General features: G+C 37.2%; 3 protein-coding genes across 4 annotated transcripts; 2 read left to right on the top strand and 1 right to left on the bottom strand.

Moving 5' to 3' along the window:
• The first annotated feature begins 13413 nt into the window (after positions 1–13413).
• Positions 13414–18807, top strand: LOC104234673 (mitogen-activated protein kinase 10). 2 transcript variants are annotated; one of them, XM_009788276.2, is made up of 10 exons: positions 13414–13885; positions 14656–15064; positions 15205–15332; positions 15486–15545; positions 16410–16559; positions 16655–16810; positions 16934–17145; positions 17235–17336; positions 17823–17995; positions 18102–18807. In XM_009788276.2, the coding sequence occupies exons 1-10, from the start codon at positions 13862–13864 to the stop codon at positions 18554–18556; spliced, it is 1869 nt and encodes a 622-aa protein (XP_009786578.1). In that variant the 5' UTR covers positions 13414–13861; the 3' UTR covers positions 18557–18807. The 2 variants fall into 2 exon arrangements, with proteins under 2 accessions (XP_009786578.1, XP_070006593.1); XM_070150492.1 differs by lacking the exons at positions 17823–17995; positions 18102–18807 and having other exon boundaries at positions 17235–17340.
• Positions 18808–41416: 22609 nt separating this feature from the next.
• Positions 41417–42190, bottom strand: LOC138873099 (uncharacterized). Its single transcript, XM_070151536.1, has one exon. It carries the CDS (start codon positions 42188–42190, stop codon positions 41417–41419), a length of 774 nt encoding a protein of 257 aa, XP_070007637.1.
• A 10833-nt stretch (positions 42191–53023) lies between these two features.
• On the top strand, positions 53024–53407 carry LOC104234672 (transcription factor PAR1). The gene has a single exon (XM_009788275.2). It carries the CDS (start codon positions 53024–53026, stop codon positions 53405–53407), a length of 384 nt encoding a protein of 127 aa, XP_009786577.1.
• Positions 53408–72089: the final 18682 nt, after the last annotated feature.

The following is a 72089-nucleotide window of genomic DNA, read 5'->3' as shown; positions in this document are numbered from 1 at the left end:
AGATAAAGATTTTATATACCTTTGCTTAAAAAGCAAAAGGCAACATTAGACTGTTAAGACGGGAGCAGTATTGTTTCATCCCAACCACATCAAAAAAAGAAAACAAAACATCTGCAAAAAAAAAATTAAAAGAACATTCCAGAAACTGGTCACTGAAGGGGTACTTAGGGGGCACTAGGAGTACAGGGCTTGAAGGCTGCAACAAGTGTTTGGAGAACAAGGTCTATTCGGGCATTGGCCGACTTTTGCTCATTGAGCAGTTCTACTTTCAGGTTCTCTACTTGCACCCTGAGATCAACATTCTCTTTTGTCAAACGAGCTACTTCATCATTTGATGCCGGAACCCCTTGGGCTTGCTGACCTTCCAGGATAGCATTCCTAGCTTTCAACCGACGAATCTCCTCAGTTGCACTATTTTGAGCATTAATGAGCTGTGAGACCGTTGTTGTACTTCCTCCCCCCCCCCCACATTCTTTTCTATGCACTCGCATTCTTCCAACATTATCTATGAGAAAATCTACTTCTTAGTTCCTACCTTGCCTTGCCCCAGTGGCACCTCGAAGAACTTGAACACTCGCGTAAGCAGAAACCCGTAGGGAAGTCCGTGATTACCATCCTTAAAGGTTGCTACCTTTTGCATGTGTTCAATCATAATAGCAGGCATGCTTGTAGGAGTAAAGCTATCCAGTTGTTCCATCAAAAAAAGGTCAGACTTAGAAGTCATGGACCTTCTTTCAGCACGAGGAAATAGAACTTTGTTTACCGATTCGAAAAGCAGTTGATAGACAAGGAGTAGTGCTTTTTTGTGGAACTGATCCCCCTTATGGTTCGCATTGTCTTTTACCATGGCGTTTCAGAAATTATACAGACACATATCCTTCACACTGGACACACCAACTGTAGGGACCTTAAGAATTTCCCCAAGCACCTTTACATCGAACACAATATCTACTCTGTTCACCAAAGCACAAATGTGGTCGGTCTCAATGGGAAAGAGGCTAGCAAAGAAGCTTTGAACCTCATCCTCATATACCTTAGGTGCATCTATTTGGAATAGATGCGTCCATCATTGAAACTCTACCATTTCAAGAACTTGACGCATACCAGCCATCTCAGAGATTGCTGGGTCAAACGTACGACCCAGCAGAACCTTTTGATGCCTTAGATGTTCTGAAATGGAACTACCTTCACTCCTCAGCCTCTTCACAGAACCAGGTTCTTGAACAGTTTCAGACTTGCGTTTGCCGGACTTCCTACCACTTGATTTCTCTTTTTCCTTAGACTTGATTAGCACACCCTCATCAGACATCGAGGACTCACTCATAACATCCTTCAACTTAGAACTAGGGGTTGAAACTTTTTTAACTGAAGCATGCTGCTTCTTCTTCTGGGACCGTCTCACCAATGAACCAGGTTCCTCTAGTGTTTCCTCTTCCACTTCTACCACAAGGACTGCTTTAACACATACGGGCATATTATCTTTCATCAACCTCCTCCTTTGTTTCTTACTACTTTTTCTGCTCTTTTGAAGGGCAGAGTCATAGGCCACCTTAGCTTGCAACCTGGTAGTGGGTCGCTTGGTGGAAGACTCAGGAGTGGACACCACCCTTCGCTTGACTATAAACGCATCAAGAGCCAGGTTGTCTAAATCCTCCTAATCACTGGACCTCATCTCAGGTGCCTGTATGTCCAAAGGCACAACAGAAAATGCAGGAGCAGAACTGTCCTGAGAATGAGAACCCTGACCTGGGTCCTCCGGAGAGGGGTCAAGTTCCTCATGTGAGGGCCTAGTAGTTTCTGCTAGTGCAGCGCCCTCAACGGTTATAATGGCCCCTTTGTCCCCATACCCTGTACCTCATTTTTCTGAGAGATGATCTCATGTATTACACCATCAAAAGACACCACAAAGACGGTTACAACATTTTCTTCCTCAATCGGCACTACTACCACCATGGAATCTGTAGCAACAATGGCGGAACCCTTTGTGACCTCAGGGTTTTGACCTTGTTCTCCACTTGTTCTTTGATTAGTGGGAACCTCAGAAGATGGAGAGGACGGATCATCAATTTTAGGGGTTTCTGAAATGGAAAAAGACGGGGAATCTGGGTGAGGTGTGATTTTAGAGGGAAGGGTAAGGGTGGTTAAAAAGGGCTCAGTAAGGGCGGAGGGCTCCATAGGTTTTTCAGTAACAAGTATGACGAGGAAGGGAGGTCGGAGTTTGTATCAGCCATTGGAAAGATGGAGTGAAGGTGCTTTAGGAAGTTCTAATGGAGGGCTTATGGATTGTAGAGAACAGAGGAGGGTTTTATTAAGAATGTATAATTATGAGGAGAGAGATAGGGACCGGTTCTGAAACGACAGTTGTGCGTGGAGAAGTGCAACATTTCAGAGGGAGATAGAATGATTTGAAGTGAAGAGACATGACAGTAGAGTCTGAAAAGGTGGATGACATGGCAGTTATGTTTTGTACCTTTTTAAGACGTGTATTAAAGAATGCACAAAACTACTAACCGTTGGTACAAGAACCAGGTTCTTGACCTGTTATTTGAAAGTATCAATCCTCTTTTATCATCCATGCACTGCATCTACATCTTCTATACTCATCATGTGTGTTTACCTGCCACAGTATTGAAGTGAGTTAGACATGACCAGAAAACACTTCTTAGCAAGTTTTTCCTGAAGATGATTTTCATAGCCAAATAATGAGGAATCAGGTTCTCAATTGGGCTTTAAAAGCCCCAACTTTTCTCTGTTTCTTTCAAAATGTTCCCTACGTAATGCCTTGGTGAAGATATCTGCAATTTAGTCTTCTGTGCTACAGAACTTCATACATATCAACCTTTTCTCCACATTATCCTTCAGAAAGTGATGCCTCACATCAATATGCTTGGTCCTTTTGTGTTGAACTGGATTATTGGCCATGTTGAGTGCACTGGTGTTATCACATAGAAGGGGAAGACTCTCAGTGAGTACCCCAAAGTCCTCTAGTTGTTGCTTAATCCATAAAAGTTGAGCACAATAGGATGTTGCGACTACATATTCTGCTTCAGCTGTTGAAAGAGCCACTGAGTTTTGCTTCCTTGTGCCCCAAGAGATGAGACATGATCCTAGGAAGTGAGCCATTCCAGAAGTGCTTTTCCTGTCCACAAGATAACCTGTATAGTCTTCATCAGCATATCCAATGAGATTAAAACTGTCACCTGAGGGATAATAAAGGACCAGGTCTTGTGTTTCTTTAAGATATCTCAAAATTCTTTTGGCAGCCTTTAAATGAGATTCCTTGGGATTTGATTGAAACCTTGCACATAGACCCACACTGAAGACAATATCAGGTCTACTGGCAGTGAGATAAAGAAGAAACCCAATAATGCCTCTACACATGGTTTGATTCACAGGAGTCCCAATTTCATCCATGTCCAGTCGAGTGGCCGTAGCAATGGGAGTGTTTAACGCCTTTGATGCTTCCATGTCAAACCTCTTTAAGAGCTCCCTGATGTATTTTTTCTAACAAATGAATGTACCCTTTGTGGACTATTTTACTTGAAGACCCAAGAAGAAGTTTAGTTCACCCATCATACTCATTTCAAACTCACTTCCCATGAGTTTTGTAAATTCTTCACACAAAGAATCAAGTGTTACCCCAAAAATGATATCATCAACATAGACCTGAACAATAGGCAGGTTCCTTCCCTGTTTCTTTAGGAATAGGGTGTTGTCAATTTTTCCTCTTTTAAAGCCATTTTCCAAGAGGAACTTTGACAGCCTTTCATACCAAGCTCGAGGAGCCTGCTTTAACCCATACAATGCCTTGTCCAATTTAAACACATATTCAGGGTGTTCATGATATTCAAACCCTAGAGGTTGCTTCACATAGACTTCTTCCTAAAGAAGTCCATTCAGAAATGCACTTTTGACATCCATTTGGAACAAGGAGAATTCCATATGAGATGCAAAAGCGATTAGAATTCTAATAGCTTCCATGCGAGCGACCGGAGCAAATGTTTCATCATAGTCAATCCCTTCCTCCTGATTGTAGTCTTGAACCACTAGCCTGGCCTTGTTCCTTGTGGTATTTCATGTTCATCAAACTTGTTCCTGAATACCTACCTAGTTCCTATAATGGTTCGATCTGAGGGTCTAGGTACCAGGTGCCAGACATTGTTCCTTACAAACTGATGTAACTCATCTTGCATGGCTGTAATCCAATCTGCATCTTTCAAGGCTTCCTTGATATTCTTGAGTTCTATTTGGGAGAGAAAGGCCGAGAAGGCAAGTGAACTTCTGGCTTTTGGCCTGGGTTGTACTCTGGAATCTAGAGGGGTAATTATGTTGTCAAGAGGATGAGAGCTTTGGTGTCTCTAGTTAGACGTCTGAGGTTCATTTAGAGAGAATGTGGGTACATTTGACTAGTTTTCCTGTGTTCTTCTCTCAGGTGCTAGTGGAGTACCCTGAACAACATCAACCACTCTTTCTTCAGCTTCAGTAGTTGTAATTGAAGTACCTGGTTCCATTGAAGATGAGGCAGTATTGTCTTCACTCAGCTCTTTTACTTGGCTCATCATATCTACCTTTCTATTTGTCATGTCAATGACTTCACCAGGGACTAGTAAGGGTACTCCATCTTGATCTTCTTCAGCACTCTTCTCACAGGATGGATAAGACTCATCAAAAATAACATGAACACTTTCCTCAACACATTGAGTACGCTTATTATATATCTTGTATGCTTTTCTTTGAGAAGAGTAGCCCAAAAGTATTCCTTCATCACTTTTGGTATTGATTTTACCAAGTTGATCCTTTCCATTATTGAGAACATAACATTTGCACCCAAATGTTCTTAGGTGAGTCAGCTTGGGTTTCCTTCCATTCAGCAACTCATATGGGGTTTTGTTCAGGAATGATCTGATCATGCACTTTTTCACTAAGTAGCAGACAGTGTTGACCGCTTCAGCCCAGAAGTTCTTTGCAATTTCACTGTCGATTAGCATTGTTCTTGCCATCTCTTCCAGAGTTCTGTTCTTCCTTTCCACTACTCTATTTTGCTAGGGAGTTCTAGGAGCTGAGAAGTTGTGGGTGATGCCATTTTCATTGCAGAACTCATCAAATTTGGCATTGTCAAATTCTGTTCCATGATCTGATCTAATGCATGCGACTTTAGACTCCATCTTCACCTGGATTTTCTTCACAAAGGCCACAAACACCTCAAAGGTTTCATCTTTAGTTCTAAGAAACAGAGTCCATGTGAATCTGGAGTAGTCATCCACTATCACAAAAATATATCTTTTTCCTTCTCTGCTTTGCACTCTCATAGGACCACATAGGTCCATATGCAAAAGCTCTAGTGGCTTTGAGGTGCTCACATCCCTTTTAGATTTAAAAGAGGACTTCACATGTTTTCCTCTAGCATAGGCATCGCAAACTTTTTGCACCTTGAACTTTGAAATGGGCAAACTATGGACCAGGTCCTTCTGAATTAGTTTGTTCAGAAGAGAAAAACTTGTGTACCCCAGTCTTCTGTGCCACAGTTCAGCATCATCATCAACAGCTTTCAGACAACTCAGATCACCACTTTGTAAGGACTCAAAATCAGCAACATAGATGTTCTTGTATCTCTTGGCCACAAGTACCACTTTACCAGTTACCAGATCAGTAACTGTACATATCTTGGACAAGAATTTCACCTTGTTTCCTTTATCACAGATATAAGAGACACTCAAGAGACCGTACTTAAGGCCATTAACATAGTACACATTTTCAATAGAATGAGTGAGTGACTTCCAGACTTTTTCAACTCCAAGAATGTACCCCTTTTTCCCATTGCCAAAGGATACACTCCCTCCTTGCAGAGCTTTTAGTGAAAGAAAGTCCATGGTGTTCCCAATCATGTGCTTTGAACACCCACTATCTATGAACCATTGTTGACCGCTTCATTTCACTGTTCCCTCTTTGTTGTCATCGTCTTCATCATCATTTGATTGGTCCATCAAAGCAAAACTTGAGTCATATTCATTTTCCTCACCTTCAACTGCCATCATGGAACTATCACTAGCATCAGTTTCATCTTTAGACTCACTAGAGAAATCCCCCCATGCTATAGGATCCTGATTCACCACATTGTCAGTAGATCTCTTTCTTTTGAAGTCCTTGAAAGGAACCGGGCTTAGCTGTTTTTTCAGGGTTATTCTTGGAGAGTTCTTGCTTCAAGAGATGACAGTCTTTGATGAAGTATCCCAACTTTCCACACTTATGACAGAGATCATAGTTTTTTTGTTTGCTAGAGCTGCCCCTTTTTAGCCTTTCTCCATTTCTTCTGACCATCTTCTGAAATGTTTTGGTTAAGTAAGCCATGTCACTTTCTTTCTCACTTGAGTCATTGATATCAACTTTGAGTACCAGGTTCTTTTCTTTCTTTGTTTCTCTTCTTTCACTGTCTATCTTCCTCTTCTTCTCGTAGGTCTTCAGATTTCTAACCAACTCTTCTATGGTCAGCTCTTGCAAGTACTTTGATTCAGTAATAACATTCACCTTGCTTTCCCAAGGGCTAGGAAAAATACTAAGGATTTTCCTCACTAGCTTGTTCCTAGGAATGGTTTCACCAAGTGAGTGTAACTCATTTATGATGAAGGTGAATCTTGTGTGCATATCTTGAATAGATTCATCATCCTTCATCCTAAAGAGTTCATTCTCGATAGTGAGCATATCGATCTTAGACTGTTTTACTTGGGTGGTTCCCTCATGAGTTGTTTGCAAAGCTTCCCATATCTCCTTAGCAGTGTCGCAAGCGGAGATTCTATTATATTCTTCAGGTCTTATTCCACACACCGGAATCTTCTTGGCACGAAAATTTTTCTCCACAACTTTTTTGTCTGTGTCAGTGTATTCTTTACTGGTTTTGACATTGAAAATGGAAGTTTTTCCAGTACCTTTGTTGGAACATAAGGACCGTCACATATGACATCCCATAACTCAGAATCCTCAGCCATAATAAAATCATGCATTCTTGTTTTCCACCACCCATAGTATTGTCCATTGAACCTGGGTGGTCGGTATGTAGATTGACCTTCTTCAAAATTTGGTGGAGCAGCCATAAGGATCCTTCCTAGGTGTTAGCCTGATAGGAGGAACCTGTTTTGATACCAATTGTTAGTTTGTATGAGTCCACCAAACAGTAGAGTACCTAGTCCTCTATGAGGTTATGCTGAGAATGCTAATAAAATTATAAGTAAATGAGACAACTGTATTTTTACGTGGAAAAATCCCAACTCAAGGGGACAAAAACCACGACCTACACCTGTAGGCTTTTAACTTCACTAACTTGTAAACACCTCTTACAAGCCACTTTGTAATGACTCTATTACAAAGAATTCAACTCAAGTAACTTGTCGTACTCTCACCACAAGCCACTTTGTCACTCTTCTAGTTACAAAGACTTTAACTAACTTATGATACTCTCACCACAAGCCACTTTGCCACTCTCTAGTTAGAAAGACTTTAACTTATAACTAAGCTTAGTCACAACATAAACTCAGAGAGTTTACGAATTTTACAAGAGGGTTCCTAATCAACGCTTCTGGCTAAGTAATTTAGGAGATACAATAAGAACAATCACAAAGTTACAACTCAACTAGGGACAACAAAATACTAACTTTAGGAACTGGTCCATAGTAGTGTTTAACTTTATTCTTCAAGCTCGTGAGAATTAATTTCTCTATTTTGCAAAAGGCTTGAATGAGAATCAGAAGTGTTCAAGTGATGTTTTGATATAAACTCATTGTTGATACACCTTGATGACATCACTTGAAATGATGTAAGCACTTTAGTTGGTCAAGGAATAAGTGGGCACTGGAACCAGTGCAGTGCAGGCAAAAATAGTGTAGGCAGTCACGTCGCCTCCAGCTGTGTCCCATTGACTTCGTACTATTGTGAGGGAACAACAAGGGTATCAGGTCCTTGTTTGGTTCTCTATCCCCTAAAGTTATAGCAGTTCAAATTAAGTTGTAATCCATTAACTTGCAGTGCAGCCCAAGTGTGTCAAGTTCCCTATCTGGTTCTTGACAAAGTTTGTTAGATCATCAAAACATAAGTCAAAGACATTGAAAACCTATCAACCCGGGATGCAGGTACAATCTGATTTTGCTGGTCGAGTTGTTTCACGACCCTCGATCTGACTAAAACACGTTTAACCTTAACTTTATTTAAAAAGATAGAGAACTAGGGTGTTGTTGTGAGGCTGGGATACGTCATCTGCTTCCTCGTCACAGAACCATAGGGCATCCTCGGGCACATAGCTCCGAGTCCATTTCTCTTTTATGATGGATACTTTGGTACGTTTGAATATAGGTCCATGTGGGACATCGAATCCACCGATGATCATGTGAATGACCTGTTGAGGTTCTTTAGGTTCATTCTTCATGTTTGCATCTCTTTCTCGGAAATGGTTCTTAGTCCGGTCACCGAGAAATTCACGAAGATGCCCTTCGTTGAACAATCAGGCTACCTCCTCCCTAAGCTGCCTGCAATCCTTGGTCCTATACCAGTGAGTACTATGATACTTACATATTAAGTTGGGATTCCTCTGAGAAGGGTCAGTCTGTATAGGCTTGGGACACCTACTACCTCTAACTTTGCCAGTGGCTGAGACGATACCCGAGGCATCGACACTGAAGTTGTATTTTGACAATTTGGGTGCCTCCACCGGTCCCGAGTGACTGTCGAACCCGGTTTTGCTTATGAGTACCCGGGCGTTTGGCCTCGATCTACTCTTCGATCATTCCGAGGTGTATTATGCCTTGAAATGTTCCTTTTATCTTCGACGTATGGTTGATATCTTTCCTTGTTGAATCTTGATCCCCGTCTGTGTCTCTCGGGGGCTTAGCTGCGAATATGTTAGGATGAACTGAGTCCGAGGGGGCTCCCAACTGGTCATCCTCGACCCTAATTTTTGACTGATAACGATTGTGCACATCCGACCATGTCACAGCAGGATATTCAATCAAGTTCTACTTCAGCTGTTGAGATGCAATCGAGCTTCTTTCATTCAAACCTTGCATAAAGGCCTGAATTGCCCAGTCATCGTAGACCGGTGGTAATTCCATCCTTTCCATCTGAAATCGGGACACATACTCCCTTAACATCTTGTAATCCTTTTGTTTTATTTTGAAGACGTCCGATTTTCTTGTGGCCACCTTTATAGCCCCGACATGTGCTTTCATGAAGGCGTCCACCAACATAGCAAATGAATCTATTGAGTTAGGAGCTAAGTTGTGATACCATATCATAGATCTTTTTGATAGTGTTTCCCCAAACATTTTTAATAATACTGACTCGATTTCATCGTAATTCAAGTCATTTCCTTTGATTCCACAAGTCTATGAAGTAATATGTTCGTTAGGGTCAGTTTTTCCCTTGTATTTTGGTATATCGGGCATGTGAAATTTCTTGGGAATGGGCATCGGAGTCGCACTTTGGGGGAAAGGTTTTTGTATGAATATTTTAGCATCTAGACCTTTCAAAACTGGAGGTGCTCCCGGTATTTGGTCTACTCGGGAGTTATAAGTTTCCACCGTCTTATCGTTATCTTCTATCTTCTTTTCTCCTGACTGGATTCTTTTAGTGAGTTCCTCGAGCATTTTCATGATTGTGGGGTCAGTCCCCGAGCCGCTTTCATCGGGCCTTTCTAGCGCTGGCTCGTGTTGGGCGTTTACTAATTCAGCGGTGTTAGGAGTTCTGTTCTGACTCTGATGTTGAGCGATGGTGACTAGCTGAGCTTGAATCATCTCGAATATCACTTGGAGGTTGACTCCTCCTTCTTCCATCCCTCGTGTTTCCTGGCCTCCTGATCGGGCTTCCTTGTGTGTGTTTCTTGCGAGGTCTGTGCTTGCGTCCTTGTTTAGAACGTTGTGCAAACTGATATCAACTGGCTCCACGTTTGGCACTCCCTCAGGGTTTATGGGTGGCACACTGACCCCTATACCACTGTTTTCTCCAAGACCTTCATCCTCGTGAATAGGTGCATTCTGTGTGCTAGACATGATTAAGCTTGAAATCAAAGAATCTTGACAAGAAAAAGTGTGAAGAATAACATGTGTTATTAGAAAACTAGCACTAAAATCATCACTATTATCTTTAGCCCCACGGTGGGCGCCAAACTGTTTACCTTGAAAAATGGGGGTAACAATTAAATGTAATTTGTGGTTTTAAAGATATGTGATTTATTCTAATACTAGTGAATATACAAGTAATATTAAGTTTAAATAAGAAGAATTAATGAACGAAACCAGTGTTGCTATAACAATGAGGACCTCAAGCTCGACTTTATTGGGGGCCTCGAGGTCATCTAAGAGCAATGAAGTATGAATAATAAAGTAAAGGCAATAAAGCTAAAGAACAAATGTTGAGCACGTTAAGCAAGAAAAGCGGAGTGGAATGTTCTATTGCTGTGAATAATGTGAGATACAAGATGATTGAGGTTCCTTTTATATAAGAAGGAAAACCCTAATATGGTACATATCCAATTATGGCAAAGAATTCTATTAGTACAACTGTATAACAACCTAGTACGGACTTGTACTATTTCGTACGTATCTTATCCTATAATTTATGCCCTGACCCACGTGTCCTTGAGAAATTCCCGCTCTTTCTTGAGTGTCTTCGAGATTGTACGGCCCTCGATGTCGGTCGTGCCAGGCCTTCGATCTGCTTCCTCGAGGTGTGCGTCCCTCAGTCGGGTCCGACCCCTACTTCGAGTCGTCCGGACTCGGACTCATGGCCTAATTTAAGACTTCGAAATCGGGCTCTTTGATTTTGACCGTATTCAAATAAACCTTTCTTTATTGAACAAAAAGACACCTCTAACCCCCTATGAGTAATCCCTATTAGCTAGTCCCTCCCAATTTGTCTGAAATAATTTGGGTGGTCAAAAAACTTAAGAAAGTAATTAGTAGTAATATTTGTTTTTTCTCTTGAGGGCTTGCAGCAAATTATGTCAATAACAAAATGGAAATGTAAAATTAACTAGTTTTAAAATATTGAAAGGTACAACTATTTTTCGGAACAAATTAGATTAGGGTTCGTATAAGATACTAGAAAGGTTGAAAGAATAAAAGCTTGGTAAGATTGAAACTGCAATCAATTATCGAGACTTTCAATAGTAATTATGTCAGTCGTACATTTTGAAAATGCTACAGTAGTAACTTTTTTTCCTTTTACAGAAGGAAAAAACAAAAACAGTAGAAGCAAAGCCGGCCGTAGAATAGGAAAGGCAGAGCGTACGTAGCTCATTTGAACCGACACAACATCTGAGAAATACAATAAACGTGGACAGTTGATAGGTTGGTGTTACTAAATTATCTCATCTTCGTACCTACTTGTGATGTTATGTATGGAGTTATATTCTGGAAGCTGTGAACTGATGTGGCAGATGACAGAAGCTTTAATTTGTTCTTTTCACCCAAACAATTCACCAACTTAACATACTTAAGAACACCCTTTCATATGTTCCCTAATTTCACGCATTGCCAGTGTATTTTCTTTGTATACATAATTAAATGGTACAAGGATATAATTTCAACTACACAATAAATTCGATTACAACATTGCAGTTCGAATGTAACATCTTATGGGTCGTTTGGTTACCATGATTAATATGTAAAATTTAGACTTAAATTTATTCAATATTTGATTATGAGTAATAACAAAGGCCAGCCCGATGGGAATGGTCGGACCACAAGAGTCTATTGCATACAGCCTTACCTTACGTTTCTGCAAGAAATTCTGTTTTCACGGCTCGAACCCGCTACGACAAGGCTCCCCTTTAATTAACTAATACCAATATATGTTTTATACTAAAATTTCGGTAATTTATGTCACATTGGAGGAGATAATAATTATATGATTATAATCTGAATAACTCTGCTAGTCAACTGAACAACCCTTTAATCAATAGGTTGTCTGTTGGAAACTCTTGATCTGTAAATATTTCACCCTTAGTTAGATGTTTAATTATTTTGATAAGGGTCAATTTTAATTGCCTAATTAGTTAAAATAATATAATATACAGAAGTCATTTTGGAAAATAACTACTTTATCACTTTATTGATCGAACAAAATAGTGTATTGCTGCAAATTCTTATATTTCACTGTTGTATCAAAGGTTTCAAATAGTTTAATGTAACGCCAAATATTACTGGAAGTTGTGCAACAAAACATGAGATGCATGATAACGAGATTAATTACTCATATGATCCTTGATCTCTTCTTTGCGGTGGTGTTTTAATCATGGATCCTTTTTATGTACAACCATCATCACGGAAAAACCTTTTCTTTAGGAGTGGAGCTAGTGTTTGACATACGGATTTGACAATTTGACAAAATCCAATAGCTAAGATCCACACTATATTAAAAAAAAACTCATTTAATATATATAAATATATTATTTAAAACTCAATAAAGAGCCTTTTCTAGAATCTAGAACGTACAGACACAAAATTTTGGCTCTGTATCTACCTTTCTTCCCATATTTTATATAGCAAGTAGTAATAAGAAGGGATTACAATGTTTCCTTATAAAATCTAATACTACATAAGATTAGAATAAAAGGATATGTATTACTAGAAAAATCTTGACCATTCAAGTGAAAGATTTCCTTTAACATAGTATTGTGTGAGTTGAGTCAGCGCGGAGAAACATCTCTAGGTTGTTACTCTCAATAGGCAATCCCCGTTGAGCTTATCATTTGAAAATAACTATAAGTAACTTTTAATAAAAAATATTTTAGGTGTTTTTTTTGGTCTGGAAATGTTTTAGAAAGTATATTTTAGGTAACTTGAATAAAAGGTAAGTAATATACTATAATGATCAGACTTCACTCATCATGTATAAGTTCATTTTACTGCAGTGTGCGTATAAATGTGTGCGTTTGTATAATTTTTAAGCAGAATTCAAAATGAAAACATTAGCTAAGAACATATTTATTCACATTTTGGTGTTTACACCAAATTAATGACCGAATGTAGGTCTTTAAATATACTTCTAAAATTTAGCTATTGATTAGCTAATACTTGTTCTATCTAATTATATGATACACTTTTCCTTTTAGTTTGTTCTAAAAAGAATAATATTTTTTATTTCAAAATAATTTAATTTTTAACTCCATATTTTACTCTTAATAAAATAATCTATAAGTATACAAAATATCTATAATATAGTTTAAACCTCAAATTTCAACAATCTTACTTTCTTTTTGAAATTTGACTAAATCTAAGCATGACATTGAGTGAGTGGGCATTAATTGAGAGGTACATGCAACATAAAAGCAAAATGTATACAGATAAGATACACTCACATCACATGCACGCACCTAAAATACGTACTTTAATTATATAACCACAGTTTATACACACAGAGAAGAGCTCCATACATCTCTCCCTCTCCCTCCCTACCACCCACAGTGCCCCCCACCTTACCCCACCTCAAAATTGTCGGTGTCAGATTTCGCTCTTCCCCACCAGCTAGGGTTTCTTCAGATCCACACATCTTACCCCGGATCCTCTATTTCACACTCGCGCCATTGTTAATTACCGCGATTTTGATTGAGATTTAGGGTTTTGTTCGGGAGATGTTTGTGGAAATGTCTGAGCCATTCTTGTGTATTCTCTTATGATTGTTGTTGAGGAAGAGTTTATGAAGGATCTGTTCAATTTGAAGAAGATTATTACGTGGGAGTGGGACTGTTCTTTTGCCATTCGTAGCCGAGGACGTTGGGGCAAATGCGGCTGATTTTCTGAATTCCTTTACTTTTGTTTTTGGATAGCTTAATTCAAATTATCTCTATTTTTGTGGGCTTTTTCGGAATTACTCAAAAATGCAGCCTGATCACCGAAAGAAAGTGAGAATTTTTTGTTCCTTTCTGGAAATTTAATCTGATGAAATACAAGCTTTATCCAATTGCTCATTCGTCGTATAAATTGTGATTTTTTTTAAAATTTAATGAATTCCCGCTTGTGTTTTCCTATTTTCTTTCTTTTGGGGGTTGAGGGTTGTTAGGTTCTTTGTGAATTTATTCGTGATTCCTTTTTTTTCTTCCGTTTTTTCTGATTGTTAATTAACATACTTTGTGTAGACGTTTTTTTTTCTTCTAAAAGTTGTTCTTTAGATGAATATGATCATCATTCTTTAAGTATGTTTTGTTTTTTTAGTTAAGATTATACCCTTTTTTGTGCCACTTCAAAATATTGGAAGATAGATGGATTATTTTGCGGATTTGTTATTCTATTCCTATGTGTGGAATTCAATTAAAATGCATTATAGACTGGAATTAAAGAGCAGGGAGCAAATGTTTTACTTGGTTTATAATTGGTAATATTTGATTTGTATTTTATGGTAATTGTATTCTGGTAATCCTCGCACCTTCCTTTATAAAATTGGAATTTGGCAACATTCAGGTTTGTCCTATTTTATTACATCATATTTTGAATGGGTGATTTTTGTTTGTTATCTGTAATTGTGTTGATAGACGACTGTCACGGAAAAAATATTAGAAATTTGTGTTAGGTATTCTCTTGGATGCTGATTTTTGCTGTAGGTGAACAATGTTGAATGCTTGTATATTTATCTGAATTAATAATTAATAATCAGAGTTTGTGTTCGGTGCTGCAGAGTTCAGCAGAGATGGACTTCTTCTCTGAATATGGTGATGCAAATAGGTACAAAATTCAGGAAGTCATTGGGAAAGGAAGCTATGGTGTCGTTTGTTCAGCCATTGACACACATACTGGTGAAAAAGTGGCAATTAAAAAGATTCATGACATCTTTGAACACATATCTGATGCGGCACGGATCCTCCGCGAGATAAAGCTTCTGAGACTTCTGCGCCATCCCGATATAGTTGAAATCAAACATATTATGCTGCCACCATCAAGGAGGGATTTTAAAGATATTTATGTTGTTTTTGAGCTCATGGAGTCAGATCTACACCAAGTTATCAAGGCTAATGATGACTTGACACGGGAACATTATCAGTTTTTTCTTTATCAGTTGCTTCGTGCCCTAAAATATATACACACAGGTAAATCAGTCAGGTTTCTTGCTGCATCTTGTGATCCCATCGTTGTTTAAGTGTTTATAATATTGCACATTATCCTCATTAAGCAGGCTAGTCATTTCTTTTGGGTTGTCATACTCTCGATGATTCTTGTTTTGCTGCAGCTAATGTCTACCATAGAGATTTAAAGCCGAAAAATATCTTGGCAAATGCAAATTGTAAGCTTAAGATTTGTGATTTTGGATTGGCCAGAGTTGCATTCAATGATACACCTACCACAATATTTTGGACGGTAGGTGATATGAAAGTTGCATATGTTACATGTTTCTTCCACCATTCCCCCCCCCCCCTCCTATCTATTGAATGTGTTCTGTATTACCAACTTGTCCCATTCATCTTTACTGGGGCATTGCTCTTGCTGTAACTTCACTGGTGAAAACTGCAGGATTATGTAGCTACTAGATGGTATAGAGCTCCAGAATTATGCGGTTCATTTTACTCCAAGGTATAGTTCGAATCTCCCTAAAATATCTTTTATCGGTCCAATATAATGATCATGCCTTTCTCATTTTGGATTGAAAAGAGGTAATGGAAGTATGTGAATTCTTTTTTAAAGAGGAAAAAACGATTTAAAGGGATGGAAACAGGGAAAAGAAGCTTCTGCTAGTTCATTTACTTTTTTCTCTAATCCAACTCTTTCTTCTTTCTAATTCTCTAGTAACATGCACTTCAAATTATGTTAGTCACAGGAGCTGACAATAAGTTTGATGTCACAGAAAACACGTGATCAATACATTGGTTCATAGATCAGAATTTTGTATGTTAGGTGCTGTCACAAGCTAAAGCATTTCTCTTGTTTTTTTCTTTTTGGAGAAAGGTAACAGTATATTCATCTACAGAAAGGTAGTGCTGGCAGTCATATTTACAGTTAAAAAGTGAACAAAAGTATCCTCGGTTCCAGCATTTTCTCATCTTTTTACTCATTGATGTGTATCCTACTGTGGTTAATTTTTTAGCAATAGGCGTCTACCTCCTAGATTTCTAATACATTCAACGTAGGATGGTGTTGGGCTTAACGTTGGCACAAGATAAGTGACATCTATATGTGCACGTCTTGTGTGAAGTATCTTATTGTACATCCTTCTTATTCTTGGATAAAAACAATTCTTTACATGCTGAACCTGCTAAGTCTGTTGCATTTTGCCTTTTCTATGCAAATGCTGATTCTTTCGTGCATCATGGGTATTTGTGGTGTGCGAGATCGATCACCCCTCTTAGTAGAGTGTCAATTTTCCTGGAATTTGTCCATAATCGTTGTGCTGCCTGTAATTTTCACTATACAAATTTTAATATGGCTTTCTTCTTGCAGTATACCCCTGCAATTGATATATGGAGCATAGGCTGTATCTTTGCTGAAGTTCTCACTGGGAAGCCACTTTTTCCTGGGAAAAATGTTGTTCACCAACTGGACTTAATGACTGATCTGCTTGGAACACCCTCAATGGATACGATTTCTCGTGTATGAACTATCTGTGAATTCATATTACATCACTTTCGACAAAATTATCCTCAAAACTACTTTTGTGTATTAGTATTTTCTTGTGGTTGTTGCAGGTGCGTAATGACAAGGCTAGGAGATACCTAACTAGCATGAGAAAGAAGCAGCCCGTTTCTTTTGCACAGAAATTTCCAAATGCTGATCCACTGGCCCTTAAACTTCTTGAAAGGTTACTCGCTTTTGACCCCAAAGACCGACCCACTGCTGAAGAGGTTTGTGGTATCGTTATGAGCATACCGTTTGAACTTCTCTTTTGGATGTTTTAGTATATTTTGTTTCCTTGCATGCTAATTACTCAATCTTATCCACCCCCACCCCCACCCAAAACATATCAGGCACTAGCTGATCCTTATTTTAAGGGCCTGGCTAAATCTGAAAGGGAACCATCATGCAAGCCAATTTCAAAGATGGAGTTTGAATTTGAGAGGCGAAGGGTGACGAAGGAGGACCTGAGGGAATTAATATTCCGGGAGATACTAGAATACCATCCCCAGCTGAGGAAGGATTACATGAATGGTGTAGAAAGGACTAATTTTCTGTATCCGAGGTTGTATTTTTTCCTTGACTTCTGGTCAGTGATTTACCCTTCTAAACAAATGTTTTTTTGTACTGACTAGATATTGCTTTTCCTTGCAGTGCTGTTGATCAATTCAGGAAACAGTTTGCTCACCTGGAAGAAAACGGTGGTAATGGTGGTCCGGTGGTTCCGATGGATAGGAAGCATGTCTCTCTTCCAAGGTGATTATGAGTGCTGATACTCGAACTTTCCCCACTAGAATATTGTCTAGGAATAAGATCAAATCTTCCCTTTTACATGCCATTTGGCATAAAGCGTTTTGAATGGATTGTTGGTGCTTTCAAGAAAATCATTTGACCTTTCAGCTTGGTTGCCCCCTATGCGCACTTATGTTGTGATTCTGTGTTTATGCCCATCTTTCTGTATATTTTGTTTAATCAGGCCGTAGCTAGTTCAGATATGGTGATAGCTAGCTTGCTCTAAATTCATGCTCCATGTGTGTCTTAATGTTTGCTTTCAGATGTAATATATGCACAGCATTTGTTGGCCTTCTGCTCGCTCTTTTAAAAGATGAACGAATAGATTGTGCATTTGTTGGCCTTCTGCTCGCTCTTTTAAGAGATGAACGAATAGAAAGCTTATAGTATAAACTTGTTTATTTGGTATCATTTTAAGTTAGAAATGATAATATTGTGATGTTTGTGCAGGTCTACAGTTGTACATTCAAATACGATCCCTTCGAAGGAACAACCGATTGCTGCTGCCAATATGAGGGACCGGCAAAATGGCGAGGAGTCGTGCAGTAGAAACTGCAGAGATTCTGAAGGCTTTGCAAACAGTCTAACAAGAACCATGCAGGCTCAGCCAAGAATTGCCCTAGGTAATTTCTGTCAATCATGAATCCTTTGCTAGTTTTGCTTTCTGTAATGATGTGCTTTTCTAATGATGCTTTTCTGGTTCCCAATGCCTCCATTCAAATCCAACAGCCAAACCAGGAAAGGTTGTGGGTCCAGTTTTGGCATATGATTCTGGAAATAAAGAAAAATATGATCCTAGATCTCAAGTCAGGAATACAGTACCCCCCTCTCAGATTATGCCTTCAGCTTACTGTTACGACAAAAGTGGGATGGTGAAGCAAGAAAGGGCTGTTGTGGAAACAGAGAGGGATCTGAGTTCTCATGCAAAACCAATGCCACCATGTGGCATGGCTGCCAAGTTAGGCCCAGATATTGCTATAAATATTGATAGCAACCCATTCTATATGATGCGAGCTGGAGTCACGAAACCAGATCGTGTTGATGACAGAATTACCATCGACACAAACTTATTGCAGGCGAAATCTCAATATGGTGGAATTGGAGTTGCTGCAGCAGCAGCTACTACTGCTGCATCTCATAGAAAAGTAGGGACTGTTCAGTATGGTATGTCCAGGATGTACTAGAAAATGGCTTAAGTGGTGAATGGTGTATGATTTTTTGAGACGAAACACTTTGCTGAGTGAGGAAGTTATTTTCAGAAATGGGGAGGAAAAGCTCTGCGACCAAAGGGTATGGTGGTTGTACAGGCAGGGAAATCTGCGGGGATCTCGTCCTCTTTCTAATTGTCAGCTTTTCTTAGTTATCACAAGACTGATTGATATTTTCGTCATGAGATAAATGTTAGTGAAATCAAACTTTGATTACCTGATGGTAATTTGTGTGTGGTCATGATTTTTTGCCCATACACACCCCCCCCCCCCCCCAAAAAAAAAAAATTGTCTCTCTCTCTCTCTCTACACACACACACTATTGTGAGTGGTAGGAGATATTATTGGCAGTGGAAGGTACTTTTTCTTTCTTCTGCTTGAAGTATTAATTTAAAGATGGTCTTCTAGCTTTACCTACATGGCAAAAGAGAGGTGAGTAGTGTCCCTCGTGAACTATTCGATCAAGTTTTCTTTTTCCCTTTATTTGTCGCTTAACTTCGCTTCCTTACTAGCCATTTGGTTACTCAGTATTTAATTTTGAAATTTGCAAGCTCGTTGAAAAATATAAAATCAAGAGGGAGTATAGTTTCCTCATTCAGAGCTTAAAGGAGTTCTGTTACTCGTGATGAGAGCCTCATCCTCAAATTTGAGAAACAGAGGGTAAATCACTTGCAAACTTATTGGTTTTCGGATAACTTGTTTGAAGATGTATTTTTACAAAAAGTTGCGCAGAACGATAACTTGGTTGGATGATTGTATATAGGGGTGTACGGAGAAAACTGAAAAACCGCACTAAACCGATAATTTGAGTCAAATCGATAAAAAAATTTGACTATGGTTTGATTTGGTTTGGTGTTAGAAAAAAAATTGATCATAATTGGTTTGGTTTTAACTAAAAAAAGACAAACCAAAATTAAACCAGCTCGACATTACATGTACACTAGTTTTAAAACAATTATACATAAAAATAATTATTGTAATGTAATTTATAAATATTTTTTAACCTTTTTCATAGTTCTCTCTTTTAATGTATTATTTCAAGCTTTGATTTAGATTTGAATGGTCAAATATGTTTTATAGTCTATAAAAGTTAATGACTCAAATAAATTCCAAAGCAAAATCAAATCAATAAAAATGTTAACAAAAAAAAAATTCAATTCAATACTAGGAATGACCATACTATTGGATATTTATCTTCTTAGTTTTTCATTACTTTAGATAGTGAAAATACATAACTTACTTTTAATATTATTTAGTCATGTATTTAATACTTAGTACTTATTAGTCGTTCTTATTTTAACATGATTTAGTACTTTTAGATTATATTTATTTTTATTATAGCTTATTAATTAGCAATATTTATTTTATGCGATTTTTTGACTATTTTAGTATAATCATGACTCATCTCACATTATTTTGTATTATTTTATTGGGTAACATCTTATATAGTTTTATCTTACTAGGATCTAAGAAATATTAGAGCATAAATTATAAATTTTATGCTATGAAGATTTTGTCGGAAAAAATCCGAAAAACCCAAGAAAAATCGAGATTGTAAAACCCGACTTTTGTTGGTTTGTTTTGGTTTATAGATTTAAAAATGGGATTTTTACCTAGCTATACTATATTAGAAACTTATTAACCACTTTTCTTTAGGTTCCTTAAAAATTACAATGTGTATCTATATTTACTATTTATGTACAAAATATGATAAAAGAAGGATCCCTTAAATATAGGAATTAATTTGTAACGTATCTCCCATCCCCATCTATCAGCTTTAGCCTCCTACAATCACGATTTTCTTCCTAATTTCAAAATTTTTTAAAGTAATTCTCTCTTTCATACAAATCCACCAATCTCTCTCTCTCTCTCTCTCATACAAATCAAATTATTATCTCTCTAAAATTGTAGCATCATATATTTATCTGAATCAATTCCACCAACAACCATTAAAAAGCTTCAACTATTGACAAATCCATCGACATTATCTCTGAAATTGCAGGTAGAGAGGTATGTCATTGACATACCATTAAAAAGGTTCGAAATTTTGAATTAGATATTCAGATTTTACGTTTTTGTGATTTCTTTGGATTGGGTGTTCTTGAAAACGATTGAAATATCCTTTAGAGTTTATATCTCAATTTGAATGGAGATTGGTTAAGTTTAAAGTTGGTTTTAGGTTTAATTTCATATTGAAACTCGAGGAAGAAGAAGTTTCGGAATTGTATTACGATTAGGGGTGTGCATTCGATTTATCGATTCGATTTTGACCCTTATCGATAATTACTTATCGATTATCGATTTGTACATATGCTTATCGTTATCGTTTCAATAAGGTTTTGATTTTTTCGATTTTGATTTATCGATTTTTGGGGCTTATCGATTCGGTTATCGATTACACCAATAAGAAAATTTGCGGGATTCCACGGAAAGTATATTGCTATAAACACGCCTAACTAATATGGACAAAAAGAAGCTAAAATAAGACGAATATCGTTTATAACATAAAAATTGTGTCAACAAGCACATGCAACGAAACTAAAGTAAGGGATCAAATGTATGCCACCAACACTCCAACGGTATAAAAAAATACATCATCATGGCTAATTCTATTTTCAATTAATTTGAACTTCATTCCCTTGAGCTTTAAATATGATCATTCCTTAAATGTGGTAGATGAAATAATAGGGTTAGGGACTTAGAGTAAAGGAAATGATATTATAGAATAAGGGTAATTTTTTTATATATATCTTAACGGTTTATCGATAAACCGATAACCGAAGAGGACAAAATCGAAATCGAATCGATAACTCGATAAGGAAAATTTCGAAATCGAAATCGATAAAACGATAACAAATAATCGATTCGATTTATCGATAAACCGATTCGAATGCGCACCCCTAATTATGATTGTATGATAAATGTATCATAATTGTATCTGAGTTGTATTTGATACATCAATATCTAAGACAATTTTGATACAATACTTTATTACTCTATTAAAATATAATAATTTATCATAATTTAAGTTTAGAGTTGGTTCTAGGTGGATGTTTTAAATTAAAACTTCAAAAAAATAAAGATCAAAAGTTGTATCATAATTTAGAATTGTATCACGATTATGTCACAATATGTACCAAAAAAAATACATGATACAATACTAATACAAGTATAATACGATATTGTATCATTTTAAGTTTAGAGTCGGTTTTAAGTTGTATCATAATTGTGTAAGAAATCTTTCAGGATTATATCAAATTTGTATCTTAATTATGAGCAGTTGTGAGTTCGTGACGAATTTTACAGTTTGTATCATAAATATATGATAATTATATATTAATTTATTAGTATTGTATCAGGTATTATTTTGGATATTAATGTACCATCTACAAGTTAGATACAATTGTGATACAAGTATGATACAATTATGTTTTACGTATTGATGTATCTGATATAATTCAAATACAATTATGATATAGTTATCATATAATGCTGAATATTTCTTCATTTTCAGTGTTGTCCGGTCTCCCAGCAGAAGAACGATACAATTGATGATTTAATAATATAAAACTATCGGCAATGATAGGAAGAGAGAAGATGCAGATTCTGAGCGTAGATTAAGGGATTTTATTGTTAAAAAAAAAAGGAGATAGAAGAGGAGAGGGAAAAAAAAAGGAAAGAATATAATTGGATCCCTAAATTGAATGCACTAATAATGAGGTGAGAGCCTTTTAAGGAGCAATCTACACAATTTGTAAGAAAAACCTAGATACTTATTAAAAACTACAAAACATAGAGAACATTGGTAAATAAGTTTCTAATAGAGTATAGCTAGGTAAAAATCCCTTTAAAAATCTGAGACAATTGGCTTGGTTTGGTAATTGAAAAATCCGAACCAACCCGGTCCATGTACACCCTAATTTTGTATATTTTTATTTTGAATTTTGTGTGTTACGAGTGTTCCCCAAAAATTATGAGAAGCGGCACTCTGAACTGTTGGAAGAGTGCTTATCTATAGAATCTGAGATTTTTCCGTGTTCTCTATTATTGTCTTTAAATTTTTGTATCTATCTATCTATCTATCTATCTATCTATCTATCTCTCTATATAACAGGGGCGGCTCGACGAATTTTGTGGCCTAAAGCCAAACTTTATGAGGGGCCTCAACTTTTTTAATTTTTTTTTATTATTTATTTGAAGTCTATTTTTTTTAGTTTTTCTTAGATACAACGTTATTAATGATTTTCTTATAATCAATAACTCCTAATAAATATTTCTCAACTAACAATATAGCTAATCCATTTAACCTTTCTTGTGATATTATTGTTCTTATGTAAGATTTTATTAATTTTAATTTTGAAAACTTTTTTACGTTGAAGCAACGGTAACATGAGTTATTAACATTATTCCATAAGAAATTTAGACATTTGAAAAAGAATTAAATTTTTTCATTTGATTAAATGTGTAGCGAATCCTACGGTAGATTCTCCATTGAAAACTTAAAAGAGAAAAGAAATTAAAAGATAAAAATTCTGATTTTTCATTCAACATGCCTCGATAATTCTCTGCTTAAAGAATATAAAGCAAGCCCATCATGGGTAATAATGAAAATAGGTTATTAACTAAGGCTAAACTGTAAAAGTAAAACTAAGGAGGGTCCACTACAATTAATGAAACTTAGTCTATAGAGATCCATCCATTACAAAATGTATCCATTAAACTGATATCTTCTAATTGTACTCTTTTTATTAATACTTTTAGTTCAGAAAATAAATTTAAACCATCAATATCGAATTGATTATTATGCTTTAAGGAACATTCAAGATTAAGGCAATATTTTTTTAAATTTCCAACATCTAGTTTTTACTGCTAAATAGAAAATCAAAAATATTTTCATATGCTTTGAATTGTTCAAATCTATTTTGAAGTGAAAAAATAGCCTTGTCTATTATGTATAAAAGTAACCAACTCTAAAGGACTTTTCGAAAGATTTTGAGATTTAATTTTCAACATTCGCATCAAATTGTTACTTCTTATATATCACACGTTTCTTATAAAATTCGGGTTCGATATTCATTTCAAGTGCAATTTCCTTGGTAGAAATCATAGCAGTTGCAAATCCTTCTTCTCTATATTTGTTAAAGAAAGAAATCAAATTTTTTCGCTTTACGGAACTTTTTTTTTAAAAATGTATACATAGTCTATTAGATGTAACAAAAAATGGAGCCTCCACAAATATGGGGCCTAAAGTGGTTGCTTTACTTGCTTTATGGAAGGGCCACCCCCGATATATAAAATATAAAAGAGGGATAAAAATGCTAACTTGGCACCTCTTATAGGCTAGGAAAGGTATTTACCTTTTTTCTCAATTTTTTGCCATCTTAACTCATTTTTTCATGTTAAAAAATAAATATATTCATGCATTTACACCATAATTTAATTGTATTTATCTATAGTTATGAGAAATGACTGTTAAACTACCACCCTTTAATGCACCGTTGTGTCGTTCGAAGAATATATTGCCGTTACTACACTACCCTTTCATAATTAATGAAAAAAATAATGCTAAACATTCACATTTTTAATTAAAAAGTTACAAATCTATTTCACAAATCTATTAAGGCATTGGATTATATAACCTCCACTTTCAATTCATATGTCTCCTATTCAGACCACAGATTCAGTCTGCTTCTCTTTTTGCTAATTAAAATTTTTATTCTGTCAACACATTCTTTTCCTCATTTTTCAGTAAAATATAGTACCATGATTGATTTTTATGCGGTCATCATATCATGTGAACAATAATTAGTAAGGGTTCAGAATTAATTTGCATTCTATTCATTTTTATTTCTTACTTTTGTAGGTTTTATGATTTCACTCTAATCGGGCTAGCATGTCCCACTTTCGCAACTAAATATCTCTCTGTTACTTCTTTCTCTTGGTTGTCAAGGTAAATTTTTGTTTTAGAGATTTTTATGAGTTTTCCATGTTTGTTTGGTATTTCCTGTATCCTTATTTTTTTATATTCTCAGATTTCCTATTTATAGCAAATAAATTTGAATCTTTTGGTAATATTTTTTTGCCCACTTTTTGAGAAAGAAAAAGAAGGCAACGATTTATGAACTGATCGCTCCTATTGTTTTGCTCATCTAGCAAACTAGGTTAATCTTTTGGATATTTTGTTGCCCACTTTTGGAGAAAGAAAAAGAAGCCTATGGTTTATAAATTATTCGCTCCTATTGTTTTGACCATCTAGCAAACTAGGTCATTAATCCTTTTATAAAGATGAAATGTTGTGATAAATTTATTTTGAAAATAAGTTTCACAACTGGAAAATTTAAGTGTATATATGGATTGTGCTTTTCCTGTAGGAATCATCTACATCAAGCTGTTTGGTGTATAGTATGTTGATCATTTGGCATATTTAGTCCAACTTGAATATGCTTTTTACTCTATGGTTTCTGCCATGACTTATTTGCATCTTTTTACTTAAAGTTGTTCATTTAATCCTTCGGTGAAATACAATTATTATTTCTATCAGATTACTATTTCAGAAATAGAATGGTTGTCTGATGACTTATTGTCTGTTGCATCTTATTTGATGCATTATGATTTGTTTTCGTATTTTTCGGTGTTTGACATTTAAGGAAAAAGGGCATCCCGGTGCACTAAGCTCCTATGTGTGGGGTCCGGAGAGGGGTTGGACCAGAAGAGTCTATTATACGTAGCCTTACCCAACATTTCTGCAAGAGGTTATTTCCACGGCTTGAACCCGTGACTTTTGAAGATGAACAACACCATTTGTGGTCGCAATCCAATTAGCACTTTATTCCATGTAACTCTCTCTTTTTGACAAATTATTTTTTCTGAAAGAAGGTGTTGCATTCCCTTGTGGTTGTACATAAAAGTTATTTCCATGATCAGGTATGTTTCAGTTTTTCGGTCTTGATTGTGATGTTCTTTTTACCTATTTGTTTGGGATTATATTCACTATGTTATTCCTTTAATATTTTTAACTTTAATTTGATTTTTCGCTCATGTAGATGTTAAAAAAACTCATCGACTAAGATAAAAACTATATTCCATTCGATATGAACAACCTAGCCAATATGATCCATAAGAGTAAGCATGCAGCGTAAGTTATGTATTTGCAGTGAGAAAGATTGATACTTGAATTTCATTACAGAAGTTACCTCTCTCAGGGGAGGCTAGCTAATTATGTGAATTTTAATTTAATTAAGATGACAGTATAATATATTTGAAAAATTCTACCTCTAGCATATAATTCAGGGTTTCATTTTAGTAATAAAGGTTCATACTAATAAGAAATAAGTACCACAAATAGAAATATTCTGTGAATGAGTCACCGTAGATTTGGTACTGGAGGTTTCCTTCCATTATCACTTATTTTAAGCATGATGGAGAAACTTAATTTATTGTGTTGTAAAATGTGCATGCAAAAATGATCTGCAAGAAGGTGGTAACATTTCTATTCCTTTTACCTAACCTGTTGAAAGTTTTAGATTTGCATCTTCTTCCGCTTTTTTCCTTTTAAAAAAAGTGTTTCCTCTTTCTCTTCTTCTTTTTACCTGTTCTTTTCTTTTCTTCCTCTTATAAGAAAAATTGGAAATTACAAAATATGTAACTGACTACTAATTGAAAGCTCTATCTACATTACGTAAATCTGAGATATTTGTCACATTAATTTTTTTAATTATATCCCAGTTATCTCACATTATGTTGATGTTTCTGCTATTTTTTAATATTGAGAAATTTGCAATATCATACTTTTTATTATTTTTTGTATATATTTAATTATTTAGTAAACTTAAAAAATATTTCATCACCGTGCTTCGTGCATGTAAATTTAGTAGTTAGATTATATATAGGTTAGTCCACTCCATTCTTTTTTTATATTTCTCTATATTTATTGTCCTCCCCCCCCCCCCCCCCTCCTTTTTTTCCATGAACAAAAAAACGAGTACACTGTATTATAAAGTGAAAAAAGAGAAAATTATTTGCTCTCTGCTGATGGCATTACTGTGTACTTCTTGTCTCCCGCTATATTTCGAAGACACTAAAGAGAATTCCAGCCTAGTTATGTATCAAGCCAATGTTTTGGTTTTCATTCTTAGTCGATGCGTTTGTCGACAATGTAAGAAAAATACTTAGTAGGCGTTTTGGACATTAAAATTGTAATTTTTGAAAAAAGAAGAAGTAATATTTGGAGTTAAGTTGAAAAAATATTTCGAATTTGAAATTATGTTTGGACTTTTAGAAAAGATAGGTAAGTAACAGCGAATTAAAGGCTTTGAGGCGTGAAAGATCACTATATTTCAAGAGTTATTGCCTATGTATACTTTAGGGATTACAATCAATTCTCTATCAGGATACAACAAAGCCTGAAATATACGTGCAGATTGAATACTCTACTTTTGGGATGTCTTCCGTTTTTATAGATAAGAAAAGGAGACTTCTTCTAAAGGGTTGTCTCTTTTCACGAATAGCCACAACTTTTCTGTTAATTTTAAATAACAAAAAGCTGTTCCAAAATAAAATACGAAAAATTAGATTTTTATTTAAAGTCAACTGTTCATTTTATTGGACTTAATGGGCCAAGCTTTATAAAACCAACTAAATGGCTTGTGGCCATCGATGTGGGATTCCCTCATACTTACAAACTACTGTAACAACATCCATTTCACTTGAAAAATTGTTGTTTTCTGAAAATTTTCAAAAAGTGGTCAAAATCATTGTTTGATATTTGTTTTATGGACAAACGGGATCTTAGACTTTTTCAATTTTTTTCGTCGGTATATAACATGAATTGAGATACAAAATTGTAGCTTAATTATTGCAATTTAATTCTGTATCACTTAGCTCTTGGATTTCAGTTAAACTAACTTTAAAAAAAAGTGCTCTATGTTTTATCGAGTAACATATCATTTTTAATGAGGTTAAGATACATACATATGAAATGAAGAAAAAAATAATTGGAAGGCTAGAATTGATGCGTAATAGATAGAATGATAAAGAAAATTTTCGAAATAGTGAAGACAGACAAGGAAATTAAATAAAGTCCACCCTAAATTAAACAAACCATCAGACGCGAATAGAGCGGAGACTCTTCTAATTAAATTCCGTTCTTTCACCATTCATGTGTCAACCTCAGTTCAAAAGTTAAAAGAAAACCAAAAAGGCCAAACTTAAGTCTCGTCTCCAAATTTTAGGGGAGGTAAAAATATGGGGTGATTCTTTTTCATATGTCAAATTTTGATGGACATGTACTTATATTGGTGGAAGATATGACACACCTTATAAAATTAGTGCGATATACACAAGTTATTCTAATATTTGGTTATCAGGAAGAAAGACCAAACTTAAAAAACCAGTTTCCAGCCAACAGTTGCTGCTTGATTATTGTACATATCATATGACCTCAGGGAGTGGAAGTATGGCATGGGCTTTAGGGATAGGGGTGGGTTGGCAAGTTGGGTTGAGGGGGAGGGGGCAGAAGGCACATAATTTCATGGAAAATGCACAGCATGTGTTTCTCCACATAGCCATCATTATTCAATATCCATTACCACGACCTTTTTCTGCCTGCCTACATACTGTCCATAATGTGTTGTGTGCATTGTCTCAACACAACCCCACAGTGTTTCACTGTCTTTTTACCCACTTGCTCCTGTCAACCCCTTACTCTCTATAGTTGAGTATTCAGTGTTTAGTAATGATAATTCAATATTCCAAATCTGTAATTGTTTTTAGTACTATATTAGACCTATTACTATACGTCTAGGGGCGGCAAACGGGCGGGTCGGGACGAATATGAGTTGGTCAAAAACGAATAATGCAAAAATAAACAAATTATCAGACTCGACCATATTAATACAGAAAATGAGTTAACCGATGGATTATATAGATATCCATATTATTCATGACTTCTTGACTATGATCACTTTTGGGAGAATTTTTAGTTGTTTAACCTTGAATAACGCATTTTTGCAACTGTAAAGGTTATATTAAACCTATTGGTTATCCATTGATTATCTATTTTTTAAGTGGATAATATGGATCTTATCCATATTTGATCCATTTTTAAATAGTTCATTATCCAATCTATTTTTAGTGGATAATATAGATGGATAGCTATTTTTTTTTTATCCATTTTGTCACCACTACTATATGATTATGCACTCAGATATCGCATAAACTATATATTTTTGAGAAATATTCAACCATATATACATTGTTCAAAAGGAAGAAACTTCGTGAATCTTGCCCTTAGCTTTACCTTTTTCTTTAATTTGAAAGGAGTATGTGTATGGGTTCAAATTTAGACGACCACGACCGTTGATGAATACGACAAGCGACGAGATTCTCGTAGCTCGACGTCCTGCAGGGGACGACAGACAAGTGAACAAAAGGTTGTACGACTTTTACAGTAGTGTAGGTCTATTAGGGGGCATTAGGAATATTCGTTTGAATATTCTCTATGATTTGTATTTTAGGGCTTAGAAGGGGTTTTGTCACTTCTATATATAGCGTAAAAAATAACCTTGCGAGGGGCTCTCTTTCTTCTGCTTTTCCAACGAAGAACACTCGCTGTAATACTTGCTTACATAAACGATTAATATCATTATTGTTCGATCACTCATCTTGATTAGGTCAAGAAATATTACCCTCTGCATTCACCTTGTATACCTTTTGTTCTAGAGATTATTATACTTAGCTAAGATTTACCCCTTCATTTTCTTTGATTGATTTATTTAAAAAGGTTCCAATATCCTTTGAGTCAAACAATTTGGCACCGTCTGTGAGAATTTCTATAGCTGAGATTTTAGTTTCGTCTAGATCCTTGAAAGGGATAATCACCTCTTCTTGGCCTCGAAAAGACCAACAATGGCAGAAAAGGGGGAAGCAAGATTAAAGCCAATAGTAATGTGTCACGAACAACCTTCTGGATTCCATCAACGAAGCCGGCAGGGAAGACAATGAAAACGTAATGCCAAGCGTTACACCTGAGCGAGATGCCTCAACCCCCTCCCCCCCCCCCCCGCACGAAAGCGTGACTGTCTCTCGCGAGAGAAAAACCTCAACATCCGCAGCAGGAGAAGCACCATCGGCTGTGAAAAGGCTATTAGAAGAGTGGTTGACAAACACCTTGAGCAGCATACTCGACAAACCTGTTCAAGGGGATACCGGAGGCGCAGTACACGCAGAAACCGCAGCTGTCGCCGATGAGCCAGAAATTCCACGCACAGGTAACACTCATACTGTCATTGATGCAGGTAGCGATGCACTTGCAGCCATCTTGAAGAAAATGGAAGAGATAAAAAATGAGAACAAAACGCTCTGCGATCAGATGAAGGAGCATCGGGAAAGGGTTGATAAAATACCGGGCGCTCCGAAGTTGCTACCAAAACGTGACTTAGGCTGATTCGTCGAACAACCATACAGTGAAGGGGCGAATCCCCACTCTATTCCGAAAACCTTCATAATGCCGCCATATTTGAAAATATATGATGGAACCACGGACCCGGAAGATCACTTAATCCACTATATCACTGCAGTAAAAGGCAACGATCTATCGAAAGAACTAGTACCATCGGTGCTGCTGAAAAAGTTCAGCGAAACTCTGATAGGGGGAGCGTTGACATGGTATTCCCAACTACCAGCACGATCAATAAGAAATGGCAGATAAATTCGTCACTGCTCATGTGGGAGCGAAAAAACAGTGGCCAGGGTAAATGACATCTTTGCCGCCAGGTAGATGACATGCAAGGGAATTCGGGATTTCCTAGCCCGATTCAACAGGGTAAGAATGAGCCTACCAAATGTATCAAAAGGGATGACGGTAGCGGCCTTCCAAAATGGGTTAAACAGAAACGGGTCAAAAGCAACCAAAAAGCTGCTCAGTAGACTCATGAAATACCCCCCCACCACGTGGGAAGAATTCCACAATGCCTATTGTGCCGAAGTAAGGGCAGACGAGGATGACCTAAATGGCCCGATCCAACGGCTAACATCGGTCCAAACCGAAACAAGGAGAGATCGCCGCAACGATGGTCGAAGGGATCAATTATCCCGTTTCAATCGAGAAAGGCATCAGCCCTATATCCGAACATCAAACCCACCTCCTCCACGATATACAGACGCCACGCCTCGACATACCGCACCACCTCGAAATGAAATAGGTATGCTTCCCCGGTTATCTACTCATAACTTTTGTGTTTCTCCTTCAGAAATAGTATATGCGCTAGAAAAGTTCGGCACCGCAAAAGATGAAGTCAGATTCGAGCACCAGGAGATCGAACGTCCTGTGTGAATTCCACCAGGAAAGAGGACACAAGACTAAAGACGACATAAGACCGGTTAATTTCGCTTGCGGACGCGATCAACCTCAAGGACCCCCAAAACCACCTTCACCAGCTCGCACCATACAAATGATCATTGGCGGCAACGATAATTCGGTAATCAACCATGTGAAATTCACCACCATACACAAACTTAAGCGGACAGTCACTCACGAATGGTACGACGACCTCAAGATATTATCATCTTCAACAAGTCAGATACCAACGGTTTGTCTTTCCCTCACTATGATGCATTGATTATAACTTTACGTATCGCGGATATCGATGTAAAAAGAATAATGGTGGATGACAGAAGCGGTGCGTGTATTATTCATCCACGAGTCCTCGTACATATGAGACTCGAGGATAAGATAGTACCACGCTGCATAATACTAACGGGTTTTAATAATGTAGTGGAACGGACCTCTGGAGAGATAGTGTTACCCGTTCTAGCAGGAGAAGTCACCCTGGAAATGATGTTTCATGTCATGAACCAGGAAACAACCAATAACGCTATTATAGGGCGTCCATGGATACACGCCATGCGAGCCATTTTGTCTAGTTTCTATCAAGTAATCAAATTTCCTACCCCATGGGGAATATTCAGCATCCGAGGTGAGCAATGCCCCTCCCAAGAGTGCTACCGAATCGCCCAAGATTGCACACACACCCAACAACTAAAGAGGGCATGTGCGGAAGCATAGTAATCAACCATATTGGGAACCAAACTCGACATACAAATAGAGGCCATCAAAGACCCGGATGTCGTAGAAGCCTGCAAGGCAACTGTAGAAGACCTTGATCCTGTTCAACTGGATAATACCGACAACACGAAAAAAGCTTATATCGGATACAACCTCTCAGAACCAGGTAAGTTCCATAAGTTTTTAACTAACAATGCCGATTTGTTTGCCTTTTGCCATTCAGATATGCCAGGAATCCCAAGGCACAACTGTGAGGCCCCGAAAAATTTTGCCAAGTAATTCAAGATTTCGTGGTACCAAGGTAGGCTAATTATTTTATTTTGTGTGCAAATGAGGATTCATGATATAATGGATACCAATTGGATATTTTAATAAGCGTATAAGTCATATTATAAGTGAATTGGGGTCTAAGGAGAGGCCTAAGTCTAAGCCAAGTTGGAAAATTTCATAATAGACTAAAGTTGTAAATGAGTGCGCACAAGACCTCACTTTGGACAATTATATCTCCAGTTATATAAGGATTTGTATGATTAACAACCTATCAAATTAAATCCCTTTCAGTATAGTTTCCAACGTATTAAACCGTTCGTCATTTGAAGGTGTATACAGAAAGTTACGACCATTTTACTGGGCATGTGTCATTAGCGCGGCCGCGCATATTGCGAAGTATTCTGCCTCATGAGAGCGGCCTTAGTGCAGGCGCCCTAGTAGAAGACCCCTAAATACACCTAAGGACGGGAAAGGAGAGGATTTAAGTCATTTTTCAAGACTAGGGCATCCTTTCCATCACCCATCCGGTCAAGGCTTCAATTACATGCCTAAGGTGAGTTTTTAAGTGTGTTTTCATGGTGATTTCACCTCTCAATCATTAGTTACAACATGATTTTGATTGGATTTCATAGTATTTCTTCAAAATCTCAAGAACACCCCAAAGTTTTCTTTCAAGATCTGGTCTACAAGAGGTAATCTTTTACCCTTAGACTTACATATATAGAGTTATTATGGAATTATGAGTATAAATCAAGTATTGTAACTCATGGGATGGTGATTGGAAGCCATAAGTGCCTAATCTAGGTTGTGTTGGTGTTGTAGAGATTGTGAGATGGGTTATTGAGGCATGATTCTTGGGTGTAATAGTATTATGTATACACGCATGTACAAATTAGGTTTGTGGGAAGATTGTTGAACATAAATAAGTAAAGATTGGATTGGGAAAATGAAAGAAATCTTGTTAAAGAGATTTGAAATCAAGATGCTTAACTAGTGTTTGATAAAATTCTCAAATGAGCTAGAATTGTGAATATCTTCCTAATTTGTGTTCAATTTTGTTATGTCTCAAAATAGATTGAAGTTGCTAGAATTTTCGGAATATCGTAGTAATTAAAGGAAAGCTCAGGAAAGGTATGTAGGCTAAACTTTCTCTCTCGGAAGTGAATTCCATATTGTTTCGTAAGTTTAAGTGTGGTTTGTTTACAAAAATGGTATGGCCTTGAGTCACATTTTAAATGGAAGTTAGTATACTTATTGGGTAAGAAGAACTCGATCTGCTTAATGCTCCTAGTTGCTCTTATGTGTACAAAATGTCTTGATTGAATATGTCTTGTTGTTGATAGCCTATAAAGATGCTCGATAAATGAAATAAGTGAATTGGGAATGTGTTAAAGATTATGTAATAGGCCTCGACCCGATAGTTATGAACTAACTTCAAAGATAGAATTGCCTAACAGCCCGTGTGCTCAATTCACGCCCATAAGTGGCTATTTATCACTATTGCTTTGATTTATAAGTATATCCGGTGTGATTTGAGATCTTACGTATCTATGTGTTTAAATTGTGCAACGTCATTTCTGGGAAGGAGTATTGCAAGATAAAATGGTGTATTGTTGTTAATGATTTCAATGTGAGTTTTTATTGCTTGTTGGTGTGCCCCATTCCTTTGGGAAGAATCCTTTGTGTTTAAAGTTACATTGCTAATAAACTTGAGGTGTATGGTTTCGGAAATACTCTATATGCCCATGATTCATGTTTCCTCTCATGTGTACTTGACATCTTGACTTGCATTGCTTGTTTTTAAAATTGATATCGATGTGAAACATGTGAAATATGAAATACGGCCACCGTGCCAGGAATAAAGAATCTTTTGAATGGCCAAATGAGCCCAGGAAATACTGTTGTTGTTGGTGACTGGAAATACTGATTGGAATCTATAAAATGTGAAAGATATTGAGGTAAGCATAATTGTGTTCATGCTATATTTGAATCCTTGTATTTATACTACAATTGTGTACAATATCCAATCAAATAAAAAAAATATTTTTGGGAGTATCATTAGCAAAACCGAGGAAGGGTGGGTGATAAGGCTCATACCTGAAACTGCACGTGCCGGTGTAGGGGTGGATTGTGGTTATTCCCCTTAATTGGAATGAACTTGGTAATATTTGTGAATTGGTAACGCCAACCCACATAGCATATGGGGGAAGGCATCCTAGCCGATCGGGCCGTGATCGGACTCCATGCCGCACACATGGTGGTATTGTGCTGGGAATCAAAACCTGGAAATTTAAAACTAGAAATTGTGATTATGGTACATGTCTCCAAAGGGACGACCTAGCCGATCGGGCCGTGATCGGACTCCGTGCTAACAAAGACGGTGGTATAACTCATATCGGTGCTAATGATCTCCCAACCAAAAAAATTATATATATTATTTTATTTTATTTTTGTAAACTAGAAGACTTACATGTTGCAAATTGGAAGCTTGTATGTTGTTGACTCGACTTTTTGTTTCATGTTTCTTTGTTTGTATGGTTATTTTATTCTGGAAGAGGACTTTTAGCCTTACATACTAGTGTAATCGACGGCGCTAACTTCCCTTTTGTCGGAGGCGCTGTATCGTTTAATGATACAGGTGGTTCCACAGCAGGCGGCATCGTCCAGTGATAGCGGTATTCTCTTCACAACAGTCTTGGTGAGCCCCACTCTACTCCGGGGTCATTTCACGTATCTTTTGTTCATTTTCCCATCACGTTTTGAGGTATAGCCGGAGCCTTGTTGCTGGCATTTCCCTATTACTCGTCTATTTTATTTAGAGGCTCCGTAGACTGTTTGTGGGTGGTGGTTAATGTTCGGAGTACAGACTAGAAATGTTAGTACTTGATAAGCATGTTTCTCATTAAACTTGTAATATTTTTGAAAACTTTAAACAAAGTCATTAACGGAAATAAAATGAAAGTTTCTAATGGAAGATTGCTTAATGTTTTGATAAAGTAGGTTAACATTCCCTCTTTATTCATGATCTAGTTTGGGTAGAATGAAATCTAATAGGCTTGCTCAGTTGGGTTATTCGGTTGAGCGTCGGTCGCGTTCCACGATTTTTGGGGCATGACAACAACGCCACACACAGACTGAATGTCGACCCTCTTTACCCGCCAGTACAACAAATGAGGAGAAAATTCAATTCCTCCATCAATGAGGCGGTCAGCAAAGAAGTTGATAAGTTTCTCGCTAATGGTTCCATCCGAGAATCAAAATATCCTTAGTGGGTCGCCAATGTGGTCATGGTAAAAAAAAGAACGGGAAGTGGCGGATGTGTGTCGACTTCACCGACCTGAACAAAGCATGCCCGAAAGATTCCTTTATGTTACCACATATCGACCAACTCATCGACGCAACGGCAGGACACAAACTACTAAGCTTCTTAGACGCTTATTCTGGTTACAACCAAATTCTAATGGCAGAAAAAGACTAAGAAAAGACCACTTTCATCACTCACCAAGGAACATACTACTACAGAGTCATGCCGTTCAGACTCAAGAACACAGGGGCGACATATCATAGGTTAGTCACCAAGATGTTCAAAGAACAACTCGGTAAGACCATGGAGGTTTACATCGATGACATGCTAGTGAAGTCGAAAAAGAAAGAGGATCACATTGGTCATCTAAAGGAAGCCTTCGAAATATTGAGGTGATACGGAATGAAACTGAATCCCGAGAAATGCGCCTTTGGTGTAACCTCAGGAAAGTTCCTTGGTTTTCTGGTGTCACAAAGGGGTATCAAAGTCAACCCGAATCAGATCAGGGCCATCGAAGGAATATCGGAGACATTGACCAGCAAGAAGCAGGTGCAAAAATTAACGGGACGAATAGCCGCCCTATCGAGGTTCATCTCACGATCATCAGACAGATGCCGCAAATTTTTCAATGTACTAAGGAAAGACTAAGGGCTACAATGGAATTAAGAATTCATCGATGATAACTAGGGATTTTAACGCATTTTATACTCCTTCTTGCTTATGCTTTGATTAGAAATTCATATAAAATAGTCCCAAAAGGCTCACAAGTTGTGCTTGATTGCAGGTTTGATCAACAAAGTGACAAGATATCAAAGATCAGCTTAAAAGGAGTGAAACTTGCACAAGTACTAAGACAAGACAAAGCTCATGCAAAGCAAGGCCAATGCGGCCACACTACATTCTGTGCGGTCTGCACTGTGAGGTTCAGAGAGCATGAATTTCAAGGCACAAAGGCAGTGCGAACCGCACTAGGATAACTAGGGATTTTAACGCATTTTATACTCTTTCTTGCTTATGCTTTGATTAGAAATTCATACAAAATAGTCCCAAAAGGCTCACAAGTTGTGCTTGATTGCAGGTTTGATCAACAAAGTGACAAGATGTCAAAGATCAACTCAAAAGGAGTGAAACTTGCACAAGTACCAAGACAAGACAAAGTTCAGGCAAAGCAAGGCCAGTGCGGCCGCACTACATTCTGTGCGGTCCGCACTGTGAGGTTTAGAGAGCATGACTTTCACGGCACAAAGGCAATGCGGCCGCACCAAGATTTGTGCGGTCCGCACTGAAGGCAACACGGTCGCACTCAATTTAGTGCGGTCTGTAGATCCCAAGATCAGAGAAGTGGCAGTTTCAAGGATTCAAGTCAATATGGTCCGTCTTCCATTTTGTGCGGACCGCACTAGAAGACTCCACGGCCGCAGTCCATTTTCTGTGATCCGCAATGCCTGAGTTTAGAGAGTCAGATCTTCAGATTAGTGTGGCCGCACACCATTTTGTGCGGTCCGCACTAACCTTGCAGGGGCATTTTTGTCCAGAATTTTCAGCTTAATATAAATAGCTTCTTTTCCCATTTTTTAGGGTATCAAATATTATAATTAAGCAGCTGCGCTGGGTTCGAGATTCTTAGCTATTTTGGTCAATTTTATCTACTTTTCATCATTGAATCTTGTTATTTAGCTTAGCAATTAATTAATATGAGTTATTCTTCATCTAATTCTTGCTTTTCTTTTTCAATTATGAGTAGCTAGACCCATAAGCTAGGGTTGTGGCTCAACTCTAGTGTGGGTAATTGATGGGTCTTGTATTTTAGGGCTAGATTGACTATGGGTGTTTGATATTTGGGGCAATTTCATGGTTAATTGCTGAATTAGTGGTTGCAAACACTAGTTTGTGTTTAGTTGACTAGGGTTCTTCTTGAGAAAGGGAGCCTAAGTCTCCAAAATTGGTCCAACAAGGAATTGGGGCGTACTCAAGAGATTGATAGCCCCAATTAAAGGGTTAAACCTCGAGAGAGTAATACTCGACTTGAACCCTAGTTGCTTGTGCAAATTTGCATACCCAATTGGTCTTGAGAAAGTCAATTCGGGCAAAATCACTCGAACCACCGAGAGGTGTAGAGTGGGTAATATCGTGCAACAGTTATATCATACTCCCCAATTATATCAATCGTGCCTTAGATTCAAGTACCCGTCAATTGACCACCTAGGCAAAAGTCACTACCCTAGTGCCTTTTAAACCATTTGAACAACCCATAGCATTAAATCTTAGCTGAATCTAGTTGCATTTACCATTTGTAGTTTGATAATAGTAGAAAAAAATGATTAGAAGTGTAATTTGGAACACATACGCAATCCTAAACTAGATAGATACTCGATTCCAAATTCTAGCTCTCTGTGGAAACCGATCCCGACCCAAAATCGGGTAAAAGCTGCTCCGACCCTCTCTCGCTACTTAATTAGTATTGCGGAGTAGGTCGCGATCAGTCATTGCCTTGAGAAAACTGAAAGCGTATCTGTCCTCGCCGCCACTACTCGTCAAGGCAGACCTAGGCGAATGCCTCCTGGTATACCTAGCAGTCTCCGAAGTCGCGGTAAGTGCAGTTTTGGTCCACGAAAACAAAGGTACGCAATCTCCGATTTACTATATTAGCAAAACCTTAATTGATGCAGAAACAAGGTACCCTCACCTTGAGAAACTAGCTCTGGCATTAGTCGTAGCTTCACGAAAGCTTAGACCATATTTTCAATGTCACCCCATAAAGGTGGTGACAACCTTCCTCCTTAGGGGCATCCTACACAAACCCAAACTATCGGGTAGGTTGGACAAGTGGGACACAGAATTAAGCGAGCACGATATAACATACCAATCGCGAACTACTATAAAGTCGAAGGTGCTCGCTGATTTCAGCACGGAAGTATTGCCTGAAGTAGAGTAGGAGGCGCTCCGCGCTTCCGCACCTTTCAACCTCTAGGTCCTCTACACCGACGGCGCATCTAATGCATCGGGATCAGGATTGGGACTCGTCCTCGAGGTTCCTACGGGTGAAGTAATTCACCAGTCCATACGATGCCCCGAGATGACTAATAACAAGGTTGAGTATGAAGCTGTGATTGCAGGGTTGAAATTAGCTCTCAAATATGGCGCTCGACGACTCATCCTCCATTGTGATTCTCAACTCGTGGTGAACCAAGTCACTGGGACTTTCCAAACCAAAGAACAGAGACTACAAAGTACCAGTCAGAAAATCACAAACTACTGCCAGAATTCGATGAATGCCGCCTCGACCAGTTACCCAGGGTGTAGAATATCGAAGCGGATGGTCTCGCCAAGCTAGCAGTAGCCACCAGAAATATCAACAAGGAAAACGTGGTCACTATTCTCCATTCCTCAATAGACGAGGTCGAGGTACATTCTATGAACTTAACTTGGGTCTGGCGCAACAGTATTGTAACATATTTGCAGGATGGAAAGCTCCCACAAGATAAAAAAGAAGCCAAAAAACTTCGAATACAGGCAACCAGATACAACCTCGTAAACTGTGATCTTTACAAGAGAACGTTCGGCGGCCCCCTAGCCAAATGTCTTGGGCCAAATCAAACAATGCGAATAATAGAAAAAGTACATGAGGGGCACTGCGGTGCCCATACGGGAAACCGTTCCCTCGTCAGATGCGTCATCCGCGCCGGATGCTATTGGCCTACCTTGAAAAAAGAAGCTGCGGATTATGTCAGGAAATGTGAACAATGTCAGAAGTATGCCTCTATGATACACCAAGCAGGAGAACTCCTGCATTCCATCACTTCGCCATGGCCATTCATAAAGTGGGGGATGGATATTGTCGTACCCCTCCCGGCAGGACGAGGTAAGGTACGCTTCCTTTTGGTTTTAACTGACTATTTTTCTAAATGGGTGGAAGCAGGTGCATACACTCAAATACGAGAGCAAGAAGTTATCGCGTTCATATAGAAAAATATAATATGCTGCTTCGGTATTCCCAAAGAAATCAGCTGTGACAACGGACCTTAGTTCGTCGGAAAGAAAATGATTGAGTTTTTCGAAAAATGGCACATCAAGCAAATACTCTCCACACCATACCATCCCGCCGGCAACGGCCAATCCGAATCCTCCAATAAAATGATACTGAATATATTGAAAAAGAAGCTCGAGGACGCCAAAGAGCTTTGGCCTGAACTGCTGCCAGAAGTACTATGGGCATACCGCACTACGCCAAAAACAAGCACACGCGAGACGCCATATTCACTAGTCTAGGGGACTGACGCAGTTATACTCATCGAAGTCGGAGAACCTAGCTTGAGTTATTCCAACGAAAGTGGACCAAGCAACGACGAAAATAGGCTACAAGATCTGGATGAAGTCGAAGAACGAAGAGATATGGCCCACGTAAGAATGGTAGCCCAAAAGCAACAAGCAGAAAGGTACTATAACAAGAAGGCCAAAGTACGACCGCTCAAGGTCGGAGACTACGTCCTCAAAGCTAAAACACAAGTAGCAAAAGACCCTAATGAAGGAAAACTGGGAACAAACTGGGACAGGCCATACAAAATCACGGCGACAGCAAACAAATGAGCATTCCAGTTAGATATAATGGAAGGAAAACTACTCCAAAACAATTGGAATGTCCCCCATCTTAAATACTTCCACTTCTGAAAGGAGGTGCCACCTGAGTCGTACTCTTTTTACCTCATCCGGGTTTTGTCCAATCGGGTTTTCTCGGTGAGGTTTTTAATGAGGAGGTAAGGGGGACGTCTCGAGGTCCAAAGTATTGTTCATTACCCTGCCCATCGATGTGATCTCCAGGCCGAGTAATGAAGGGATTGGATATAGATAGCCAAATCTCCATTGAATATACAAAGTCAACATGTATTTCCTACAGGAATATAATCAAATCTCCATTGTATGTACAAAGTCAACATGTATTTCCTACAGGAACATAAAATCTCCAATGTATGAACAAAAATCCCAATGGCCAAGAACATCGATGAAAAACGAGTTCGACCTCACTCGAACTACGACGGGATCCTACTTCGACGCCAGTTCGAAGGTAACATCCCAATGGCTAAGGACATCGACGAAAAATGAGTTTGACTTCACTCGAACTACGACGGGATCCTACTTCGACGCCAGTTCAAAGGTAACTTCCCAGTGGCCAAGGCCATCGACGGAAATATGAGTTTGACCTTACTCGAACTACGAAGGGATCCTACTTCGATGCCAGCTCGAAGGTAACATCCTAATGGCCAAGGCCATCGACGAAAATATGAGTTCGACCTCACTCGAACTATGACAGGATCCTACTTCGATGCCAGTTCGAAGGTAACATCCCAATGGCCAAGGCCATCGATGGAAATATGAGTTCGACCTCACTAGAACTACGACGTGATCCTACTTCGACGCCAGTCCGAAGGCAACATCCCAATGGCCAAGGCCATCGACAAAAAACAAGTTCGACCTCACTCGAACTACGACAAGATCCTACTTCGATGCCAGTTCGAAGGTAACATCCCAATGGCCATCGACGAAAAATGAGTTCGACTTCACTCGAATTACGATGAGATCCTACTTCGGCGCCAGTTCGAAGGTAACATCCCAATGGCCAAGGCCATCGACGAAAATATGAGTTTGACCTCACTCGAACTACGATGGGATCTTACTTCGATGCCAGTTCGAAGGTAACATCCCAATGGCTAAGGCCATCGACGAAAATATGAGTTCGACCTCACTCGAACTACGACAGGATCCTACTTCGACGCCAGTTCGAAGGTAACATCCCAATGTCCAAGGCCATCGATGAAAAACGAGTTCAAATTCACTCGAACTACGACGAGATCTTACTTCGATGCCAGTTCGAAGGTAACATCCCAATGGCTAAGGCCATTGACGAAAGCATGAGTTCGACTTCCCTCGAACTACGATGGGATACTACCTCGACGCCAGCTCGAGAGTAACATCCCAAAGGCTATGGCCATCACCAAAAGAAAAGGGCCCGACCTCACCCGAAGTAAAATCGGCTTAACAATTCGACGAGTACCCAAGATATCATAAATATTACAAAGATCATCACCAAATCGAAAAAATGATTTCTTCATTACAGCAAAATATTACTAAAACCTATCTTTACAACGGGCTCAAGCATGCCCTTACAAAAATCCTGAAGCAAAAAGTAAATACAAACCAAAAATTACACATCATCCCCGGTAGGATACACATCTTCATACCAAGAGTCATAGGTAAGACAATTCGCATCATCAGAGTTGATATCATCCCCGTCAGGCGTAAGAGGGTTGTATCCGCATGCCTCACGAGCTTCACGAGCTTCTGCACGCACACCCTGAAGTTCTACTTCAGATGCCCTCCTGTCAGCATGAAGAGCCTTGTACACATCGAGCCGGGCCTCAGCATGAAGAGCCTTGTACACATCGAGCCGGGCCTCAGCATGAACCCACAACTCGTATAAACGACGAGGCACGACAGGGTCGGCCGAGGCACGAGACGTAGAAGGTTGCGAGCGTCGACTCGCGTCCTCTGTTCTCAACAACGCCACTTGTCCGTTCAATGCGGATAGCTCCGCCTCCAACTCCTTAAAACACCCCTCAAGTCCCGCTACCTTAAGCTCGGATGCCTTTTTCTCCTTGGTCAGCTCCGACCTACAGACACAGAGGGTATTTTCCAAGGCTGCCGTTTCAGAAACAACAGTTGCCAGCTTACCGGTACTAACACTTAGCTCGCCCTTAAGCCCATCAATCTCCGCTGCCTTCGTACCTAATTCAGCAGTCAAAGTGGCCACCTTTGCTTGCAAGTCAGCATTCTCGGCCATCACCCCTCTACTTAACTCGAGCTCATCTTCCTTCACCTTAAGGGATGCCTCAAGTTCACTGTTGCGGGCGATGGCCTTCATAAGGTCCTCATCTCGCTCCCTCAGCTCCTCGACCTTGAGCGCCAGTTGATCCTCCATCTATTTAAGCCCTCACGGAATAGTTGAAAATTAGGGTCCTGATTATATATGTCGGCCATCGCACGATACTTAGTGCAATATTTTTGATATTTGGAAGACATCTAGATGGCCGTCCTTTTCCTTTCCCGGTGCTCGCGCTCGATCTCTATGATAAGGGTGTGGCACAACAAGAAAGAAGTTAAAATAAAAAGACAAGTCGATAATAATAACGCAAACCTAACGACGAAAAGGAAAAGAAAGACATATACCAGGAAGGCCATGCCGGCAACATTCCGAGACAACTCTGTGTCACTCATCGCTCTAAGCACCTCGCTCTCGGGGGCAACACATAAAAAGGTCTAAAGCAGACGCCACCCGCTCACAGTTCGACAACAAGTTGTAGTCCCCTAGGACAACTATATGCCTATCAAAACCTTCCAGTCTGACCTCCACATGAGTATGGCACTCTAAAAACTCACGAACGTCTTTCGGGTCGACATCTGAACCTGAGCCTTCGCCCTCGATGCGCAGGCCCCCTCTAACGTTGGATGATTTGCCACCCTCAGTGGAGTGTACGGAGCCGTCTCCTGGGTAAACCCCTTCCGTTTGGGGAGACCTTCCTGCTAAGATGGCATCGACCATAAATGTAGGCACAGGTGCCGTCTATGACGCACCCACCCTCCTTCTACCAATGTCCACGACCACATATTTCCCAAGCTCCACTCTCCTCCTTTTTCTCTGTAGCGCCTCATCCCCGTTAGAGGATTTATCCAAAAGGTGAGAGGTCGATGTGGAATAGGCCTCTTCCCTCACGACCATATCTCGAGAGGGAGCTTCCATTTGAATCGGCTGAGTACGACCCCCTCGAACGGATTCAGTCAAAGTAAATTGCATTTCTACAGCAGTGACAGCCTGTCAGAATGCAGGGACTGGGGCCCTCCGCCTAGAAGCTCCTCGACCTGTCATCACGAAGAGTCGTATTAATAGATAATGGTATATAACCAACGAAGTGATGTAGGGGAAGACATTTACTAAATGGAACTTTCGATCCATAACATTTCAAGAAGGCGGGCCAATCTCGGATCTCCGCTGCATGGAGCAACAGACGGGCCACCCAATCCCTTATACACACAATAGGGCGGGGTGGACGCCCCATAGCTGCAAACAAGAAGCAAACAAACCCTATAATGAATGAAGAGGAAAAGAAAGAGTAAAACAAGTGGCGACACATACGATTCTCATTCCACCGCTCCAGGAACCTAGTGGGGTCAGAAACAATGTGTTCGGTTTTGACAAAGAAATACTTAGGCCAAAACTTGCAACTTTCTCAATCGTCGGTCCCAACCACCAGCCCTTTTGTTCCACGGTGCCTCAAATGCACCATAGTGCCCTTATGAAAGCTGGGCGAGAACAGGTGCAAGAGGTGGTGGACGGTAACCTCGCACCCCGCCAACTCCGCTTACTTCATCAATAACAGAAGTATCTTAAGCGTGTATGGTGAAAGTTGCGCCGGACAAATTTGATAGAATCTACAGAACTCTTCCGCTAACGGAAGGAGGGGCAAAGAATGACCGATCACAAAGGGGTACTCATAAAAAGCACAATACCCAGGCCTATGGACTTCTACGAAGTCCCTTCCCGCTGGAACCATATCAACATGAGTGGGGATGCTATACTTTGTACGGAAGAGCATCAATATGAACTTTCTCCGTCTCAGAAAGCATGAGGGTAGGAGTAGGAGGAGGATCTTTGAGGAAGTCACTTCGAGACATGGGGTGTCTCGGCAGCAACTCTTCTACGGTGGGAAAACTGTCCCCCTCCTCCACCGTCATATCCTCACCGCCAGAGGGGAGAGCCACGGACAACGGGGCGGCCTCAGAAACTCTCTCACGAGAACGGTGTGTTCTAGGCATTTATTCGATGGAAAAGGTGTTAAAATAGTAGAGAAGGTTGTAAACGAAGAATGGGGGAAGAAGAAGCAGAAAGTTGTTAGAACAAACTCGGGAGGGATAAGAAAGGATAACCAGAAATGAAGTGGCCAAGAGTTTTTGAAAAAAAACAAACCCTCCACCTATTTATAGGATTGGGTGGCGCTAGAATCGAAGCGGAAGATTGCAGAGTGGCACCGAAATCGAAATGACAAGCCCTCAACCCTTGTCTCAAAAACACGCATAATGATGACGCACGTGGGGATGGCGTCATTTCCCGATAAAATACATTATCCAGTGTCTTGTTGAGCACGCTGACTTCCCATTATTGGCCAAGCCGTAATGCTTCATAAGACCAAATTTTTCCATAAAAGCGAATGGTGTCCGCTTATCGAGGACGCACCAAGTTGCAACCTCGACAAGCGGAGGGACTAACTGTATGGGTCCAAATTTAGACGACCACGACTGTTGATGAATACGACAAGCGACGAGATCCTCGTAGCTCGACGTCCTGCAGGGGACGACGGACAAGTGAACAAGAGACTGTACGACTTTTACAGTAGTGTAGGTCTATTAGGGGGCATTAGGAATATTCGTTCGAATATTCTCTATGATTTGTCTTTTAGGGCTTAGAAGGGGTTTTGTCCCTTCTATATATAGCGTAAAAAACAACCTTGCGAGGGGCTCTCTTTCTTCTGCTTTTCCAACAAAGAACACTCGATGTAACACTTGCTTACATAAATGATTAATATCATTATTGTTCGATCACTTATCTTGATTAGGTCAAGAAATATTACTCTCTGTATTCATCTTGTATACCTTTTGTTCTAGAGATTATTATACTTAGCTAAGATTTACCCCTTCATTTTCTTTGATTAATTTATTCAAAAAGGTCCCAATATCTTTTGAGTCAAACAGTATGGATTTGATATTAGATTGTTCCTTTAATTTGTCCGGCAACTTTGTCCTAATGCAATTTCCTTGTCTTAATATCTAACTATATTTTCCTAATAATAAAGACTAAGATGCGACAGATGGATTAGATTTGGGATCAATGAACTAAGTAGGATCAATTCATGAACGTAGGTTTGCTTTCTATTACGGATTGACTAGGTGGAATGAACGTAGTCACATGCCTTCCTACTTTAAGTTCTATTATTATAGAATTAATGTTGCATAAGAACGTGCTGCCTATTTGTATTTTCTTTTTTCAAATTAATGTTCCATTGTCTTTGAGGTTTATACATGAGACAAAAAGGAAAATACACGATAAATTAAGAATGTTCCCCGAGATTATTTGCAATGACGGTCTATGGTTGTTTCTTTCCTCCTCGTATTATATGCTATCTTTTGAATTGTTTATTTGAATTGAGGCTTGAGGGGCTGTTTGATTCGACTTACTTTACTTGATTTAATCAGTTAGAACTAATACTTGAATATTTTACATTACGTGAAGATCAATTTTTGTGCAGTAACAAGCAATTGCTTCAAAAGAATATAATGTTTCAATTTTAACTGTTTTTATGATAACAAAAGAGCATACATCAGCAGAAATATATATAACAAAACACAACGAGTAACAGAGTGGGTTCAATAACTTCCAATTTGAAGTAACAGAGAAGATGCACCTAACCACTAACGAACTAGGATATGGGTTGTATACCATCTTCAATAATATTAGGAAGAGAAGAGTGTCTGTACTGTAAATAAGAAAACTTGGCGAGAGTGAATAGAATTTTCACAAGTTACATTGTGTAGTGAAGATATCTTGCGAAGAATACTTATCCGCACCAGGGATTTACATACACTTAAATAATTAATTTTAAGGGTCAACAAATTAAAGTGAAAATGCATATCAGTTAATAACCACAACTAAATGTTAAGAAGTGTATAAATAAAGTATATCTTATATTCATTGATTTGATGTAAACAAATAATAATTTTTACTGATATCTTGGACTCTTTCTCTAGGTTCTATACTTCTATTTATTGTGAATGTTCTGTCTTGATATACTAGCTCGTACTGCAGATGGCCTTATCTTGGTTGGTCACCTTAAGTGGCCTCTACAGCTGTATATTGCTTGTTATCCTCCTCTACGGTGGTATCAGAGCCAGCTTCAGAGCGAGGTTCAAGATAGGTTCATCTTGGCGGATTCAGTTCTAGCCGCAACCTATTTGACGGTAATCATAATTTTTGTCTGAAAAATTTGACCGGAGTGCTACGCACGTTGAGATAAACTTTGTGGTGGAGATTTGAAGATGCGACCAGTTGAAGGCTATGTGAAGAAGGTGAATCAAGTTTATTTTGTCAGAAAATTCAGGCCAATGGGGAGAATTGTTAGGTGTTTTCCATAATTTTCTTACCATATTTAGTTTTCCTATTTGTTGAAGGAAAGAGCAACATGTTTACCTTAATTGGGTTTTTCTTCTTGTAGAAGGAAATTACAAATCTCTCATATCTGGCTAGTCCCTTTTCTTGTAGGAAAATGTTTGGAGTTCTATAAATTGAAGATATGTCCTTCTCATTCAGTAGCATCCACAATGTAGCCATATGGGGCTTGAGAGTCTTGTTTAGGGGGAGAACTTTACAGGACAAGTGCTAGTGTATCGCTTGTGTTCGCCTCTTCGTGAGGTTGTTCTCTTGATATTTTGTACTCTCTTTTTATATAGTAGATTGCTCATCTCCGCCGTGGACGTAGGTTAGTTGACCGAACCACGTTAAATGTTTATGTCTCCTTTGGTATATTTCTCGTTTGTTATCTGATTTATCATCGTTGAAGTTTTGCTTTGCTAGCTTCCGCATGACACCTGATTTTTTCGATCATAACAAGTGGTATCAGAGCCTTGGTTATTTATCCGGGTTGTTATGGAATGGAGGCGAATATGAGCAAGATGGTATGTTTAAATGGGATAAATTATAATGTTTGGAGAAGCAAAATGAAAGATTTGTTGTTCGTGAAGAAGATGCATCTATCTGCTTTTGCAGCTCATAAACCCGATAGTGTATCTGATGAAGATTATGATTTCGAGCATCAACAAGTATGTGGATATATACGCTAATGGATTGAAGATAATGTTCGCAACCATATTGTGAACGAGACACATGCGAGATCATTGTGGAAAAAGCTGGAGACTCTTTATGCTTCAAAAATTGGGAACAACAAGTTGTTCCTGCTAAAGCAATTGATGACCTTTAAATACAAGGAAGACAACCCTATACTTGATTACATAAATGATTTCCAGGACGTGCTTGATCAGTTGTCTAGAATGGGAGTTAATTTCGATGATGAGATACAAGAACTTTGGCTTCTTAATACTCTGTCTGACTCTTGGGAAACTCTCCGTGTTTCTTTGACAAATTCAGCTCCTGGGGGTAAGGTGACCATGGAATATGCCAAGAGTGGTGTGTTGAACGAGGAAGTGAGGAGAAAATCTCAGGCTTCGTCCTAACAAGCAGATATCTTGGTTACAGAAGACCGGGGGAAAGGACACATCAAAAGGGTTTGCCACAAGTGGTTGCAAGATATTAGAGAAGGAAAGAAAGTTGAAAATAACGAGAAAAATATTGTTGTTACTGTTCGAGACGACCTTCTTTTTGCTTACGATGAAAAGTATCCCATGAGACGAGCTGGATAGTAGATTCTGGAGCTACCTCATATGTCATACCAAGAAAAGATTTTTTCTCATCTTATACTCCTGTTGATTTTGAAGTGTTAAAGATACGCAATGCCAGTGAAGTTAAGGTGTTTGGTGTTGGCACAGTTTGTTTGAAAACTAATAACGATTCAATGTTAGTTCTTCAAGTTGTCAAGCATGCTCTAGACTCTCCTTTCAATTTAATCTCCGCGGGAAGATTAGATGATGAAAGTTACCATAATGCCCTCTTTAATGGCCAATGGAAGCTCACTAAGGGCTCGTTAGTAGTAGCTCGCGGAGTCAAGTTTGGTTATTTATATGTGACACAGGGCTCTATTCTTAATGACTCAATAAATCTGGTGGAAAGTGATACTTTATCAGAATTGTGGCATAAAAGATTGAGTCATATGAGCGATAGGGGAATTACGTGTTTGGCTAAAAAAAGTTTGCTTTCTGGATTGAAACAAGCAAAGCTGAAAAGGTGTATCCATTGTTTAGCTGTCAAACAGAAAAGGATTTCCTTTCATAGCCATCCTCCCTCAAGAAAGCCCGATTTATTGGAGCTAGTACACTCTGATTTGTGTGGTCCTTTTAAAGTAAAGTCAAAAGGTGGTGCACTTTACTTTATGACCTTCATTGATGATCATTCTCGTAAGCTCCAAGTGTATCCTTTGAAATCTAAAGATCAAGCACTTGACGTGTTTAAGGAATTTCAGCCCTTAGCTGAGAGACAGACGGGGAAGAAATTAAAGTACTCGCACTGACAATGGTGGTGAATATTGTGCTCCCTTTGAAAACTATTGCAAGGAACAAGGAATTCGTCATCAGTTAACTCCGCCCAAGGTGCCTCAATTGAATGGTTTGGCAGAGAGGATGAATAGAACTCTAGTTGAGAGAGTTAGATGCTTACTTTCAGAGGCTAAGCTCCCAAATACATTTTGGGCGGAAGCACTTAACTCTCTTGCCTATGTTATCAATTTGTGCCTTGTTGTTGCTTTGGATGGTGATGTCCCAGAGAGAGTTTGGTTTTCCAAAGATGTTTCTTATGATCACCTGATAGGTTTTGGGTGTAAAGCTTGTGTGAGTGTTCCTAAAGATGAGAGATCGAAACTAGATATCAAAACTAAGCAGTGCATCTTTATCGGTTATGGTCAAGATGAGTTTGGGTATCATTTTTATGATCCAGTTGACAATAAACTTATTAGAAGTCGTGATGCAATATTCATTAAAGACCAAACTATTGAAGATATTGACGAAGCTGAGAAGATAGATTCTCAGAGTAATGAGAGCTTAGTTGATATTGATCCAGTTTCAATTGCTAAGGCACATATTGCACATAAAGAAATCCAAGACAATGATGGAGATAGTGATCAAGATCAAAATGATCATCATAGTGTAGATTTTATGGATGCTCTAGTTGATGAAGTTGTGGTTGATCAGCAACCAATTCCGCACAAGTAACTACTTCGAATTCTCCTGAAAGCTCTCTTAGAAGATCTACAAGGGAGAAGCAAAAATCAATGCGTTATTCTCCTGATGAGTATATACTTTTGACTGACATAGGAGAACCTGAGAATTATGATGAATCCATGCAAGATACTCACAAAGATCAGTGGATCGAAGCCATGGAAGATGAGATGAAGTCACTCCATGAGAATGGCACATATGAGTTAGTAAAATTACCGAATGGTAAGAGAGCTTTATCTAACAAATGCATATTTAGAATAAAGCAAGATAACCATACCTCTGCTCCTAGATACAAGGCGAGGTTAGTTGTTAAAGGTTTTGTCTAGACGAAGGGAGTTGACTTTGATAAAATTTTCTCCCCTGTTGTGAAGATGTCTTCTATTCGTATAGTTCTAGGCTTAGCCGCAAGTCTAGATTTAGAGGTTGAGCAGATGGATGTCAAGACTACTTTTCTTCATGGAGATTTAGATGAGGAGATTTATATGGAGCAGCCTGAGGACTTCGTAGTTAAGCTTGCAGATAAGTATGTGTTTTGCAGAAAATTGGCAGGCATGAACCTGTCAATAGTTCCTCTACTTGAAGACATATTTGGCCCCTTGGCTGGACGGGGAGTTTGTTAGGCATATGCCTATGTTGTCCAGCCAAAGTACCAATGGCCTAATCCTATTCTCTTTTGGTTTCCATTCCTATTCGGAATTGGATTCTGTGATTCTTATTTTGAGTGGGTTTTGGCTTTAAGAGAAAGCACCACTCATGATCTATAAATAGGACAACCTTGGAGAATTATTCTATACTCATTGGTATAAGTCTTTGAAAGACTTAAGCATATAAGAGTGGTTTTTGAGAGAGCTTTCATCAAGAGAGAAGAGAGAACAAAAGTACTTGTGTTACTACAGCTTTTTATTCCGACCAGCCAACTTCAAATTGCATTTTTCGATTCGTTAACCGTTGGATCGGGCTAAAAGTTTGACTGAGTGTTCGTAACATCTTTGTTTGATTTGAACGGTGGAGATCGGATTTGAAAGCTCGCAGCATCTGATTTCTAGCCTCGGACAGCAGCTTCATTTTTATGGATTTTTCTCTTTCTTCAATTGATTAGTTGTTGCTCTTGTTGCTATTGTTGCTCCATGTTTGACACTTGTTATGTACCCAATTTGGAGAACTTTTGTAACTCTTTTATTGTTATAGTGGAGCTTTTTAGATCTTTGTGATCTCGTGGTTTTACATTCGACTTGAAAGGTTTTCCACGTTAAAATTTAGTGTTCTTTATCTTCTTTATTTTCGGGTTTGCCTCTTCCTCGACATAACAAAGTGGCCTCTACAGCTGTATATTGCTTGTTATCCTCCTTTGGAGGTAATTTTTGTTCAGCTACTCATTCTTCTTGGTTGTGATATGTTGCCAATTGACATTGACTAAACTATTTGCGACATGGGGATGATGATTGTATTATTACTCGATATGTCTAGGGCAGTCCGGTGTACAAAGCATTTTGTGTTAATGCAGGTTTGGAAAAGGACCGTTCCCAAGGGCTGTGATGTACGTAGACAGCCTACTCTAGTGCAAACATTAGTGATTGCTTCAACGGCTCGAACCCGTGACTTATAAATCACATAGAGCTAATTTTGTTGTCACTAGGCAATGTCTCTGTAAGAAATTTTCTATAGTAATAGCTTTAGGCTGTAATTGTGTCCTTTTTGCTATGAAAATCTATCTTTCATCGTTCAATAAAGAATTCAAATACACCATCAAAAGCTCTTCCTCTTGTATTTTCCTGTCCAAGTCCAACCACACAAAAGAAAAGTGAAATGTCTAAAAAGGTTAGATTATATCTGCAAGTTAGCTAGTGAAATTGAAATGTGCATTTGTGCCTAGTAATATAAGATAAAAAAAACTGGATTTTACGTTGATACAAGAAATCTAGTAGTCACATGATTTCAGATTCACAGTACAAAACTAGAATATTAAAAAGAGAAAAATAATCAAAAGTGGGATATAGGGAATCAACCTAGCTAAGTGTGTGAGTTGGAGTTGGATCACGTTGAAAACTTATGTAAGTGATCCAAGAAAATTTGTACTTCCCAACGTACACTATACTACAAATGTAACAACAAATTTGGTAGCTCTGATCACAAGAAGTCCCAATTCCCCTACAAACTAGTAAAACCCACCCGCCATCGTATTCTTTTTTAATATTGTTGTGACTAAATTTTCTCGAGCCGAATATCTATTAAAATAATTCTATCTTTACAAAATAGAGGTGAGGCCCCAAACTTCTTTTATAAAATTATATTATTATTGTTATTAGTGGTGATGGTGACAGTGATAGATACAAAAAAATTAATAATTTTAACTCAAATAATATATTTATATTAATAAATTCACTTAATGTATATAAGCCCAAATGAATTAAGCCAAAAAGAAATTGATTCAAAATTTATAAATTACCCCTCCTAGTCCCCTCCCCCACAAATCAACATACTATCTCATTAAATTATTCTCTAAAATATTTGACTCTCCAAACCGCCGACTCATGTCTCCTTCCTGGAAACACCAATTCATAGCTACTCTCCAAATTTGCAAGCCACGTCATTAGTTAAAAAATAGAAAAAAGAATTGTTGTGGGGCTCAAGGTAGGGTCCATAAAAAAAGAGGACACGTGGAAACATGATTATTGGATACAACCTTAGTAGAGAGATTAATGTAAGGGAAGAAAGAGGAGGGTTGCACATGGGGGTGGTGTTTGGTTCGAGAAATTCATGTGATCACATGTGCTTTTCCTCTGTTTTTTCATTGTGGACCCCCCTCACACCTGCGTCTCTATCCTGTTTTCCCTCTAGCCTCCCGCACCCGATCCAGTTGCCTCTTTCCGTTCCTACTCTCCGGCTGCACGGCCGTGACCTTCACTTGCTAGGATAACGTGTTAGATTTATGTAACATCCGATTTCTTTCTCTTTATTTTTCGTATAAAATCAATTCAACTTATGAGAATCATTTCAAAAAAAAAAAAAATTGAATCTGAACAATTAGAGCTTGATATTTTCAAAAGAATCGAATAGAAACATATCGCTGCCAATTGTTTTAAGATTTGATTTAGTACTTTTATATACATGATATTGGTATTACTCAACGTTAATTAAAAGTATAATTTAAGTCAAAAAAGGCGTTTTATGATTTATTTTAAAGTTAAAATTATATAGACTTGACTATTCTGGTACAAAAATATTAAGTACAATTCAATTTGATATGTGTATTTTTGTACTCACTCACTCCACTTGTTTGAAACTCTTTTATTTTTGCGTTTAGAAAAGACTAATATTTGTTAAGTTTTACATTGCAATTTACCATTGCCGTGTGTTGTTGTAAGCCATACTTGATAGAAGGAAGTTTGTTTAATACAAGGATACATTTGATATTTTATACTATGTGCAGACAAATTTAGACCAAACATACTTAATCTTAGTTTACTTAAAAAATTAAATGACATACAATGTTAATGTCACCATACGTTAAGGTAAATAGCTACAAATATAGCCATCGGTTTCCATAGCGTAGGCGCGTGAAATTTCTCGCCGTGACAAATCAATATCCATCAGGGGCTTCAAAAAACTAAAAGCCCAATAAAATAAGGTAGGCCCAGCTTCGTTGGCAATTAACATTTCTAGAACTCATAACAATAATTTAACAGTCACCACCCTCCACCCTCCCCCTATAAGCATCCCTCTTCTTCTCCTCTCTTCACAATCCTCCACCCCCCCACCCCAACACCTCAAAAAACCAAACCCAAAAAAGGGAACAATCCCATATTTCTTTTCTTGCAAATTCATGGAGAGCAGTTGTAACAGTGAAGAGACAACAACAACAGTAGCCACATTATCAAGAAAAGATCAGAAAATGACTCAAAAAAACTCCAAGAGGCAAAAGAGGATGAGAAATAATGTGAAGAAGGTGTTAAAAGAAAGTAGTAGTAATTGCAATACTGATAATGCAGGGAATAATCAAGAAGAAGATGATGACAAGGCTGAGGTGGAGGAGAAAATCATGGCATTACAAAAAATAGTACCAGGAGGAGAATCACTTGGTGTTGATATGCTCTTCGAAGAAACTGCTGGTTATATTTTGGCATTGCAATGTCAAATCAAAACACTCAAAGTTCTTGCTAGCTTTGTTGAAGGCTCTGAGAAGGAAAGGATGAAGCTTGGAGGTTGATGTTAAACCTTTTTTTTCTTTTCTTTTTTCTTTCTTCTCATGCTTGGTAAAAGAGGGACAGTTCGATCGGTCCACAAGATATTTGCCTTCATGTAAGGTCCAAGAAAAGGTTAACTCCAAAGGGTGGCGTAAATGGCCTAACCTAATTCAAGCATTAGTGACGGTTTTCTTCTCATGCTTGGTATTGGTACATCTTCGTTGTCCAACCAAGTTAGCTTCTTTTTTTATTTTTGTTTATTGTATTGCCTAGAGACCTAGCTAAGGACAAGGGTTGGTGAAAATTAAACTCGCACCTTTACTCAATTGTTTGGTTCTTTGTTCTTTTATTTGGATCTTAGGGATTTCAGATAGGGATTAATTAATTTAATTTTAATTTAACTTCATAATATTTGTTCATGCCTAAGTGTTACACTTTGGATGGATATCTAATAGGAATATGTATGAATTGGCTGGATTCTTGGAGACATTTTATTGATAAATGCAGATACATAGGAATGTTCTTGGATCATGTAGTATAGAAATGTATACATAGGAATGTTCTTGGATCATGTAGTATAGAAATGTGATGATAGGAATTTGGTTTTGAGTACATGATTTGGAGGTATCTCCAGTTCTCTTTATCAAGAAAATGAACCTCGTTGTCTTTCTATCTCTCTCTTTCTGTTTTAGTTTAAAAAAATATGGAAAACATAAGTTGTGAGTTGTGGGAAGTGATTTTAAGGGTAACTTTTTCTAAACCAAGCAAAATTTTCGACAAATGAGGAAAGGAAACAAGACTAATTATGGCTACGTTTTAGTCACAATTCTGCGCACACAGCATCTAGCCAGCAGATAAAGATTAAGGTAAGTGTGCCATTTTAGATCCAAAAATTGGCAGGTGTCCTTTAATCTTTGAAATTTATGTGGCATTCTAATTATAAATTATAAAAAACGTTAAAGAAATTAGCTTTTGGATAAAATATAGGGTTAAATCTATGAATCATGTGATGCAGCAGCAGTCAATTTACCAAAATAGACAGGTGATTTATACGAGGCTATGACATGTTTAGCCAAGTTTTTCTGCCAATTTTTTTTGTTGGTGCTAAAAGTGCTTTTTCCAAAGTTAGAGGTCGTTTGGTAGAGTGTGTTAGAGAAAATAATGCATGCATTAGCTTTGTGTATTAGTAATGCTTTGTTTGGTACACTTTTTCAATCTATTATAACTAATACAAGCATTAGTTATACACTCTATTCGGTATTATCCTATGTATAGCTAATGCATAGAGAACCATGACATTAGCTATACAAAGGCTATTAATGCATGCATTAGCATGGTTAAAGACAAAATTATCCTTAAAGTTCCTTATGTTAAAGAATATGGAGGGCATTTTTGTAAATAATTAAATTTCTTAAAAATTATGCAATGCATTTAAATTTTTAATACACCACACCAAACAATGCATAAGAAATAATCACTGTATAGCTAATGCTTGCATTACTAACCCATGCATTACTAACTCCTGCATTATTAATGCACCTTATTTAGCATTATTCTTATACGCCCTACCCCTTAAAGTGTTTGGTCAAGCTTTTAGAAGAATAAAAAGTGATTTTAAGTAAAAGCGGAACTAGATTTTTGAATGCAGAACAAAGTAGCTTGTTACCAATAGCATTTTTTTTTTAAATACTTTTGAAAAAAATATACTTAGAAATACTTTTAAACATTCAACGGTGCTTCAATTATTTAGTCAAACACAAATTATTTTTTACTAGTCCTTTTTAAAAATAAACTGATTTAGAGTCTTGACCAAACAGACTATGAATTAATACATACCATGTAATTGAAGATTTTTCTTTAAAAAAAAAGAAAAGAAGAAGTAATGATAAATTCCACTGTGAATAATGCCACCACGTGTAATACAGCAAAGAATGTGCCCTTATTCTATTGCAGATCAGTTGAGAACATGAGTATATGGAGCTCAATTGTTCACGTGGGAAACTGGGCTCCGTGATCCACTTCACTACTGGGGTTTTCTTTGAGGCCCATATACTTATGTTTCGTTAGCTACGTGTTAGACAATTATACGAGTCTTCAGAGGAGTAGATATTGTACTACTACTACTACTACTTATCTTTACTTGGTAATATGTTAAAAGAGAAAATTTCACTTTATACATATTAAGTCTAAACTATTTACTTTTTAATACTCATTTATTATTGGGAGAAATTAAAAAATAGTCAGATTTACAACTGGTCGTTCAAAAATAACCCAGTTTTAAAAGTAATCAAAATTTAGCCACTTTTTATGTAAAGATAAATTTGAGTGAAAACAATGTTCAAAACCCGGAAAATACGCCAGTATATTATACTGGAGTTCCAGCATAAGTATGCTTGAACTCCAGCATATTATACTGGAGTTCCAGGATAATTATGCTGGAACTCTAGCATAATATGATGAAGTTCCAGCATAAGTACACTAGAACACCAACATAATATACTGGAGTTCCAGCAAGTATAATTGTCCAGTATAATATACTGGAGTTTGGAGCACTGGTGCTCCAGTCTCCAGTATATTATACTGGAGTCAGCAAAGTATATCGGTCCAGCATAATATGCTGGAGTTCATATACAAGTGCACCGAACTCCAGTATATTATGCTGGACCGGTCTCTATTGCAGCAAAATAGTGGCTATTTTTCATTGAATTTGTAAACGCTGGCTATTTTTGAATGACCAGTCCGAAAATTGGCTATACCGTGCTATTTTTACTTTACTATTCCTACCCAATTGGCCCAATTTATTTACCCGGCCCACATATTTCACGCCGCCAAAGCTACCCATTGTCTTTAAAGGCTTATCTTCGTTCTTTACACTAGACTAAAGAATCCAGCCCATCTATTTCATCCGGCCCAAGCTACCCACGCTTGTCTTCGTCCTTTAACAGTTAACACTAGACTAGAGAACAATTTCCAAATCTCCATAGCCAACCCATGAGAACGCATATTTCACCCACATTCGAGTTTTTAATTTTTTCTTCCGATTTCGTTTTATCTCTTCGTCTAGTACCTATTTTTGGGTGAAACTTTTGCTTTGGGTGAAATTTTTTGCTTCTGAAAGTACATTTTAGTGAAAGTGGATTTTCAAAATCATAGGATTTTGTGTTTTTCTTTGTACTTTTGTGAATCAATGTCTATGGGTTGTTCTTTTCTCTATGGGTCGGAAGCATTGTGCGCGTAGATGGTGGCGCCGTGGACAATATCATTCTTCAACACAAGTAGCTGGTGAATCCGTTGCCTCAGCCATGTCCGGTCCTAGTTTTTCCTTATTTTCTGATTCTCAGTCTCTGTTTAGTCGTAACCCTAGCAGTAGTCCTGTTGAAAACACAACTGAAAATGTAGAATTAGAGGGTGGAAAAGACAACAATATTAATGCTTCATCAGTCGATGAAACTCCCTACCAGTCATTACCCGACACAAATTCCGAACCAGTCATAAGAGGTGTTCCTATGACTGATAAGGGAAAAGGTAAAGTTGTTGAGGATTCCGAGTTAGGGGGAAGCCGACGTGAATCCATGCCTAAAACAGAGACTCAACCAGTAGATGTTGATTGTAGCGATAATTCTCAGTTAAAGAAGAAAAAAATTGGTGTCGCACCCAAGAAGGTAATTTCTTAAAATTATGATATGTGAGATTTTGAATGTATAGTACATTGTTATTTTTTGATTTCCTGTTATGCTTTTGTATTATATTATAGTTATAGTCAGTTGTGTTAATTTTAAGTGAATTTTATTTCTTAAATAATTTATATAATCATGTTTTGCATTGTTGAAATTCCCTTGTGTCTATGGACATAGTGTATGTGTGTTATGTAATAGTTTTTATAGTTATAGACAGTTGTTGGAACAACCCCGTACAACTATTTACCCTGTTAGTATAGCTATATAATATCATATGCTTCTGGATCCTTTTTGGTTGTCTTCACTATTTGTTTTTCCTTTAATAATTGTAGTATCGTACAATAGCTTGAAAATACTTTATAATTGCATACCTTTTTGCTTTTTCTCTTTATTCATATCTGTTATGTAATAGTATTATAGTCATTTATAGTTGCCGAAAATTATCCAGTAGAATTGTATACCCTGCTGGTAAGTTATATGCCGTGTTGGTATCGTATGGTAGTTGTAATATTTTTGGTTGGTTTAGCTGCATTTTTAAGTGAATTCTATTTCTGAAATTAATTTATATGAACATGTTTTGCAGTGTTGGGGTTTCCTTATGCCTATGGACTTAGATTATAAACCAAAGGTTGATTGGGATACCAACTGCCATGTTATTCATCAATTGAAAGAAAATTTATCAAAGAGGCAATTTCGACTGTTTAAGAAAATATGCTTTGGCTATTTTTTGAATCTGCCACCAGTTATTGTGCAGATTCGGGTTATGCATCATTTGCTTATTAGGGAAGTACATCATAAAGTGAAAAATGAGATGCGGTTTGTAGTGAATGATTCTTGGTTGTGCTTTGGTTTGGGTGAATCTGCACTTGTTACTGGGTTGAAATGTAAGGGTGATACAAGTATAGAGAGCATAATAGAGAATAGGTTGATTTCAAAATATTTTGGGACTGCATCCGTGACATTGACCCAACTAGAAGACTGTTTTAAGAAGAAGAAATGGGAAACAAATGATGATGCATTGAAGATAGCAGTTCTTTATTTTGTGAACAACTTCTTACTTTCTCAACTCAAAACAAAGGTTATTTCATGGTCTTACATTGACTTGGTTGAGTGCGGTGATTTTAGTAATTATCCTTGGGGTATAGATGTTTATAACGCTACAAATGACTCGTGTTCCAACAAGTTTCAAGATAAGCCTTCTTTTTATAGACTTAGTGGCTTCCCGTTGGCTTTATAGATTTGGTTGTATGAATGCTGCCCAAGTTTGGATGGTCACTTTGCTGATCATATTGAAAATAAACTTCCACGAATTTTGAATTGGGTAGTCATGGGTCAAATACCGAATGCGCGAGTTGCTTTGCGAATGTCTAACTTGCAACACGAGCAGGCAATTTTCTCATAGTTTTATTACCTCTCTTAATGTTTTGGTACAGGAGTTTAGTCACGGGTAGTTGTAGCAATATCCCAGATCAATGATATTCTCTGTTGGTTTACATATATACCATCTTGGTATCATATGGTAATAAGGATCATTTCTGCTAATTATACTTTTATTGCTACTTATACTTTTAATTTTCTCATTCTTTTATTGCATCTTTTAATGTTTTTTGTACAGTATTTTAGTCATGGATAGTTGTAGCAATATCCCAGATCAATTATATTCTCTATTGGTATACATGTATAGCATATTGGTATCGTATGGTAATAGGGATCTTTTCTTCTACTTATAGTTTTATTGCTACTTATACTTTTAATTTTCTCATACTTTTATGCATCTTTTAATATTTCTGGTACAGTAGTTTAGTCACAGTTAGTTGTAGCAATATACCAGATCAGTGATATACTCTGCTGGTATACATGCATACTATATTGGTATCATATGGTAATAGGGATCTTTTATCTTTCCATACTTTATTATCATTTCTATTTCTAACTAGTGTGCTTAATAATTGCAGCGTAAGAACATCACCCCAACTGATGATGAGAAGCAACTATTTGATGTGCGTGGTCTAAACTTTGAAATTGAAGTTGAGTGTACTGACAGTCAGCCCGATAACTTTCAGGTTTTTTGGAACTCAATTACCAAAGACACAAAGTATGCATGAAAGTACTGGAGGTGATTCCGAACCTACCAATGCTAAGGTAATAAAGGAGTTACAAGGTTTGAAGCTTTTTGTAGTGACCAAGTTTGAGGAGGTGCTTGCAGCTATTGGTAGGGAGTCAATGAAACCAGAGGGAAATTTAGTGGTATTGATCTTTTATATAATATAATGCTATAGTATATTGTTTAAAGATGCAATATATGCTTATATGATTTTATTCCATTCTTTACTTTTAGTGCACATAGTATTCTTGTAATATACATAATAGAATAATTGTTAGTTTCTCATCTTCAACATAAGCAACAGGATAATGATCTTGACTTTCGTGAGATGCATAATGATTATGACCAGTTTGAAAGGAGCCACGTTGGGAATGATCCTATAACTATTGGAGATAACACGCCCAAAGCGCCTTCTAGTATGTAAATCACAGATTTGATTTTTTTTTTGCTGTTATTTTTTGAAATAGTACTCTTGCTTATATTTTTATATGTTTAGTATTTGGCTTTGGTGGGGTTGGTCAAGATGGAGGTGCCACTGGTGTTAATGTGCATAACATCACAGCAAGTCATGGCGTAGTTAATGATGATTTGCGTTCTAGTAAAATGTTGTATATGTAATTTTTTTATTCTTTTTTTATTTATTTAACTCTATGTATATGTGCATTCACTAACCTTTTTTTAAAACTTTTTTCAGCCCCCTTCGTAAATGAGCATGATTTTGGCTTGGATTCTAACTTTGAACTGTCTGCATCTGTAATTGATCAAATCACCGCCATTATACAACAAACAACATATAAGTAGTCATCTCATGATGTTAAAAAGTTGGGTCCTACTCCGCTACCATCAGGAATCCCTGCACAGACACGAGCAGATGTTGTTATTGAGTCTAATACTGCTCCACAGGGTACGATGTTGATGTTACTAATTCTATAGTTAGTATGTAAATGATAGGTTCTTGATAGTTTTTTTATTTAAGTAGTGATGTTGATAATGCTTTTATGTGTTCAGCATCTCGGGTTGATGGTGTTGGTCAAGTGGATGTTGGTGGCAGTAATGTGAATTTGCCTTCTGGTAATGTCTTCTAACTTTGAAGTTTTTTTCTTAACTTTGTATATTTGTTTATTCACTAGCATTTTCTAAGTTAAGCTCCATGTCCATACGGGGGTGATCTTCACTTGGATTCTAATTTTGAATATACTGATTCTCAACTTGATCTAATTGTTGCCATTACACAAGGAGGAGATGTAATGTAAATCAATTTGGAAATGAACTGACAACTCGTGCTGTAAATAAGTCTAAACTTAATCAGTCGGTATCAAGAAGTATTGTCCCGACACAAACAGATGTTGAAACTACTCCTGCAGTTTTCACACGGAGAAGGTGCCCCCAGCTGTAAAACAGTCGCTGTATAAGAATGACTGACATTCTGGTGTTAGTGCGGTTGGGGGATCCTCGAAGGTTATCAAAGGAAGATTTTCATTTGTAAATGACATTTCAGTGACTATTAATTATAAGCTTACAGCTTCATTCTCAAACTTTGTCGAAGCAAACATGCAATTGGGAGAGTGCGTATTCGTTTCCATGTACTTTTGTTTTCATGTTTTCTTAATTTTTGTTGTTATATTTCTTATCCATATCTTCTTTTATACGAAATAGGGAAGTGTATTTACCTGGTGATCAAAAGCTAGACCCTTGTTTTGACTTTGAAGTTGAACAGATTGATGATAAGATATTTTTCCATACCTTAAACTATTCTGGCAGGCCGCTGTCTAGTTTGGTATGTGTACTGCTTTTTATTTTTGTTGTTGTAGTAGTTCATTCATATTGTTAGTATTAGTCATGTTTTCTTCCTCTCTTTTTTTGCAACACTTGAATAGTATATTCTACTATCTTAGGAAGAAGGCGAAATATGGAATTAATATGCCAATCAAAGTCACAACTACAGATACTCTTTTTAATAATATCATTAAAGGTTTTCACAGAATTTGTAAAAGGTAGGAAACAAGATCATTTGATTGTTAGATCAGATGATATCATGGAGTATATGAAAGGATTTAGGATGCATTGCAACACTCCATGGCATCAGGTTGATCATGTCCTTTTTCCAATTAATTTGGCAGAAAAGTTGCATTGGATATTGGGGTGTGTATCATTCCACAAGAGATGTTTTTACGTATATGACTCATTACATAGTCGAAAGCACAAAAAAGCTATTCAAAAGGTGGCAAAGGCATATGCTGTGTTGATCCCCCTATTTCTAGTTAGTATTGAATTTTATAACCAAAGAAGTAACATTTTAGTACAAAATGGTCTGCACATGGGAAAGGAGTTGACTGATCCTTTTGAGATTGAACTGATTACAAATCTGCCAATACAACAAAATTCGTAAGAATAGTTACTTTTTTTTTACTTTGTTTTCCTCATTCATATTAACATTTTCACTTCTAATTGATTTTTATATTCTATTCATTTGTTTTATTTCAGAGATTGTCGAGTATATGTTGCATGCTTTGTTGAGTATATTATTGAATATCTTCCAATCCCTGTTGCCAATTTTGATATGGATGATCTTTGAGCTAGGTTTGGTATACTGTTGTGGCACTATGGGAGGAACAAGTAGTTGCATGGCGAATCAAGTGAATCTGAGGCTGCAGTAGCACCACTCGTGGAAAGAAATGCAAGAAGTAGTATAGGTCTCTTTTTGGGTTTAGTTAATCGTAGCATGAAAACTTTGCAGGATTTTAATAGTTTTTGGTGAAGTATGGTATTTTGCATTATTAGATTGTAAAAATGCTAGCTTTTAAAAGTGTTTTCTAGGAATACAATTATAATAGTACAATATGTTACTATAACTGTTTTAATGTTGGAATGTATCTTCAGTTTGTTTTATTAGATTTTTCTTAGGCTTCTTCCATAAAGTTGCCGGTTTATTAGGAGTGCTTTTCGGAGACAGAATTTTGTCAGCACTTGAAGTCAAGCCATTAGTGTAGAACATGGTTGTTACAACAACACTGTTAGTTCCTACTACTACTGCCATTTGTAGTAGGAGGAGCATTGTTAGTTCGATGTAATACACTAGCAGAAGTTATATTTGGAGGTGTATTTTTAAGGGAGTTACGATGTTCAAAAAGAGGAACTATGTTATTATTTTGTTGAAGAACAGGGCGAGCATTGATTTGAATGAGAAGAAATATTTTTAGAAAGTGAACTGGTTTTGAAATTATATTGAGAGTAGTTCTTAGTTGTAGCTGAATCTAAGAAAATCTGTGCATAATTTGCATTGTTGTCCCAGTTGTATTCTGCAAAGATTTTGGTTCAGGTATATTAGTGCAGTGAACTATATACCAATCAGGTATACTGATATACCATTTGGGTATCATGTTGTATTTGAGTACCTTTTTTCCTGCATCAACTAGATGTAAGTACTGACATGAGTTGCAACGCGTACGCATTTTGGGTATCACGTTGTATTTGGTGCACCATTTGTATTTCTGTGCATATTTTATTTTAGCCATATTAGTGCAATACCGCTATATACCAGTGAGGTATACAAATATACCATTTGGGTATCACCTTGTATTTATGTACCTGATGATGTACAATAACTGTGTGTAAATGGCTTGCAATTCTCTTGTTATACTTCAATACAGACATGAGCTGCAAAGCGTGCCCATTTTGTTAACGATGTATGTACAAATATTGCATTTGCGGCATCACTTCTCTTTCTGCACATATTTTGATACCAATAAGATATACAGATATACCAATAAGGTATACAGATATACCACTTGGGTATCACATTTATATTTTAACATCTTTTTTCCTACAACCACTAGATGTAAATGCATCCCACTTTTATATACTAAAATAGAAAATAAATAGATTCTTATTGAAAACACAAGTAGCCATATAAATTTGTTGCCAAAAAGTAATTTCGCAAAGAATCATTATACCAAATATATGTCTAGTGCAAGAAATGCATTTTATTTCTTTGCAATTCAAATGTTATGATTCTACGATATATGAGTTCTATACAAATATTGAAGCATTATATCAATCTCTTTTTGGAATATTTTGGCATGTTCTCCGGTTGTGTCCTTTTCTCCCACATAATGCACATGTAACTATATTTCCTTCCCAGCCTCCTATGCCTCTCTTCTTTTTAGGTCTTCCTGGTTTGATTTTTCCTTTTGGTGGTAGTACCACCTACAAAGAGACATGTTCTGGAATTCGCCACGTTGTTTCATCAAGCAAAGGATTTACTGGTATCTCATATGTTTTCAGCAAGTAGTCTATGTTGTAGTAATCCGAGCAATACTTGTATGAATCCATATGGAATTTTTGTATAACTGCCATTGCATGTGGACATAGAATATCGTCTAGCTGAAACCTCCCACAAGTGCAGTTTTTTTCATGTAGGCGCACCACATTTCTTGTTTGGCCATCAATTACTAAATGTAAGAATTCACTTGATGGCAACACCTAGTATAATTTTAATTAAGAAAAGTCATTAGCTATATGGAGTAATAGTATTTTTAAATAACAATATTCAGTTGTTTAGTGAAATCACTAAGGTAAAAAAGTAAAACTGCAGTACATGCAGTGTTTTTATGATTTTGAAAATGCATACCGTCATCGTCTGTTATAAGATAATATTATCTGCCAATTGTTTTTCATACTTTGCACCAATATTCATAAATGATTCCACTGCATCCTTCCAATTGGTGTAATTCTATTTTTGAATCAATGTTGTCATAAAGTCAAGCAAATTCACAACTGAGAGGTCTCTTGCGTGTTTGTTTGCTGCATTTACTGATTCCGCAATATTCGATGTCATGTTCATGGTTCTATTTGCCTTGGAATGCGCCTGAGACCATTTATCATATCCAATATCCATCAGGTATGTTTTTACTCTACTATCAATAGCTTCTAACTCTGCCATATGTTTGTTGAATTCTTCAACAGTGTATGCTCTTGCTAATGCAAAGTATACTTCTTTGATTTGTTTCTGGCTCTTCCTGAAGTTTGTCTCTATGTTGTTCCACAAATGGAACATACATGCCCAATGAGGGACTTCTGAATAGACAATTGAAGTTGCTTTCTATATACTATCATGCCTGTCTAATACAATGTACATTCCCTCTCTTTGTCCATAGGTTTCTTTGAACTGCACGAAGAACCACTCTCACGATGCATCATTTTCCGAATCAACAATTGCATATACGAGGGGTAGAATTTTTCCTGTAAACCCAAAGAACAAAATATCAATTACAACACACTATATTAATTTAGCATTTCATATAGTAGTATAGTCAAAGATAGGTGCAAGTGTGTAGCAAAATAAGTATATACTCTGTTGGTATACTTGTATATCATACTGGTATCATATAATATTTGAAAATATTTTTTGTTTCTTTAACTGAATGTAAATGGATTGTACACACAATATTAATTTAGTATTTCATATAGTAGTATAGTCATAGGTAGGTGCAGGTATATAGCAAAATAATTATATACTCTGTTGGTATACTTGTATACCATACTGGTATCATATAATATTTGAAAATCTTTTTTGTTTCTTTAACTAAATGTAATTGGATTGTATTCTTACCCTCTGCGTCTTGCGTGGAAGCCGTAAGTATGGTCCCTCTATATGTTGACTTTAAAAAACTTTCATCAACTACAACTGTTGGCCTACAATAGATCCATCCTCTAATTGATGCATATATAGCTATGAATGCACACAAGAAGCTCCCATCTCCTTCAGTGTGTAGTCATGTCACTGATCCTGGGTTAGCGTACTCTAACATATAAAAATATGTTGGCATTTTCTTGTATGACTCACTTGGTGTTCCTCTCAACAATTGCATTGCTTTTTCTTATGATCTCCATGCTTGCGTGTAGCTTAAGTCCATACCATATGCTTTTTGGATGTCTCTCTGGATATCTGTTGGTGTATATATGGTTTTCGAGTCAACAAGTTTATCTTGTACCACAACTGCAACAAAAGCTGAGACAACTTGCTTTTGTGAATGATCGCTGCCGACTCGACACTACACTATGGTAGGAAGAGCGGGTCACAATAGCTTTTACCCGAATAGAGGTCCGGGATCGAATTTCCATAGGGAGCTAGTAGTGGAGTTGTATTTTCTGCCTAGCCTAGAGTTGCGGTTGTGCTTCTAATGTCACTTCAAACATTTTTTGAGTTTTTGTATTTATAACCACTATTATAAAACTAAGGATTAAAGTTAAATTATGCTAGAAGAATATTGCTAAGTTGTAATTAATGGGAAGAAGAGCACTAGGGTCGTAGCATCACCTAGGTGGCTAATTGACGGGTAGATGTTACTAAGGATAGACTGACATATTTGGGGATTATGCTAAAACCGTTGCACAATTGTACCCACTCTCACACCTCTCAGTAGAGAGAGTGATTTTGCCCAATTGACTCTCTCGAGACCAATTGGATAAGCCAATGAGACCAAGCAACTAGGGTTCAAGTAGGGTGATTACTCTCTCGAGATTTAACCCGTTAATTGGGACTACCATTTCTCATGGGTCCATCCCAATTTCTTGTTGAGTCAATTTTGGGGTCATAGACTCTCTTTCTCAAGAAGAGTTAAACCCACTAAGCTTGAATCACCGTTTGCAACCACCAATTCTTGAATAAAAATATAAAATCAACACAAATAGCAAACACTCAATATCAATCTAACCCTATATGGCAACACCCTTCAATGACCCACACTAGGGTTGAGCCACAAACCTAGCTAATGGGTTTAGCTACACATAATTAAAGAAGAAACTGAAGAAGTAGATGAAGAACTAAACATATTAATTAATTACTAAGAAGAAACGACAATAATCTATTGTTAATGAGAAGCAAAATATGCCAAAAATGGCTACAACACTAAGTGTAGCTTTCGTATCCAGTTCCCAGATAAAAAACCGATTCCTAATAATAGTAAAATGTTCTATTTATACTAGGATGGAAAAACTGGACAAAAATACCCCTGCGGGGTCAGTGCGGGCCGAACAAAACGGACCGCGGCCGCAATGGCTCTTGAATTCAACTGTTTGATAACTTGAACTGGAGGACGCGGACCGCGTGGAAGTGTACCGTGGCCACGATGGCAACTGGCGCGGTCTGCGCAGTTGTGACCGCGGACCGCGTGATCAAAAATGCCCTTCTCTGAACCTTATGCACGCGGACCGCACAAAGCAGGAGTGCGGCCGCGAAGCTTCACCGCGGACCGCGAAAATCCTACCGCGGCCGCGTGACTTTAAGCCTAAATATGTCATGTCTCTGAACCTCCTAGTGTGGTCGTGGTCACTGTTACACAGTCTACACTAGGCCCTTTCTTCTTCAATTCTCTTGGTCTTTGATACTTGAGCAGGTTTCACTCCTTTTTGAGCCGATCTTTGACATTTCGTCACTTTGTCGATCAAACTTGCAATCAAGCACAACTTGTGAGCATTTTGGGACTAGTTTGTATCAATTTATACTCAAAGCATAGGCAAGTAGGGGCATAAACACGTAAAAATCTTAAGTTATCAGTGAACAAAATCTCTTATCAGTTAAACAACTGTGGACAGAATTGAAATCCGTCACTTTGAAAAGATTTGATGCGCGCACGCTTGATGCTTTAAGTCTCCAAGTGCATCTTTCATCCATGCATTCAAGGATATACTTGTTTATAATACAAATACAGTTATGTATCATATTTTATTGATAAAAAACACACACAAAAATCCGTACAATTATATACTCACATAGTATACTCATATAGCATACCAATATACTGTATCAATATCATATTTTGCTGATAAAAAATATAGAAAAAGCAACACAATTCTATACTCATATAGTATGCTGATTTAGCATACATGTATATTTTATTGGTATTATGTTTTACTGATAATAACAAAGACAAACCAGTACAGTTATATACTCGCATAGTATACTGATATAGCATACTTATATAATATACCAGTATCACTAATAAAAAACACATACAAATTAAACCAATACAATTCCATACTCGCATAGTATACTGATTTAGCATACTTGTATACTATATAGGTATCACATAGTTTTTTACTTGAAAATATGCAGGCGAACCTTCTTGGGCATGATTTATTAACCCGATATTGATATTTTTCTCTAACGGTATACTGTTTCATAACGAGAGCCAGCAAGTTCTTGTCTTTGTAAATTTGTCCTTTTTCAACTTTTTGATGAAATTGATCAGTTATGATGTTTGCATCATCAAGTTCTAAACTGGTGTCATCTCCTTCTTGCACATCAAGCGTACTAATCATATCAGTGCTTTCAAATTGTGCAATTTCTGATGAAATTGGAGCAACATCGAAACTGGAGGTGCTTGCAGCTATAGTATTTTTAGCAAACGACACATACAGTGGAAGTGTTGTCATCCGTGCACTTGATTTTTTTCAATTTCATGTAAACACTAACATTCATATCGCTGCAAATTATAATTGGTGGATATCCTTGAGCAATAGCATACTGAATAACTATTGTGTTATTGTCCTTTTGCAGTTGCTTTGCAATTTCTCTGAGAAGTTGTTCAAATTTCCAATAGGTCTTTATTAGAATTGCATTAACATGAAAATTTATGAAATTATTGTTATCACCTCATTCTCCACTATGCTGCAGCAGAATTGGTATATTTTCCATGATTCTGAAGTTATAATCACTTTTATGTCCAAAATTGAATCTCAACAATGCAAATTTCAATAGTGTTGATGTCAAATATTGAATTTCAACAACAGATTTTTCGAAATCAAACCTCTAGATCTCCAGATCTCCAAACCGAGATTAGAATTTTCAGCTAAATTCTATATTTTTGACATTCTACTCTGCTAGCGAAATCAAAATCCAAAAACAACAGCGAAATCAAAATCCAAAAACAAGATGCGAATCAGCATCTTCGATCTGTTTTTTTTCACACTTAGCGATCTTCAAATTAGGGGATGTCGGTGGAAATCTCATTTTTGTGCGCTTATTTTCTGAAATTTTGAGCAGCTTTTGGATTTTTATAGGTAGGACATTAAGCGTGGGGTAGTTATTTTGATATACCCGTTTGTTTATCAAATGGGTAGAAGATTGTAGTTATTTAATGGGTAGAATTTTTTTATGGGTAGAGCAGAGTAAATAGTTTCACTTTTATAGGTACTCTTGTCTTTTCCCCATATCTTAATGGCTAGAACAAGTTAAATTCGTTTTTTCTTTTTCAAAGTGCCAATGAAAGGAAGACTAGCGTTACTGGTCCTTTTCTTTTCGAAAGAAGATAAAGAATCGTACAGGTATTGCGTAGCATCAATTGCATTCTCCACTAATTACAATATGAATTTTGTTATGATAAATATCACATTATGGTGGATGTCTACTCTTCTTCCATGATCTTCATCTCAAATGCTTAATAATATATTCAATGACCTATTTTGTATGTTCAATGACATATTCCATGACATATTTTCTTCACTTTTTATGCCTATATAAAGGCTTTGTAATAGATAGGAAAATACACACAATTGAAAAAGAAAATCTCTTCCTTCTCTCTATCTTTATTTCTTGTTCATGTTTTACTAAATTGCTTTTATTTCTTGTTCATGTATTACTAAATTGCTTTTATCTCATAACACATTATCAGCACGAGTCTCTAACCAATTGTATATATATCTACAAAAATTTTCCTACATCCAAAAAAATTGCAATTAGAAGCCATACATATCATCTCGTGGTTAGATGTAAAGAGAAACTACATATGGTAAGTAATGAAACGTAAGAAGGTATGATTATCTTATACTTGTCATTTCTTTAATATCTCATATGCACAGAACTTCGTACTACACATGTATTGCATAAGCACATATTATTATTACATCTTTTATATCACATGAATGGAATAAAATTTTCGAAGTTCTATATGTGAAAATCATAGTAGCAATTAATTGTTGATATGATGCATGTCATGGTAACCAAGGATATGTTATATACGTTGTCTTATGCATAATTGTGTGTTAACTATCTTCAATCTGTCATGCCGCTTTTAATATTTTCTTTAACTTGGATGAATATTTTTTCCTTTTGGGTTTTTGCACTTGCATATAAAATAAAATAAAAAGGAATTAAAAAAATTGGTCATACTGATTAGAAGCATAAATCATCTTGAAGAAAACAAGAAATACTTTACATCTTTATCTAAGTTGATTACTTCTTCAAAAATTATCCTTAAAAATAATAACTTTGAGGAGCAATAATATTTGATGAGCTTTAATATCCGGATTGAGATATGTGATTGTATGGCTATCCGTTAATTAACTTTATATATCTTATGATAAAATAGTTCTATTTTTGGATCAAATTAAATATGTGATAAGGTGATGCAGATATTAGATGATTTTTCACTTATAATTGTTGGACGTGGTAATATTTTAAAGTCTTATGATGACTGGATATAATGATGCCATTGGTTGAGGTAAAGACGATGGGTTTAAGTCTCATCGCACTATGATGATAAGAGTTGGGTTTGAGTCCCAAATCATTACGGCCTAATATGCCTTTATATGGGTAATGCATTGGGTTTGAGTCTCAATGCACTATATTGATGATACAATGATGACTAAAGAAAAATAATATATTTTTCATGAAAAAGTATGAAGTTTGTCCCACTTGATTTGCTCCATTCTTGGAATGAATGTGATACCGGTGCATAATAAGTCTAATAAAGACAAGTGGTTGACCAATGAACGTGGGTGTGCCAAAGATTAAATAATAATAGTCATCATTATGGTAACTGTAAAAAGGATAACAATAAGAGTTCTCAAAATGATCCTTCAAAGGTGAAGGAATACATATCAATGTGGTATGTTAATACGAGACACGTTCACATGATTATAGTACATTCGTTGAAAATGTGACGGGTGATAAGCATTATAAATGCAGGCTCATTCCTGAAAGCAAATGTTGAAATATATATGTGATAAAAATTATGCATAAGAATGTGCTTATGCATGGTTGGATAAATACCACAATTCACCTCTAAGGGAGGTTTGAGAGAAACAAAGATAATGAATATTAGAATGTGGTTACATGAATATGTCATTGGTCGCGTACATGTGATACGCCAAAAATTATTTTGCCATGCCTTATAAAAGTTATTAAAGGCAAAATTAAAGCAATAAATGATTTTGCTTATGATGATTCTGACCATGATAATTTATTATGATATAAGTTTCTACGTGAAGGAGACATTCATCATATGAATGGTATGATAAAAGATCTTGTAGTACAAAAGTTGTTAAGAGCTCCGAAAAAACTAATTTGTTACTATCGGGATGAATAAAATTATTCATGACATTGATATTGTAAAGTTTCAAAAGAAACTTTTTGAGTCTCAAATGTTTAAGTCAAAGTGGTTGTCATATTGAGACAATAAATAAAAGTAAGATTGAATATCTTCTCTATAATCATACCGGGTAAATATGAAAGGTTACCCGATTTTATTTCTATTTGTACTATACAAATATAAGCATGATGCTTGAATCATATGCCACAAGTAAACTAGAAGTTTACTAAAACAAATATTATTTGGTATAACCGGTTGACCATCCTGATTCAATTATGATGCGAAAAAATTAATTGAGAATTACATTGGCATATATTGAAGAATAGAAGATTTTTCAAGAATTCTCTTGTGCTGCTTATTCTCATGATATACCAGTTAAGGTTGGGATTGTATCCCTTGATTTCTGGAACAAACAAAAGGTGATAAATATATGGGCCCAGTCACCTGCCATGTGGACCGTTTACTATTATATGATTTTAATAGACGCATCTATTCAATGGTCACATGCGCATTTGTTATCAACTTGCAGTTTGATTTTTGCAAGGTTTCTTGCTCAAATTATTAGAGCACAGTTCCAGAATATAAATTATGATGATTTATCTTAATAATACTGGTTTAAATCCAAGTTGATTTAACAGAAATTATATGCCCCAATTATAGCTAAATCATTGGTTATGAGAACAAAACTCTCAAAAACAAAATTTTGTATGAGAAGTATTATTAATATACAACATCACTTGTACGCATCTAGCCAAGTTATGAAAATTTCTCCCTATCACAATCGGTTCAGGGTCAGAAACCAAATAATTTCTATATAGAAATATGGATGTGCTATATGATTTAATTATTCCACCACAATGCACAAAGATATTCCCAAAGAAGGTTGGGAAATATGTTGGTGATCCCAACATTAGGGGAAAAAATGGGAAGCTGAGAAACTGATACATGAAATGAATTATTATGAATACATATAGATCCTCGTATAAGAAAATATGAACTTCAAGTTCAAGTTCAAGTTCAAGTGATAATTCATTTACAAATTATTGCCAGACGCATTTGCTGAGCCAAAGCTAAATGTCATATTTCAGCTGCTAATGCTCCAAATAGAATAAAGTCCATGAGGAACAGAGTCTATGCTACGCATGAAGCGTAACAGACCAATCGGTTCCAAAGATAAAACTTCTTGAAGAAGGAGAGGGGCAAATATTCAAAATGGTCATAATAAGCAGGCAAGTGCTCTAAAAGAGCATCACGACATAACACTTCATAAGACCTCACGGGAGAGGCTCAGGTACCTGAAAATAATGAGATAAGGAAACATCAATAAGTTATGTCTTTATTACGTAATAATGGAACCGACATAAAGTTATTGTCGACGATATTGTTAATATAATGTAGCGCTCAATATTATTAATATTGACGAGGATCTTGAGCTCAAATCTGTCATGAAATTTGGACAGATAAATGATTGGCCAAAATAAAATAAAATATACGCAATCAAGATTGATTTCACCTGAAAAATGTGAAGTTGTACGGTTAGTCCCAACATCTG

This window comes from Nicotiana sylvestris, chromosome 7, assembly GCF_000393655.2.
Source record: "Nicotiana sylvestris chromosome 7, ASM39365v2, whole genome shotgun sequence".
In the NCBI taxonomy this organism is placed as follows: domain Eukaryota; kingdom Viridiplantae; phylum Streptophyta; class Magnoliopsida; order Solanales; family Solanaceae; genus Nicotiana; species Nicotiana sylvestris.
This window is presented reverse-complemented; position numbering and strand designations above follow the sequence as displayed.

What these genes read in the sequence shown, in the direction of transcription:
- LOC104234673 (XM_009788276.2), top strand. Translation starts at nt 13,862, where the DNA reads ATGCAGCCTGATCACCGAAAGAAA. An exon ending in AGCCTGATCACCGAAAGAAA is followed by an intron (nt 13,886 to 14,655) that starts GTGAGAATTTTT and finishes TCGGTGCTGCAG; the next exon opens with AGTTCAGCAGAGATGGACTT. An exon ending in GCGGTTCATTTTACTCCAAG is followed by an intron (nt 15,546 to 16,409) that starts GTATAGTTCGAA and finishes TTCTTCTTGCAG; the next exon opens with TATACCCCTGCAATTGATAT.
- LOC104234672 (XM_009788275.2), top strand. Translation starts at nt 53,024, where the DNA reads ATGGAGAGCAGTTGTAACAGTGAAGAGACAACAACAACAGTAGCCACA.
- LOC138873099 (XM_070151536.1), bottom strand. Translation starts at nt 42,190, where the DNA reads ATGGAGGATCAACTGGCGCTCAAGGTCGAGGAGCTGAGGGAGCGAGAT.